Here is a 72089-nt window from a genome sequence, read left to right as displayed (position 1 = left end):
GACAGTATGGTACTGGCATAAAGACAGAAATATAGATCAATGGAACAAAATAGAAAGCCCAGAGATAAATCTATGCACCTAGGAACACCTTATCTTTGACAAAGGAGGCAAGAATATTCAATGGAGAAAAGATAATCTACTTAACAAGTGGTACTGGGAAAACTGGTCAATCACTTGTAAAAGAATGAAACTAGACCACTCCCTAACACCATACACAAAAATAAACTCAAAATGGATTAAATATCTAAATGTAAGACCAGAAACTATAAAACTCCTAGAGGAGAACATAGGCAAAACACACTACGACATAAATCACATCAGGATCCTCCATGACCCACCTCCCAGAATATTGGAAATAAAAGCAAAAATAAACAAATAGGACCTAATGAAATTTAGTAGCTTCTGCACAGCAAAGGAAACTATAAGCAAGGTGAAAAGACACCTTCAGAATGGGAGAAAATAATAGCAAATGAAGCAACTGACAATTAATCTGAAACATATGCAAACAACTCCTGAGCTCAATTCCAGAAAAATAAATGGCCTAATCAAAACATGAGCCAAAGAACTAAAGAGACAATTCTCCAAATAAGACATACAGATGGATAACAAACATATGAAAAAATGCTGAACATCACTCATAATCAGAGAAATGCAAATCAAAACCACAGTCAGGTACCATTTCACTCCAGTCAAAATGGCTGCTATCCAAGGGTCTACAAGCAAAAAATGCTGCAGAGGGTGTGGAGAAAAGGCAACCCTCTTACACTGTTGGTGGAATGCAAACTAGTGCAACCACTATGGAGAACAGTGTGGAGATTACTTTAAAAACGGGAAATAGAACTTCCATACGACCCAGCAATTGCACTCCTGGGCATTCACACCGAGGAAACCAGAATTGAAATATACACATGTACTCCAATGTTGTTCCATGTCCAGTTCTAACTGTTGCTTCCTGACCTGCATACAGGTTTCTCAAGAGGCAGGTCAGGTGGTCTGGGATTCCCATCTCCTTCAGAATGTTCCACAGTTTATTGTGATCCACACAGTCAAAGGCTTTGGCATAGTCAATGAAGCAGAAATAGATGTTTTTCTGGAACTCTCTTGCTTTCTTCATGATCCAGCGGATGTTGGCAATTTGATCTTTGGTGCCTCTGCCTTTTCTAAAACCTGCTTGAACATCTGGGAGTTCACGGTTTACATACTGCTGAAGCATGGCTTGGAGAATTTTGAGCATGACTTTACTAGCGTGTGAGATGAGTGCAATAGTGGGGTAGTTTGAGCATTCTTTGGCATTGCCTTTCGTTGGGATTGGAATGAACACTGACCTCTTCCTGTCCTGTGGCCACTGCTGAGTCTTCCAGACTGGTTCCAAATAGGAAAAGGTGTACGTCAAGGTTGTATATTGTCACCTTGTTTATTTAACTTATATGCAGAGTACATAATGAGGAACGCTGGGCTGGAAGAAGCACAAGCTGGAATCAAGATTGTTGGGAGAAATATCAATAACCTCAGATATGCAGATGACACTACCCTTATGGCAGAAAGTGAAGAGGAACTCAAAAGCCTCTTGATGAAAGTGAAAGAGGAGAGTGAAAAGTTTGGCTTGAAGCTCAACATTCAGAAAACAAAGATCATGGCATCTGGTCCCATCACTTCATGGGAAATAGATGGAAAAACAGTGGAAATAGTGTCAGACTTTATTTTTTTTGGGCTCCAAAATCACTGCAGATGCTGATTGCAGCCATGAAATTAAAAGACGCTTGCTCCTTGGAAGGAAAGTTATGACCAAACTTGATAGTGTTTTAAAAAGCAGAGACATTACTTTGCCAACCAAGGTCCGTCTAGTCAAGGCAATGGTTTTTCCCGTGGTCATGTATGGATGTGAGAGTTGGACTGTGAAGAAAGCTGATCGCCGAAGAATCGATGCTTTTGAACTGTGGTGTTGGAGAAGACTCTTGAGAGTCCCTTATACTGCAAGGAGATCCAACCAGTCCATTCTAGAGGAGATCAATCCTGGATGTTCATTGGAGGGACTGATGCTAAAGCTGAAACCGCAATACTTTGGCCACCTCATGCGACGAGTTGACTCACTGGAAAAGACTCTAATGCTGGGAAAGTTTGGGGGCGGGAGGAGAAGGGAACGACAGAGAATGATATGGCTGGATGGCATCACCGACTCTGTGGACATGAGTTTGAGTGAGCTCCGGGAGTTGGTGATGGACAGGGAGGCCTGGCGTGCTGTGATTCATGGGGTCGCAGAGAGTCGGACACGACTGAGCAACTGAACTGAACTGAACTGAACTGATCTGAACTCCAATGTTGATCGCAACACTGTGTTTAAAAGTCAGGACATGGAGGCAACCTGGATGTCCATCTGCAGATAAATGGATAAGAAAGCTGTGGTACATATGCACTATGAAGTATTACTCAGACATTAAAAAGAATGCATTTGAATGAGTTCTAATGAGGTGGATGAAACTGGATCCTATTATAAAGAGTGAAGTAAGCCAGAATGAAAAACATCATTACAGTATACTAATGCATATATATGGCATTCAGAAAGATTATAGTGGTAACCCTGTATAGGAGACAGCAAAAGAGACACAGATGTATAGAAGAGTCTTTTGGACTCTGTGGGAGAGGGCAAGGGTGGGATGATTTGGGAGAATGACATTGAAACATGTATATTATCATATGTGAAACAAATCGCCAGTCCAGGTTCGATGCATGAAACAGGATGCTCGGGGCTGGTGCACTGAGATGAACCAGAGAAATGAGATGGAGAGGGATGTGGGAGGAGAGTTCACGATGGGGAACACATGCATACCAGGGGCAGATTCAAGTCAAAGTATGGCAAAACCAATACAATAATATAACGTAAAAAAAATAAATAAAGAAAATAAAAATAAATAAAAAAGAAATGTAGTGTATTCCAGATAGTTATATTTTCACATGTGTAATAATGAAAAATCCATATTTCTCGTTAGAAAATTATTGCCCAGATTTGATATATGAAATATAGAAAAATACACATCACATGTCGGAATATCCTCGAGCGGATGTTCATATGTGAAATACAGAGTATTCCATACTTCATTATGGAAATTATGAGACTCCATTTTCAATATGAAATGCAGATGATTCCCAATTTCACCTAAGAAAATCTGTGATTACATTGCCATTTGTCATATGCAGAGAAAACCTTATTTCATGATATTCTGCACTAGGATTTTCATATGTGTACAGAGAGAATATCATATTTCATATAGGAATTATTGAACTTAGATTAACACACATGAACATAGAAAATTCCATTATCCAGAGACCGCTAGTCACTCCCAGATTTCCAAGTGTGAAATATAAGGATTCTACCTTTCACGGTAGAAATTCCAAATCATCACCAAGTTTGTTTTTTTTTTTTTTTTATGTGGAATGTAGAAAATTCTACATTTCATGACGGAACATTTTTACACAATGTTCATCATACAGGAGAACCAGATAGTTGCTTTTCTTATGTGAATATCAACATAAAATTTTCTATGTAAAAATACAGAAAAATGTCATGCTATACACAGAGTTGCATTTGAGATGACTGATTTTAGAGTTTTGCCTGGGAAATATAAACATTTCCAAATTTCACCAATTTTTTTTTTTTTTTGCCTAAATTTTCATATGTGAAATACAGAGAATGTTATAGGTCACGGAGGAAAAGAAAATCCCACCCACGTTTTAAATGTGAAAGAGTATTCCATTTTTCATGTAGGATAAGTTGTGCCCAGATTCTCACATGTTAGTTATAAACAAGGATGCTATATTTCTTATTCAACAAAAACACTATGCCCAGAATTTTATATTTTGAATGTAGAAAATGTCATGTTTCAGTAGAGAATGTGTCCCCAGATTTTCTCATGCAAAGCATAGAGAAGTCTATCTATTTTATACTTTGGCCACCTCATGCAACGCGTTGATTCACTGGAAAAGAGTCTGATGCTAGGAGGGATTGGGGGTAGGAGTAGACGGGGGCGACAGAGAATGAGATGGCTGGATGGCATTACCGACTCGATGGACATGAGTTTGAGTAAACTCCGGGAGTTGGTGATGGACAGGGAGGCCTGGCGTGCTGTGGTTCATGGGGTTGCAAAGAGTCGGACACAGCTGAGTGACTGAACCTAACTGAACTGAAAGGTATTTGTGTCCAGGTTTTCTTACGCTAAACACAGAGATTTCCATATTTCATGTAGGAAAATCAGAGTGCAGCTTTTCATGTGTCACGTTGAAAAGTCTGCATATTTCATGTAAGATAAGATATCTTCACAATTTTATATTTGAAAGATACAGTATTCCATATTTCAGGGAGAAAATCTGATACCCAGTTATTCATATTTGAAATGTAGAGAAATCAATATTCTATGTTAAAATTGCAGCTCCGTTGTTCATATATCATGCACAGAAAATTCCAAACTTATATAATTAAATGTTGTGTTGAACTTTTCAAATGTGAAATAGTGTTTATTCCATAATTTGTTAGAATAATATGCTCTCTGCACTCAGATTACCAAATTAAAAATATAGGAATGTCACAATTCATGCTTGAAAATATGAAGTTATATTTTCATAGACAAAATATCAAAGGTCCATAAAATATGTATGAATATCTTTGTGCAGTCCTGTTTATAAACATTCAGATTTTCTAATTACATGTTTGAGAATGTATCCACATGTTCTCCTATTTAAGAAAAACACACACACACAAAACTCTATTTCAGGTCTCAACACTGAACCTATAATGCTACATGTGAAATTCACAGTTCGTATTTCAGATAAAAAATCACCAGCCTTTCTTTGTCCAAATATGCAAAGTTTCATGTGTTGTCAGAAAACATTCATTCAGGTTTTTCATATTTGATAAATCGAGAATTCCAAATATGAAGATGAAAACCTGCACTTGTATGCTCATTTGTAAAATATACATATTTACACATGAGTTGGTGATGGACCGGGAGGCCTGGCGTGCTGTGATTCATGCGGTCGCAAAGAGTCAGACATGACTGAGCGACTGAACTGACCTGAACTGAACTGAAACATTTGATGTGGAAATTCTACACCCAGTGCCATTTTGCCTCCAACTGAGATTGGATTTAGTTTCACTCTGCTGTATCTTGCTTCCCTCATTCCGTTCTCCTGAAAATCCTCATCAATAGTTCACTGGAAAAATAACTATGGACCTGGATTTAAGGGATCTTGAAGAAAATTTACCACTAGGAATGCCAAATAACATTCACCAAGAAAAAGAAAGTGAGAAAGATTCATATTCTAGCCTCAATTTGTCTTGAAGAGAAATGCCATTATTTGCCTCTATTTACTATCTATGATATAGATCTTTGAGATTTCTTTTATATATATATATATATATTCCTTAGTCATATTAATAATTGTAAAATGTGCTTTTCAGAGAAGCTGATGATTTTTTCTTTACCTGATTTTGGGACAGACAACAAAAGTTGGTGATTTTAGCTTGCAATCAATATACTTTTTTTTCTTTGGAGGGAATTAACTCTTCAAGTTCAGAATTTATTAAATTTTATCAGTTAAAATTTTGATTTCTTATTAGTTCCACTGTTCATGTTTTCCAGGAGAAGGAAATGCAACCCACTCCAGTATCTTTGCCTGGAAAAGTGCATGGATAGATGAGCCTGATGGGCTGCAGTCCATGAGGTTGCAGAGTTGGGCATGACTCAGTGACCAATTTGCACACCCATTCAGATTGTATTATTCAAATACAATCCTTTATGCCTGAATACAGGCGAGTAAATAACAAGCTAAAATAGATGTGGGTTGTCATAATTTATTCCTTATGGAGAGGACAGTCTATCAAAGCTCGTCAATCAGGTTAATCTAAATTTAAAATCTCAAAATGATCTGTAAAGTGAAAAAAAGTTTCAGAGGAATTTAAAATAAGATCTCACAGACATTAATCATAAAAGGAAAATCAGATAAGACAGAAGAACCGTCTCTGCACAGACAGACTGAGAAGAACAGAACAAAGACTGAAACTTCAGTGTTATTGAAGAAATGGGACAAACGAACAATGTGAAGACTGAGACAAAGTTAGAATACAGAATCCTGAAAGGGTATTTATTCTCAAGAACTTGCTTTCTAGCGCATGACTTAGCTAGTGAGTGACAATTTTATCTGCTATAGCAAGGTAGAGAGTTTCTTAGGAACATAAATCGATGCTGGAGAATGGTTCGGAGACCACTGGATCATGTGTAGTTGAGAAATCACATAAATTTTGGACCATTTGGGGGACAATAATGACAGCAAATCTGGCTGAATCTTTGCATGGTATGTGGTGAAATTAGTGCAACTGAGATATAGATAGGGTATGGTGGGATAGAAAATGAAGTAGTCACTAATAACTACTACTGTAAATAACAGGAAAGAATGTTTTGGTATTGTTGTTCAGTCAGTTATTCATGCCCATCCCTTTGTCACCCCATGGACTGTGTCCCATCAGTCTTACATTCCCTATCTCCCAGAATTTGTTCAGAGTCATGTCACAGGGTTTATGATGCTATCTAACCCTCTCATCATCTGCTACCCACTTCTCTTTTTACCTTCAAATTTTCCCGGTATCAGAGCATTCTCTAATGAGACAACACTTTGCATCAGGTGGCCAGAGGAGAAAAGACCAATGAAAGATAATAAACGTTTCCAAGGAGAGGTCTTGAACACATCTAAAATACAGATACAGAAAACACTTTTGACAAAATTAAGGACTCATTTATGATAAAAGCTGTTCAGGAAGTGGGAACAGAAAGGATCATTTTCAACTTAATAAAGACCATGTATGAATAAACCCAGCACTACGATGTTTCTCAGAGGTGGAACCTGAAAGCATGTTGCCTAAGATTGTGAAAAAGACAAAATTTGCCACTCTCATCACTGTAATTCAACTAATCTTGGGACTCCTAGCTACAGCAATCAGTGAAGGAAAGAAAATTACCAGCAAACTGAAAATCAAGAGGTAAAACCGGCACTGTTTGCTGACAGAAGTTACTGTTTCAGAGACTCCTAAGATTGCACCAGAAAATTAATAGACAATGACTTTACGGAAGTTGTCGGGAAAAGAAATATACAGGAAGAAATCTCCTGCATGACTATAAATGACCAGAGAAAACCAAAACCAAAAATTAAGGAAACAATCTGATTCACCATTGTAACAAGAAAAATAAAATCCTTGGGAATCAGCCGACCTAACCAGAGAAAAGACTAGTAGCCCGAAAAGAATAAGGTATGGATGAGACAAATCAGAAATGACACAAATGGAATGAGAGATATACTATTCTTTGGACTATAAAAATCAATTTGTGAAAATGGCTACACTATAAAGAAGAGTTTACAGATGCAATGTCTTCACGATTAAATTACCAATGACATTTTCCACAGAAATAGAACAACAACAACAAGAAAAACTTTACAACTTGATGGAAACACAAAGACTGATTAACGAGTCAAACTGAAGATAGAAAAATTGAGCTTCAGGACTCAGGTTTCCTCTCTTCAGTCTATAAAAATCTATAGTTTTAAACATGGCATGCAATTGGCACAATATTCGGATTAAAGCCAATGGAACAGATAGTAAACCCTAAGATAATCTCTTGCCGAAATGATCACCTAATCTATGACAAAGGAGACAACAATATGAAGTGGAAAGAGGAAACTCTATTTGACAAGTCAAGCTGGAAAATCTGGACAGTTAAAAGTAAAAGAATACAATTAGAACAGCACCTGGTTATTCTGTGGCCGAGTTGTGTCTGACTTTCGGGATGCCATGAATTGCAGCATGCCAGTCCTTCCTGTCCTTCACCACCTCTTGGAGTTTGTCCGAGTTCATATCCATTGTATAGATGATGCCATCCAATCATCTCATCCTTGTTTTCCCCTTCTCCTGTTGCCTTCGATCTTTCCCAGATTCAGGTCTTTTCCAATGTGTTGGCTGTTGCCATCTCTTATTATACCCCATTCAATTTAAATTGTTCATGGATCTAACATTCCAGGTTGCCCTGCAGTACTTTTCTTTTCAGCATTTCATTTACTTTCATCTCTAGACACATAAACAATGAGGCTTATTTCCACTTTGGGGCAACCACTTATTTCTTCCGGAAATATTAGTTATTACCCTGTGCTCCTCCCAAGCAGTATATTTGGCACCTACCATCCTGGGAGACTCATCTTTTGGAGTCATAACTTGCTGCCTTTTTATATAGTTCATGGAAGTCCCATAGCAAGTATAATGGGGTGGTTAGCCATTCACTCCTCCAGTGGATCACATTTAGTCACTGCTTTCAGTTCAGTTCAGTTCAGTCACTCCTTAGCAGTATAGAAAATACAAATTCAAGACGGATTAAAGACCTACATATAAGGCCAGAAACTGTAAATCAATATTTGAGGAAAGAATAGGTAGAATACATTGTGACATGAAATGCAGCAACAACTTTTCTTTTTCACCTACCTGATTGGGAAATTAAAAAAAAACAAAACACCAAAATTAAATAAAGATATCTAATTAAACTTAAATATTTCGCACAACCAACCAATAAGCAAGACAAAAATGAAGTCTCATTATGGGAAAAACATTTGCAACTGAAGATAATGACAACAGAAGAATCTCCAAAATATGGAAGCATCTAATGTGCTCAATAATAGCAAAACAAACAACCCAATTGGAACAAATGAAAAGATGATAAAATAGACATTTCTCCTAAGAAGACATACAGATGTCCAATAATATTGGAAAATATGCTCAGCATTACTAACTGTGAAAGAAATGGAAATAAAATCTTCAATTGGGGTATCAACTCAGAAAAATGTGAGTTGATACCCCAATTGAAGATTTTATTTCCATTTATATATATAAAATTCCGAACAAAACAAATGCTGTAGACATTTGTGGAGATGGTGTGGAGTAAACAGAACAATCCTGTTCTGTAGCTAGAAATGCACATTGATCGATTAAAATGGAGAATAGAATGGGGTTCCTTTAGAAATAAGAATAAAGCTACCATGTGATCAAGAAATTCCAATAATTGTCAATAATTTTCATGAGGAAAATCATAATTCCAAAAGATGCACAACTTCAATATTGATGGCAACAATATTTGCAATAGCAGGCCATGGCAGCAACAGAAATATCCATCTAAAGAGGAATGGATAAAATGAGTTGGTACATACATACCAGAGTCTTAAGATGGAATGAAATCAGGTAAGTTGCATACATGTAGAAGGACAGGAACAGTTTCAGATACAGTGAAGCTAAGTCAAAAGAGGAAACGAAATATCATATATTAGCACAAACATTTGGGCTCTAAGTAAAACTGGAATAGATGATTCTCTATGAGAAGCATAGATAGGGACACAGCAATGGAGAAGAAATATACACTTACCAAGGATAAAATACCTGGTGGTGTTAGCAACTGGGAGATAACAACAGAAACATATATACTTTTGATCTATATGTACAGCACAGGGAAGTCTATTTAATGCACTGGGGTGACCAGATTTAGAAAGAAGTCAAAAACATGGAGATGGATATGTGGTTGCTGTTTAATCACTATCTTGTTTAGTTGTTTACGACTTGAAGGACTGCAGCATTCCTTAATTTTGCTTTAGGGGAGAAACTAACAAAATAATGTAAAGCAAGTATATTCCAAAAAAAATTCAGTATTGAGAGTTGGACTGTGAAGAAAGCTGATCGCTGAAGAATCGATGCTTTTGAACTGTGGTGTTGGAGAAGACTCTTGAGAGTCCCTTATACTGCAAGGAGATCCAACCAGTCCATTCTAAAGGAGATCAATCCTGGGTGTTCATTGGAAGGACTGATGCTCAAGCTGAAACTGCAATACTTTGGCCACCTCATGCGACGAGTTGACTCACTAGAAAAGACTCTGATGCTGGGAAAGGTTGGGGGCTGGAGGAGAAGGGGACGACGGCGAATGAGATGGCTGTATGGCATAACCGACTCTGTGGACATGAGTTTGAGTGTACTCCGGAAGTTGGTGATGGACAGGGAGGCCTGGCGTGCTGTAATTCATGGGGTCGCGGAGAGTCGGACACGACTGAGCAACTGAACTGAACTGAACCTTTCTTAAACATCAATATTTTTTAATGAATCTCACATTATCTTGGAAGTCAAAGGTAGAACTAAAAATGTGTACACCTTAGTGTCAAATGCAATGCAAACCTCAGAAAGCTATATCTAAATTCATAACACATTTATTAAGAAAACATCAATAAAAATTAAAGTGAGTGTATGTTATATTTTGCTATATATGTGCACGTCTAAAGATAGAAAAAATTTCCCCAAAAGAAAAGTTACCATAAAAGAGGTGGGACAGAACCATCAACAATCAACTCTGTCTGGTTGACCCATGCTATGTATTTATGCATTTTATATATTCTATTGTTTTTAATTTGTTTTATTTAATTCTATTGCATTGCTTCTTAGAGATGTCCATTGTATTTATCACACAATGTCTTTTACCTATCTGTTATGGATGAATGGCAATCTGTGTGCTCTTTTAAATCTCCTTTATGATTTACTTTTAAGAGCAATAGTTCTTCATTCACAGGAATTTCAGCTTTACGAAATATTTAACTGGTCATATTGATATGTTGAAATACATTCCCATGATGGCTGTAGGCAAAAAAAAATCTGAATTTTACTAAGGCATCCAGTTCAAAGATATCCTTTGTAAATCAACTATCAGTTCAGTTCAGATCAGTCACTCAGTCATGTACAACTCTTTGTGACCCCGTGAAACATGCCAGGCCTTCCTGTGAATCACCAGCTCCCGGAGTTTACACAAACTCTTGTCGATAGAGTCAGTGATGCTGTCAAGCCATCTCATCCTCTGTCAGCCCCTTCTCCTGGCCTCAATCCCTGCCAGCAGCAGGGTCTTTTCCAATGAGTCAACTCTTCCCATGAAGTGGCAAGATATTGGAGTTTCAGCTTCAACATTAGTCCTTCCAATGAATACCCAGGACTGATCTACTTTAGGATGGACTGGTTGGATCTCCTTGCAGTCGAAGGGACTCTCAAGAGTATTCTCTAAAACCACAGTTCAAAAGCATCAATTCTTCAACACTCAGCTTTTTTCACAGTCCAAATCTCTCATCCATTCGTGACCGTTGGAAAAATCATAGCCTTGGATAGACGGACCTCTGTTAGCAGTGTCATGTCTCTGCTTTTTAATATGCTATCTAGGTTGGTCATAAATCTCCCTCCAAGCAGTAATATTCTTTTAATTTCATGGCTGCAGTCACCATCTGTCGTGATTTTAGAGCCCCACCAAAAAATCTGACACTGTTTCCCCTGTTTCCCCATCTATTTCCCATGAAGTGATGGGACCAGAAGCCATAATCTTAATTCTCTGAATGTTAATCTTAAGATAACTATTTCACTCTCCTCTTTCACTTTCATCAAAAGGCTTTTTAGTTCCTCTTCACTCTCTGCCATAAGCGTGGTGTCATCAGCAAACCTCAAGTTATTGATATTTCTGGCAATTTGAATCCAGCTTTTGCTTCTTCCTGCTCAGCGTTTCTCATGATGTACTCTGCATGTAAGTTTTATAAGCAGGGTGACAATTTATAACCTTGAAGTACTCCATTTTCTATTTGGAACTACTCTGTTGTTCCATGTCCACTTCTAACTGTTGCTTCCTGAACTGCATATAGGTTTCTGAAAAACAGGTCAGGTGGTCTAGTATTTACATTTCTTTCAGAATTTTCCACAGAATAAACTGTGATCCACACAGTGAAAGGCTCTGGCATAGTCAATAAAGCAGAAATAGATGTCTTTCTGGAACGCTCTTGCTCTTCCAATGATCCAGCAGATGTTGGCAATTTGATCTCTCGTTTCTCTGTTTTCTCAAGATGGTTTGAGAAAAGGCAGAGGAACCAGGATAAAATTACCAACATCTGAGCTATATACAGATCATATGTCTTGCCAGAAAATCTGCACCCTGGTTTATCATGTGAAATGAACAAAAATCCTTATTTCATGTCAAAACGTCCTCATCATTTTTATATGTGAAATATAGAGAATTCCATATTGCATGGAAGTATGTCTGCTAGCAGATCTAAATATTGATATACAGAGAATTCCATGTATCAGCTAGAAATAGCTACATCTAAATGGTGAAATAAAAAATTTAAAGACTACCATATTTCATGTCAGAAAATAAGTTACTTGGTTTTATATGTGAAATTTAGAGGATTCCAAAATTCACATGAGACTATCTGCACCCATATTTTCATGAATTAATTGCTGAGGTTCCATAATTCATGAAATTTTTACACGTGAAATGTACAGATTTCCATAGGTCATGTGGGGAATCCAAAATCTACAAATTCACATGTTAGTACAGAGATGTACACATTTCCCCGTTGAAATATTTGCACCCAGACTTTCATGTGACACATAGAGTTTATTCCGTATTTCAATTTGGGAAAACTTCACGTGGACTTTCATCAGTGAAATACATAGAATTATATATTTAAATTATCAGACAGTCAGACAAGAAACAAGTCGATTCTTTATTTGTCTGCTCATCCAAGATCTTAAATTCTGAATCTTCAGTTCAGTTCAGGTGCTCAGTCGTTTCTGACTTTTAGTGACCCCAAGGACCACAGTACGCCAGGCCTCCCTGTCCATTACCAACTCTCAGAGTTTAAGCAAACTTATATCCATTTAAGCCATGAAGCCATATAACCATCTCATTCTCTGTCATCCCCTTCTCCTGCCTTCAATCTTTCCCAACATCAGGTTCTTTTCAAATGAGTCAGCTCTTCTGAATCATGGACAATTCCATATTTTATGTGTGAAATATCTGAAACAGGTTTTCCAGTGTGAATAATAGCAATGGCAAGCCACTCCAGTACTCTTGCCTCGAAAATCCCATGGATGGAGGAGCCTGGTGGGCTGCAGTCCATGGGGTTGCTAGGGGGCGGACACAACTGAGTGACTTCACTTTCAATTTTCACTTTCACACATTGGAGAAGGAAATGGCAACCCACTCCAGTGTTCTTTCCTAGAAAATCACAAGGATAGGGGAGCCTGGTGGGCTTCGATCTATGAGGTCACACAGAGTAGGACACGACTGAAGTGACTTAGCAGTAGCAGTAGCAGTTGAAATTCATATGAGCAAATCTGTCCTCAGATTTTAAAGTGTGAAATATACCAGATTCCATATATCTTGTCAGAAGATTCTTTCGGTGAAATATAGAGAATTTTATTGCTCAAACATGAAAATCACATTGTCTCATATGAAATAGAAGATTCCATTTTTTTTGTAGCAAAATCGATGCCATTTTTCAAATATGAAATGCACAGCAATCTGTATTTCATGAAGGAAAGCAGCACACAGATTTTCAAATGAGAAATCTGAAAATTACAGCAAGATTTTCATATATCATGCAGAAAATTCTATGTCTATAATTTCATATGATATACAGAACATTCCCTACATTTAATTGAAAAATCTGTCCCCAGATTTTCATATGTGATTATAGAGAGTTTCATAGTTCATGTCTTAAAAACTGCAGGTAGTGGTTCTGATGTGAAACTGAGAATTTTATCTTTAATGTAGGACTATTTGGTGTGATTTCAATTTATGAAACAGAAAATTCAGTAATGCATCTATAATCACATGTTATTTCACATAAGAAGATGTATCCCTAGATTTTCGTATTTGAAATGTAAAATACATCATGTCATTTTTCAAGGCCATATTCCATGTCAAGATATTTTAATTCAGAGAGAAGGAACAAGATGGCATAGGAATAGGACAGCAAGGTCACTCTCTCCCCCACAAATTCATCAAAAGAACATTTGAACGCAGAGTAAAGTCCACAAAACAACTTCTGAATGTTGGCAGAGGATGTCAGGCACCCAGAAAAGCAGCCCATTGTCTTCGAAAGGAGGTAGAAAAAAACATAAAAGATAAAAAGCGAGACAAAAGAAGTAAGGAAGGAGCTTCATCCCGGAAAGGGAAGCTTTAAAAAGAGAGAAGTTTCCAAACACCAGGAAACACTCTCACTGGCTAATCTGTGGCGAGCCTTAGAAGCTCAGAGGGACACATAACCCTCTTTTTTCTTTTAAGATTTTTTTAAAACCCACAGATTACACGCCAAACGGTAATCCCCAGCGGAGAAGCAGCACAGACGCCTGCATACGCCATTAGCAAGCCGGGGCTGGGCAGGGAGGAGCCGGCTGAACTGCTTAGAGAGAGCACTGGGCTTGAATGCAGCGAGGACAATTTGAGAGAACTGGGGAGAGCAAAGCAGACTATGGGATAGCTTCCCCACGAAAAGGTGGAAAGCTCTAGCCTAAGACTCGGCCAGCCCTGCTCACAGAATAAAGGACTGAGCAGAGTGAGCCGGTTGCGGCTGGCCCATCCCCCATCCCCCGCCAAGACAGGCAGGGAGCGCAGCCAGAGACGGAGCGGGCAACCGCGGCCCCAGAAAGGCATCTGATACAAACTGCAGACAGGCTTGTTGCTAATCAGGACTTCTTGGGTTCGGGCCGGTCGATATCCCCTGAGAAGTTGTGCCAGTTGTACACCCAGAAAAGAGTGGCGGGGACAGGGGAGGCGATAAGTCGCAGAGACCGCGCTCGCCAAACACCTGGCCCCTGAGCTGCTCGGACCAGGGAAGGCACAAAACACAGGCCCAAACAAGTCTGCGCCTTTGTGGAGTACCTGAGAACCTGAACTTGAGCCGCTCAGACCTGGGAAATGCATAGAACCCGGCGCCAGCCTCGGACAGTTCCTGTCAGAGCAACCTAGAGCCTGTGCAGTGTAGAATGAGACAACATACGTACTGTGAGCGGGGGCAAACCCAGTGTGGCCGAGACGCTGCAAGCACTCCCCACAGATGCCAGAGATATTCGTCTGCAGTGATCCTCCCATCCCAGAACAGGACTGAACAACTGAGCCTTCAAAAGTGTCCACCCGCTCCCTAGTATCAGGGCGGAAATTAGACACTGAAGAGACCAGCAAACAGAAACTAAAACAGAGGGAACCACCTTGGAAATAACAGATAGAGACGTCTAGAGAGTACTCCAAGAATAAGACCGAAAACCAGAGGCAAGAGGCTTAAGCCCGAATCCTGAGAACACCAGAGAACTCCTGACTCCAGGGAACATCAATCGATAGGAGCTCATCAAACGTCTCCATACCTACACTAAAACCAAGCACCACCCAAGATCAACAAGTTTCAGAGCAATACATACCATGTAAATTCTCCAGTAACGCAGGAAACTAGCCCTGAGCTTCAATATACAGGCTGCCCAAAGTCACTCCAAACCCACTGACAACTCATAACTCATTACTGGACACTTCATTGCGCTCCAGAGAGAACAAATCCAGCTCCACCCACCAGAACACTGACACAAGCTTCCATAACCAGGGAACCTTTATAAGTCACCTGTCCAACCCCACACACAGCGAGGAAAATACATAATAAAGAGAACTCCACAAACGGCCAGAAGAGGGAAAGGCCACACAAAGCATTATAAGCAAGATGAAGAGGCAGAGAAATACCCAGCAAGTAAAGGAATAAGATAAATGCCCACCAACACAAACAAAAGAGGAACACATAGGGAATCTACCTGATAAAGAATTTCTGATTTTGGTGGTGAAAATGTTTCAAAATCTTGAAAGCAAAATGGAGTTACAGATACATAACCTGGAGAAAAGGATTGAGAAGATGGAAGAAACGTTTAATAAGGACTTAGAGGAAATAAAAAAGAGTCAATATACAATGAATAATGCAATAGATGAGATCAGAAAACACTCTAGAGGGAACAAACAGTAGAAAAACAGAGGCAGAAGACAGGATAAGCGAGCTAGAAGATAGAATTGTAGAAATAAATGAAACAGAGAGGAAAAAAGAAAAACAAATTAAAAGAAATGAGAACAATATTAGAGACCTCTGGAACAATGTTAAATGCTCCAACATTCGAATCTTAGGAATCCCAGAAGAAGAAGACAAAAAGAAAGACCATGAAAGAATTCTTGAGGAGATAATAGTTGAAAAATTCCCTAAAATAGAGAAAGAAATAATCACCCAAGTCCAAGAAACCCAGAGAGTCCCCAACAGGATAAACCCAAGGCGAAATACTCCAAGACACATATTAATCAAATTAACAAATATCAAACACAAAGAACAAATATTAAAAGCAGCAAAGGGAAAAACAGCAAATAACACACAAGGGGATTCCCATAAGGATAACAGCCGATCTTTCAACAGAAACTCTTCAGGCCAGGAGGGAATGGCAAGAAATACTTAAAGTGATGAAAGAAAATAACCTACAGCCCAGACTACTGTACCCAGCAAGGATCTCATTCAAATATGAAGGAGAAATCAAAAGCTTTACAGACAAGCAAAAGTTGAGAGAATTCAGCATCACCAAACCACCTCTCCAACAAATGGTAAAGGATCTTTTCTAGACAGGAAACACAGAAAGGGTGTATAAACTAGAATCCAAAGCAATAAAGAAAATGGCTACGGGATTGTACTATCAATAATTACCTTAAACGTAAATGGGTTGAATGCCCCAACCAAAAGACAAAGGCTGGCTGAATGGATACAAAAACAAAACCCCCATATATGTTGTCTACAAGAGACCCACCTCAAAACGAGGGACACATAGAGACTGAAAGTGAAGGGAAGGAAAAAGATAATCCATGCAAATACAGACCAAAAGAAAGCAGGAGTAGCAATACTCATATCAGGTAAAATAGACTTTAAACAAAGGCTGTTGAAAGAGACAAAGAAGGAAACTACATAATGATCAAAGGATCAATCCAATATGAAGATATAACAATTATAAATATTTATGCACCAAACATAGGAGCACCGCAATAGGAAGACAATTAATTACTAACAAGTATGAAAGGGGAAATTAACAACAATGCAATAATAGTGGGAGATTTTAATACCCCACTTACATCTATGGATAGATCAACTAAACAGAAAATTAACAAGGAAACACAAACTTTAAATGACACAATAGACCAGTTAGACCTAATAGATATCTATAGGACATTTCACCCGAAAACAATGAATTTCAACTTTTTCTCAAGCGCACACGGAAACTTTTCCAGGATAGATCACATCCTGGGCCATAAATCTAGCCTTGATAAATTCAAAAAAGTTGAAATCATTCCATGCATCTTTTCTGACCACAATGCAGTAAGATTAGATCTCAATTACGGGGGAAAAACTATTAAAAATGCCAACATATGAAGGCTGAACAACACGCTGCTGAATATTGAACAAATCATAGAAGAAATCAAAAGAGAAATCAAAATATGCATAGAAATGAATGAAAATGAAAACACAACAACCCAAAACCTCTGGGACACTGTAAAAGCAGTGCTAAGGGGGAAGTTCACAGCAATACAGGCACACATCAAGAAACAAGAAAAAAGTCAACTAAATAACCTAACTCTACATCTAAAGCAACTAGAAAAAGGAAGAAATGAAGAACCCCAGAGTCAGTAGTAGGAAAGAAATTGTAAAAATTAGGGCAGAGATAAATTCAAAAGAAACAAAAGAGACCATAGCAAAAATCAACAAAGCCAAAAGCTGGTTCTTTGAGAAGGTAAATAAAATTGACAAACCACTAGCCAGACTCATCAAGAAAGAAAGGGAGATGAACCAAATCAATAAAATTAGAAATGAAAATGGAGAGATCACAACTGACAACACAAAGATACAAAGGATTATTAAAGAATACTATCAGCAATTATATGGCAATAAAATGAATAACCTGGAAGAAATGGACAAATTCCTAGAAAAGTACAACTTTCCAAAACTGAACCAGGAAGAAATAGAAAATCTGAACAGACCCATCACAAGCATGGAACTAGAGGCTGTAATCAGGAGTCTTTCAGCAAACAAAAGCTCAGGTCCAGACGGCTTCACAGCCGAATTCTACCAAAAATTTAGAGAAGAGCTAACACTTATTCTACTCAAACTCTTCCAGAAAATTGCTGAGGAAGGGAAACTCCCAAATGCATTCTATGAGGCCACCATCACCCTAATCCCAAAACCTGGTAAAGACCCCACAAAAAAAGAAAACTACAGGCGAATATCACTGATGAACATAGATGCAAAAATCCTTAACAAAATTCTAGCAATCAGAATCCAACAACATATTAAGAAGATCATACATCATGACCAAGTGGGCTTTATCCCAGGAATTCAAGGATTCTTCAATATCCACAAATCAATCAACGTAATATACCATATTAACAAACTGAAAAATAAAAATCATATGATTATCTCAATAGATGCAGAGAAAACCTTCGACAAAATTTAACATCTATTTATGATAAAAACCCTCCAGAAAGTGGGAATAGAAGGGACATACCTCAACATAATAAAAGCGATATATAACAAACCCACAGCAAACATTATCCTCAATGGTGAAAAACTGAAAGCATTTCCCCTAAAGTCAGGAACAAGACAAGGGTGTCCAGTCTCACCACTACTATTCAACATAGTTCTGGAAGTTTTGGCCACAGCAATCAGAGCAGAAAAAGACATAAAAGGAATACAAATTGGAAAAGAAGAAGTAAAACGTTCACTGTTCGATGATGACATGATCCTCTACACAGAAAACCCTAGAGACTCTACCAGAAAACTACTAGAGCTAATCAATGATTACAGTAACTTTGCAGGATATAAAATCAACACACAGAAATCCCTTGCATTTCTATACACTAATAATGAGAGAATAGAAAGAGAAATTAAGGAAACTATTCCATTCACTGTTGCAACGAAAAGAATTAAATACTTAGGAATATATCTACCTAAGGAAACAAAAGTCTTGTACATAGAAAACTATAAAACACTACTGAAAGCAATCAAAGAGGACACTAATAGATGCAGAAATATACCATGTTCATGGATTGGAAGGATAAATATTGTAAAAATGTGTATACTACCCAAAGTAATTTATACATTCAATGCAATCCCTATCAAACTACCAACAATATTTTTCACAGAACTAGAACAAATAATCTCAAAATTTGTATGGAAATACAACAAACCTCGAATAGCCAAAGCAATCTTGAGGAAGAAAAATGGAACTGAGAGAATTAACCTGCCAGACTTCAGGCTTTACTACAAAGCCATAGTCATCAAGACAGTATGGTACTGGCATAAAGACAGAAATATAGATCAATGGAACAAAATAGAAAGCCCAGAGATAAATCCACGCACCTGTGGACACCTCATCTTTGACAAAGGAGGCAAGAATATAAAATGGAGAAAAGACAGTCTCTTTAACAAGTGGTGCTGGGAAAACTGGTCAGCCACTTGTAAAAGAATGAAACTAGAACACTTCCTAACAACATACACAAAAATAAACTCAAAATAGGTTAGAGAGCTAAATGTAAGACCAGAAACTATAAAACTCCTAGAGGAGAACGTAGGCAAAACACTCTCCGACATAAATCACAGCAGGATCCTCCAAGACCCACCTCCCAGAATATTGGAAATAAAAGCAAAAATAAATAAATGGGACCTATTTAAAATCAAAAGCTTCTGCACAGCAAAGGAAACTATAAGTAAGGTGAAAAGACAGCCTTCAGAATGGGAGAAAATAATTGCAAATGAAGCAACTGATAAAGGATTAATCTCCGAAATATACAAGCAGCTTCTGAAGCTCAATCCCAGAAGAATAAATGACCCAATCAAAAAATGGGCCAAAGAACTAAACAGACATTCTCCAAAGAAGACATAAAGATGGCTAACAGCCACATGAAAAAATGCTCAACATCCCTCATAATCAGAGAGATGCAAATCAAAACCACAATGAGATACCATTTCACACCAGTCAGAATGGCTGCTATCCAAAAGTCTACATGCAATAAAAGCTGGAGAGGATGTGGAGAGAAAGGAACCCTCTTACATTGTTGGTGGAAATGCAAACTAGTACAGCCACTATGGAGAACAGTGTGGAGGTTCCTCAAAAACCTGGAAATAGAACTGCCATATGATGCAGCAATCGCAGTCCTGGGCATACACACCGAGGAAACCAGAATTGAAAGAGACACATGTACTCCAATGTTCATTGCAGCACTGTTTATAATAGCGAGGACATGGAGGCAACCTAGATGTCCATCTGCAGACGAATGGATAAGAAAGCATTGGTCCATATACACAATGGAGTATTATTCAGCCATTAAAAAGAATACATCTGAATCAGTTCTAATGAGGTGGATGAAACTGGAGCCTATTATACAGAGTGAAGTAAGCCAGAAAGAAAAACACCAATACAGTATACTAACACATATATATGGAATTTAGAAAGATGCAAATGATAACCCTGTATACAAGACAGCAAAAGAGACACAGATGTATAGAACAGTCTTTGGGACTCTGTGGGAGACGGTGAGGGTGGGATGATTTGGGAGAATGGCATTGAAACACGTATGTTGTCATATGTCAAACGAATCACTAGTTCAGGGTCAATGCATGTTATAGGATGCTCGGGGCTGGCATGCGGGGATGACCCAGAGGGAGGATAAAGGGAGGAGGGAGGTGGGAGGGGGGTTCAGGAGGGGGAACTTATGTAAACCTTGGGCGAATTCATGTCAACGTATGGCAAAACCAACCAACAAATATTGTAAAATAATTTGCCTCCAATAAAAAATAAATTACCAAAAATAAAAGATACTTTAATTCAGATTTTGGTGCATGAAATATTGAAATTGTCATAGTTTACAAGGAAAGTTCTGTACCAAGACATCCACTTATGAAGTAGAGAAAATTCCATATTTCATGAAGGAATATCTAATTTTTCTATGGACAAAAAAGGATTTCCATGTTTCAAGTTCGACAATCTCATTCCCATTGATATATGTGAAATACAGTTGTTGGTGATATTCTGTCACTCAGTCACGTCCAACACTTTGCAACACAGTGAATGGCAGCACTCCCGACCTCCCTAAACTTTACTGTCTCCAAAACTTTGGTGAAAGACATGTTCATCGACTTAAGTGATGCTGTCCAACGATCTCACCCCCTGTGGCCCCAATCTCCTCCTGTCCACCATCTACCCATATCAGAGCTGATAATATATTTTTTTCTTTTCAGTGACAAAGCAGAACCTCAATCTTTTCCCATGTATTTTTTTCTTCACACCAGGGTAGCCAAAGTATTGGAATTTCAGTTTCAACATCAGTCTTTCCAATGGATGTTTAGGGTTACTCTCCTTTAGGATTGGTGGGGTTGAACTCCTTGCTAGACAAGGGTCTCTCAAGAGCCATCTTTAGCACTCAGCTGCAAAGCCTCAATGCTTTGTAACTCAGCCTTCTTTATAGTGAAGCTAGCACATCCGTACATGTCTTCTGCTAAAACCATAGCCCTGACTAAAGGGACCTTTTTTGCTAAAGAGATATCTCTGCTTTTCAGTACATTGTGTCTATGTCTAGGCTTATCATAGATTTTCTTCCCAGGAGAAGGGGTCTTTTATTCTCAGGGATGTGATCACTGTCCCCAGAGATTTTGGAGCTAAAGAAACCTGTCTGTCACTATTTTCAATTTTACCCTTTCTATTTGCCAAAACATTGTTGTCTTTGTCCCACCTCATTTCATACACCAAGGTCAAACGTGCCCATTGCACCAGGTATCCTTTGATTCTCTGTTTTTACATTCCAGAACCCTAAGATGAAATGGACATCTTTTCTCAGCTTTAATTTTAGAAAGAGCTTACAAGTCTTCCTAAAACCATTCAAGTTCCCAGTTAGCATAGATGGTAAAGAATTGAAAGGCAGAGATTTCCATTTTTCATGCAGGAAAATCTGCACCCCTATGTTCTTGCTTAAGAAAAGGAACTCCTCATTCCTTGTAGGAAAAACAACTATCCTGATTTTCATCTGTGAAAGCTATAAAATTCTATATGTAATGTAGGAAAATAATCTTCAGCAAATATTCATATGTAAATTGTAGAGAATTGATATTTCAAATAGGAATATAGACATTGATTTGCCCATGTTAAATAAGTAATTCCATATTTCTAGTAGGAAATTTGGCACCTGTATAGGTGATGTGAAACAGAATGATTTCATACTCCATGGAAAAAAGCACCATGCCTAGAGTTTCAAATACAGAAAATACAGAAATCCATATTCCATGTAGGAAAATCAGAGCGAGATTTTCATTTGTGAAATACAGACAATTGAAAATTTTGGCCCATATTTTGCTAAATGAAATATAGAAAATTCATTTTTTCATGGATTCCATCTGCGATAGGGTTTTAATGTGTGAAATACAGAGAATTCCATACTTAAAGGAAGAAAATCAGTGCCCCGATTTACATATGTGAAACAATCAAAATCCTTATTTTGTGTACTAAAATCGATGGCCAGCATTTACTAAGTGAAATACACAAAATTCCAGATGTCATGTAGGAAATTTAACATCCAGTTATGTATGGGTGAAATACATTAATTTCCCATTTTCATGTAAAAAATATGCGTACAGATTTTCACATGAAGAAAAGAGATTTTCATTATTTTTTTATTTTCTTCTTCTTATTATTATTTTTTTTACTGCAAAGACTTCTATTTTTACTCAAAATGATACAGAGAATCATTGAGGGGTAATAAATGGTGGAATAAAATGTATTGACAGGATACAGTGACAGAACTGAAGCTTTCTAACTCTGCTGGTAGAGTAGACGCTTGAGAGTTCCTTGGACTGCAAGGAGATCAAACCAGCCAATCCTAAAGGAAATCAGTCCAGAAATTTCACTGGAAGGACTGATGCTGAATCTGAAGCTCCAATACTTTGACCACCTGAAGCAAAGAGCCAACTCATTGGAAAAGGTCCCGATACTGGGAAAGATGGAAGGCAGGAGGAGAAGGGGATGACAGAGGGTGAGAAGGTGGAATGGTATCACCGATTGGATGGACATGATTTTGAGTAAGCTCTGGGAGTTGGTGATGGACAGGGAAGCCTGGTGTACTGCAGTCCATGGGGTCACAATGAGTCAGACATGATTTAATGACGGGAAAACAATAAATAAGAAAGGTTAGCAGTAATGAAGGCTTGAAACCCTTCAGTATAAGTGAAGATGATGAGAAGTGTTCAAATGCTAGATTTGCCAAAGACTGAAATGTGGCCTGTGAAGGAAGAAAGTCAATGATGACTGTGCCTTTTTTTTTTTTTTTTAACAATTGGAACTGAGTTGCCATTTTTTGACTAAAAGACTAAAGCAGGTTTTGGAATCAGGCAGGAGATGTGCTAAATTGGAGCCAATTATTGGTCAATTATGTATAAATATCTAGGGGATTAGAAGTTTCTTTTTTAGAAGAAAGAACTATCTTATGAAAGTTTCTTTTAAATTATTATAAGAGAGTTTTCCAGTTTCTGTCATTTGAATAAGTCCTTGGTGGGATCTAGAATGCTGACCTTCTTCTAGACATGCTCAGTATACTTAAAACCCAGACTGAAAAAGCCTACATTGTCAAGATGAGGACCTGTTTCCACATCTCTTGTTGTGTTCCCTCTTGTTCAATATAACTAATTGCCTTCTGCATTAAACTGAATTGCATGCAGTACTTGTACCAGTCTGAAATGGACCACATTAAGAAAGAAAAGACTGGATATGATGCATGTCCAAACTCTATTCTCAATAAAAAAAAATGCCCTATTCGCCTAGCAGCACTGGGTTTTAGCCTTGTAATTCCTACAGTGATGTTTTCCCAGTGGTCCTGTTTGACACACTTAGCTCTCGGGGTTTCTTGCTGGACTTACTGATTTGTGACATGAACTAGAAAATTTTATAGAACAGGAGATCCTCCGGGTGTATGCAATGGCCTGTAGGTACTTGATCAGTACCTACTTACAAAGTCTGAGCTGATTTGCGGGTAAAGGGATTAACTAGAGACTGAGTAAGGTATTCACAGAGGTTAAAGTTAAGCCAGAAGGGCTCCCAGCACAACGTTTGTCAAGTACAGGGATGAAGTAAGAACTATACTTCAATTCTGACATTTAAATGATTATTTCAAATGAGGGAAACCCTCCCTAAATCTTCAAAGCCAACTTTATTTGTTCTTCCTTAAGTATCTATTAAATGACTAGGTATTGAGATCCAATTGAAGATATACAATATTAGCTACACACGTTGTTAAGCATAATGTTCTGGTGACATTCACAGTATTCAGTAATTAGCATAATGAACAGGTGTAAAAGTATATTAGTTATCCAGATGTTAATTTGCAGTAACATATGCTGCCTGATTTGGGAGGGTTTTGTCTGAACTACAACCAGTAAGATTTGTTACTTAATTAGGAAATCATTGTGTGTGTGTGTGTGTGTGTGTGTGTGTGATTCCTACCGTTAGATGCATTAGTCTTGTTTAATGTGCTCTAAACTTTGGGAACACTCTTGGTAATGTCATTCCTATGACTTTAGGCACTATACAGGAGACAGCATGAAATCTACCATTCTGTGTGGTGCCTTAATTAGTGCACAGCTGTAGGCAATGCAGAGAGGGGAAGATTCACAGCTGTAATATGCAGCTTATAAAAGGAGATGGAAATACACTCTCCCACTGCATATTGCATCAGCCATTCCTTCCAAGGTTTTGTAAACAAATGTGTTATCCCTCACCGAATGGATTCATAAACAATTGAAAACGAAACTGTACACCTTTTTGGCTAAGACCAAGTGAGATTGCCATTTTCATTCTGGAAATTGAGGGTTGAGGGTTGAGAAATTCACGTATGCAATATAGAGTATTCCATATTTCATACAGGGAATTTACATGCATACATTTGTATTTGAAACACTGAGTTCTGTGCTTCACTTAGAAACATTTTGCCCTATGCCAATATGCAACCTAGAGAGAATTCCATATTTAGAGATGGAATTCTCTCTAAAGAGAATTACAGATGAAGAATCTCTAATTAAGGGATATCAAGGTCAGCATCGCACTATGGGACATGACTCATCAGTGCAGGGGCATTGAAGTCAGCTCATTTACTGTACAGAGGCCCTTTCAAAGTGGTTCTGTTTTCTTCCTGCTTCCACATGAGAACAAGTGCCAGCTAAAACTATCACCTCAGCTCTGTGGGGATGGGAGCAGCAGAAGGATCATCCTAAGCCATTCACTGCAAAGCACTGATGTTTAAAAATTTTGTGAAGATTTGAGTGATGTTGGAAACTGGCAAATTCTGCAGGTTCAGTTCAGTTCAGGCCCTCAGTCGTGTCCTACTATTCATGAGCCCATGGCTTTCAGTGTGCCATACCTCCCTGTATAGCATCAACTACAGGAGTGGGCTCAAACTGATCTCCATTGAGTCTGTGATGCCATCAAATCATCTCATCCTCTGTCATCCCATTCTCCTCCTGCCTTCAATCTTTCCCAGCATCAGTGTCTTCTCTAGTGAGTCAGTTCTTTGCATAAGGTGGCCAAATTACTGGAGTTTCAACATCAGTCTTTACAAAGAATACTTCGGACTGCTCTCTTTTAGGATGGACTGGTTGGATCTCCTTGAAGTCCAAGAGATTCTCAAGGGTTTTCTTCAACACCACAGTTGGAAAGCATCAATGTTTCAGTGCTCAGCTTTCTTTATATTACAAATCTCATAATCATACCTGACTAGTGGAGAAACCACAGCCTTCATTAGATGGACCTTTGTTGACAAAGTAATGTCTCTGCTTTTTACTATGCTGTCTACATTGGTCATGTTTCCTTCAAAGGAAGAAATGTCTTTTAATTTCATGGCTGCAGTCACCATCTACAGTGATTTTGGAGCCCAAACAATTAAAGGCAGCTGCTTTTTCGCTTCTTTCCCCATTTATTTGTCATGAAGTGATGGGACAAGAGGCCATAATCTTCGTTTTCTGAATGATAAACTTTAAGCTAGAATTTTCACTCTCCTCTTTCATTTTCATCAAGAGGCTCTTTAGTTCTTTTTCACTTTCAGCGATAAGCGTGGTATGATCTTCACATCTGAGACTATTGATATTTCTCTCGGTAATCTTGTCTCCAGCTTGTGCTTCATCCAGCCCACTGTTTCTCATGATGTATTCCGCATATAAATTAAATGAACAGGGTGACAATATACAGCCTTTTCCTACTTGGAACCAGTCTGTTGTTCCATGTCCAGTTTTCACTGATGCTTCCTGATCTGCAGGCAGATATTCAGGAGGTAGGTCAGGTGGTCTGGTATTCTCACCTCGTTCAGAATTTTCCACAATTTATTGTGATCCACACACTCAAAGGCTTTGGCATAGTCAACAAAGCAGAAATAGATGTTTTTCTGGAACTCTCTTGCTTTTTTGATGAGCCAGAGGATGTTGGTAATCTGATCTCTAGTCCCTCTGCCTTTTCTAAAGCCAGCTTGAACATCTGGAAGTCCATGATTCATGTATTGCTGAAGTCTGGTTGGAGAATTTTCAACATTACTTTACTCATCTGTCAGTTGAGTGTAAACGAGTGGTAGTCTGAGCTTCTTTGGCATTGCCTTTCTTGGGCAATTCTACTCAACAGGCAGCATCAGCTTATGCTACAGAGCCATCAGAGTCCCAAACCTTACATAAAAGAAAGATGTGCCTGGTCCTGTGGCTGAAAGAGTACTGCTGCATTTGAGAAAGACAGAAAGCTCTTTGTAGGGGCTCTGCATACCCCATCTCTTTGCTTTGTAATCTGGGCCATTCTGTTTCTTGGCTGCTTTGCATCTCCCTCAATGGCCCTGAGTGCTCTCTTGCCGCCACTCTGACATCCTTGGGCTTGATTCCCTGGCTTCAAACTGCCAGCCAGGCCAGTTCTGGCAGTTCGCATGCAGTTTTGGGCCAGTGAGTGCAGATACAGACACAGATACACCCAACACTAAAAGGAAATTTTCACAGATGCAGAACTACACCTTTACTCATCCAGGATAATGGACTTGGGTAAGGACCTCTCATTTTCTCTGGTGGTTTTCTTCCATTTACTTGTGAATCAAGTTAGTGTCCTCTTCTACCTATACTGTTTATTCTGGAAGGTTACAAAATGTTGGGACATGTCATGAGGAGGATTGACCTGCTCAGAGTTCGGTGGGCTGGAAGTGCTTGTGGTGAACAGATGAATGAGTGGTGCTATTCTGTATTCCTCCATCGTATTGACTGGTTCACAGAGCCAGTCACACTGGCATGATTCCATTCCATGCACTTTCCTTCCAGCAACCACACCAGAATAACATGGGGCTTCGGACTGCACTGACTTTAAGAACCCCATCTCAGCAAGGTCTCTCAAAATCATTGTTTGTCAATGTCATGCACTTATGGCAGGCCCAGTACCCACTCAGGCCCAAGACTTCTGAGAGAGGTGCCCCTGTGCCTGCTAATTGTGAAAGAGCCTGTTTGGAGATATTTTCACTCCCCCTCCCCCTATGGTTATCTCCCGGTAGAAGGGAAAGGCCAAGTCAGATCTTTCAAAAGGCCAAAGAGAATGTGACAGAACTGTGTCTGAAGCAATATCATGAAGAAGGTGCATATGGATCCAAAGGACCTCTGCTGAAACAAGTCACTGAACGTGAAGCCCAAAAGGTCAGGTGGCTTCCATTTTTGGCAACACCATAATTTACTTCTACCCACACATACACAGAATCCCCACCCAGATCACACCCTGGAGAGCCTGCCTGCCCTGGGCCCACAACTCATGGCTTCATTGTGCAGAAAGTGGCATTCCTCTCCCAAGAGGGCATGATTCCAAGCCAGGCCTCCCTAACTTGCTAAATGCCAAGGCTTTTTTTCTGTTGCCCTCATGAGTCTGTGGTAGATCTTCCTATAGCTCAGGATCCCTGCCAGGCTTTTAGCTTATGGAGTTCATGAACCATGAATTCAGCTAAAGTTTTGGCTGGGGGACAACCAGATGCCCGCTTAAATTCCAGTCTCCTTGTGAGTCTCATGGTGCACATTTCACTCAGGATTACCGTAACAAAATCAGAGATTGTCCTCCAGTGAGACTTTCAGAACCATCCCTCAAGTGCAGAGAGACATTTTCCCTCTCTGCCACCCACAGCCAAGGATGAGATCCCAGAGAAAGAAAGGAATTTATGTCAGACTTTTTGTCCAAGAAGTGGAACATCTTTGTGACGACTGCTATTCCCTTCTCCCTAAGCCTGAAAACCTGAAAGCTCTGAACTGCTTTCATGGTCATCAAATTCTTCCACTGTCCTAGGATCCCTTGATGCAAACAGCCCACCACCATTCAGTTCAACTTATTTCTGTCCCTCATTCATCCTACACTTTGTGACCCCATCAACTGAAGCATGCCAGGCTTACCTGTTCATCTATAGCTCCCAGAGCTTGCTCAAATACATCTCCATCAAGTGGTGATGCGATTTCTCTCTTGCTATTCTTTGAAAAATGGTGATGCCATCCAACCTTCTCATTGTTTGTCGTCCAATTCTCATTCTGTCATCAGTCTATCCAAGTAACAGAGTGTTTTACAGTGTCTGTTCTTCACATCAACTGGCCAAAATACTGAAGTTTCAGCTTCAGCATCTGTCTGAATACTCATTACCAATTTCTCTTAGGATTCACTTGTTTCTTCTACATGCAGTGCAAATCTCAATCGTCTTTTCCAATAGGATCGATCAAAGTATCAGTTCTTTGGTAGTCAGCTTTAAGGTACAAATCTCACATCTATACCTGACTGCTGGGAAACCCATAGCTTTGACTAGATGGACCTTTTTCAGCAAAGTAATATCTCTGCTTTTTAATATGCTGTCTATTTATGTCATAGCTTTTATGGCCGCAGTCACCATCTACAGTGATTTTGAAGTCCAAGATAGGAAAGCCTGTCATGGTTTCCACTGTTTCCCCATCTCTTTGCCGTGAAGAATTGGGACTAGATGCCATGAACTTCAGTCATTGAATGTGCAGGGTGAAACCAAAATTTTCACTCTCCAATTTCACTTTCATTAAGAGATTGTTTAGTTTCTCTTCACTTTCTGTCGTAATGGTGGTGTCGTCATATATCTGTGTTTGTTGCTATTTCCCCTGGCAAACTGGATCCTAACTTGTTCTTCATGCAGCTTGGCATTTCACATGACGCAGTCTACAAAACTAAACAGGGTGACAATATACAGCCTTGAGTGGCTACTTTCCCCAGCTTTGGAACCAGTCCATTGTTCCCCTTCCATGATAACTGTTGTTTCATTATCTTCATAGAAGTTTCTCAGGAGACAGGCCAGGTGGTATGATATTCCCATCTCTTGAAGAATTTTCCACACTTTTTGCGTTCAACAAGCCATGTTTTGACATAGTCAATAAAACAGGGGATGTTTTTCTGGAAATTGCTTGCTTTTTTGAGCATACAGTGGGTACGGAAAATTTGATCTCTGGTTCTTCTGCCTTTTGTAAATGCAGCTTGAACCTCTAGAGGTTCTTCTTTTACATACTGTTGAAAACTTCCTTGGAGAATTCCGTGCATTTCTTTTTGCTTTTTGTGAAACGAGTGCAATTGTGTGTTAATTCAAAGACTCTGACATTGTCTTTCTTTGGGAATGCGATGAAAAGTGATCATTTTCAGTCCTGTGGCCAATGCTGAGTTCTCCAAATTTGCCTTCATATTGAGTGCAGTACTTTCACAGCATCATATTTTAGGATTTGAAATATCTCTACTGGATAGCCATCACCTCCACCAGATTTGTTCTCACTAATGTTTCCTAAAGCCTTCTTGACTATGCATTATAGGATACCTGGGTCTAGGTGAGTGATGATACCATTGTGCTTTTCAGCATTGAACATTTTCTTTGTGTAGTTCTTCTGTGTATTTTTGCCACCTTTTCTTATATTTCTGCTTTTCTTGCTTCCCTAATATGTGTGTCCTTTATTGTGCCCTTTATTGCATAAAATGTTCCCCTGCTATATTTAATTTTCTTGAGGAGATCTCTAGCCTTTCTTATTCTATTGTTTTCCTCTATTTCTTGGCATAGATCAATGAGAAAGATTTTCTTATAAACCATAACTATTCTTCAAAACTCTGCATTTAGGTGGGTGTAACTTTCCTGTTTTTGTTTTCCTTCCACTTCTCTCTCTCTCTCTCTTTTTGTTTCCTTTTCCTCAGCTGCTTTTAAGGCTTCTTCAGGTAACCATTTTTCCGTTTGCATTTATTTCTTCTGGGGATATTCTTCATTTCTTCATTTTGTACAATGTCACAAACTTCTGCACAAACTTCTCTCTCAGATCTAATTCCTTGAATCAATTTGCATTTGCAATTACAATCAAAAGATATATTATTTAGATTATACTTGAATGATCAAGGGGTTTTCCCTACTTTCTTCAATATAAGAATGATTTTTTCCAACGTGTGTTGCTGATCTGATACACAGTCAACTCCCAGTATTGTATTGACTGACTGTATAGACTTCAGCAATACGTGAATTGTGAACTTCCATATGTTCAAGCTTCTTTTAGAAAAGACAGAGGAACCAGAGATCACATTGCCAACATCCGCTCAATCATCAAACAAGCAAGAGTATTCCAGAAAACAAATCTATTTCTGTATTATTGACTATGCCAAAGCCTTTGAATGTGTGGATCACAATAAATTGTGGAAAATTCTGGAAGAGATGGGAATTGCAGACCACCTGACCTACCCCTTGAGAAACCTATATACAGGTCAGGAATCAACAGGTAGAACTGGACATGGAAAAACAGACTGGTTCCAAATAAGGAAAGGAGTGTGTCAGAGCTGTATATTTTCACCCTGCTTATTTAACTTATATTCAGAGTACATAATGAGAAACGCTGGGCTGGAAGAAGAAGCTGGAATCAAGAATGCTGGGATAAATATCAATAACCTGAGGTATACAGATGACAACTCCCAAATGGCAGAGGGTGAAGAGGAACTGAAAAGCCTCTTGGTGAAAGTGAAAGAGGAGAGTGAAAAAGTTGGCTTAAAGTTCAACTTTCAGAGAACTAAGATCATGGCATCTGGACCCATCACTTCATGGATCTGGATGGGGAAACAGTGGAAACAGTGTCACGATTTACTTTGGCGGGCTCCAAAATCACTGAAGATGGTGATTATGGGCATGAAAGTAAAAGACATTTACTCCTAAGAAGGAAAGTGATGACTAGCCTAGATATTATATTAAATAGCAAAGACATCACTTTGCTAACAAAGGTCCATCTAGTCAAGGCTATTGTATTTCCAGTGGTAATGTGTGGATGAGAGTTAGATGGTGAAGAATGTTGAGTGCCAAAAAATTGATGCTTTTGAACTGTGGTTTTGGAGAAGACTCTGGAAAGTCCCTTGGACTGGGAGGAAATCCAACCAGTCCTAAAGGAATGATTCTAAAGGAGATCAGTGTTTTGTGATCTTTGAAAGTATTGATGCTAAAGCTGAAACTCTAACATTTTGGCCATCTCATGCGAAGAGTTGACTCGACAGACAATACCCTGATGCTGGGAGGGATTGAGGGTAGGAGGAGAAGGGGATGATAGAGGATGAGATGGTTGGATGGCATCACCCACGCAATGGATATGAGTTTGAGTAACTCTAGGAGTTGGTGATTGACAGGGAGGCCTCTTGTGCTTCGGTTCATGGGATGGCAAAGAGTTGGGCACGACTCAGCTACTGAACTGAAAGAGATTCACTATCCTCAACTTCATAGTATATTATCAGTTTGATTTCGGTATTGTTCATCTGATGATGTAAATATGAGGAGTCATGTCTCGTGTTTTTGGAAAAGGGTGTATCCAATGACAGTAACTTGTCTTGGCAAAACTGTTAGGTTTTGCCCTGGTTTATTTTGTACCTGAAGGCCAAACATGTCTCTTACTTTAGGTAGTTCTTAATTTCCTACTTTTCCATTCCAGTCCTATATGTTGAAAATAGCATCTTATTTTGTGGGTGTAAGTCCTAGAATGTCCTACTGGTAATCACAGACCTATTCAACCTCAGCTTCACCCTGACCTTCAGCTCAACTTCCACTTTAGCATTCCTGGTCATGACATAGACTTGGATTACAGTACTACTGAATGGTTAGCCTTGAAAATAAGCAGATATATTTCATTTTTATATTGCAATCATGTACTGCAATTCCCACTCTTTTTATTGATGAGGGTAGCTTCTTCCATTTCTTCTCTAGGGATTCTTGCCCACTTTAGAAGATAAAATGGTCATTTGAATTAAATTTGTCCATTCCATTCATGAACAAATGGATTGCTGAAATTTTGATCTTCACACTTGTCATCTCCTGTTTGACCAATTAAATTTTACCATTATCATGGACCTAACTTTGTAACTTCCTACGAAATATCATTCTGTAGAGCATCAAACTTTGCTTTTATCACCACCCACATCCAAAACTCGGTGTTGTTTTTCCTATGGCTCCATCTCTTTATTTTCTCTGGAGTTACTTCCTCACTGAGTTCCAAAAGTAGATAGGACACCTACCAACCTGGAGATTTTATCTTTCAGTGTCCTATCTTTTTGGCTTTTCATATCGTTCATTGGGTTTTCTAAGCAAGGATACTTAAGTGGTTTTCCATTCCCTTCTCCAGTTGACCACATTTTGCCAGAATTCTCCAACAGGTCCAATCCACCCTGGGTGGCTCTACCTGGCATATTTCACAGTTTCATTGAGGTAGACAAGGCTGTGATTCTTTTGAACAGTTTGGTTAGCTTTCTGTGATTGTGCTTTTCATTCTCTCTGCCCTCTGATGGATAAAGATAAGAGCCTTATGAAAACATCCTGATGGGAGAAACAGACTGAGTGAGCCTCGGTCCTGCTCTGATATGTGGGGCCATATTCAGTGAATCTTTAATACAATTTTCTCTTGATGGGTGTGGCTGCGTTCAGGTCTCGTTGTTTGAACTGAGCCCAAACTATCATATGGAAAACGAAAGGATTTGAGCAAGCACTCTTGTATTCAGTCCCCGTGACTACTCTGCATCCCACACTCTGCTGGAGACTCCTGGACACTCACAAGCAAGTCTCACTCAGTCTCTTTTGGGGACACTGCTCCTTATTCTTGACTCTTCGTGCACGCAAGGTTTTGTGTGCGCCCTCCAACAGTCTGTTTCACTCCTGTGGAAGTTGTATATTCAAATCCCACTGGCCTCCGAAGTCAAATTCCCTGGGGTTCTCAGTCCCTTTGACAGATCCCCAGGTTGAGAAAACTGTAGGAGTTTTAGAACTTCCTTAAATGTACAAAACTTTCTCTGGAATAATCATCCTTCAACTTGTGCATTGTGTGTTAGGCGGCTTTATGTTAGCTTGTAAGGTGACCTCCTCTGAGAGAGTTTATGTCACAAACTGCATGACCAGGTCTGTAGCAGCCAGAGCCTCTCTTCCCGGACAGGGCATTGTTGACCCATGTCTCTTCAGGAGACACTCAATCACTCAAATGCAGTTCTGACTCTGTCTCTGTGTGGTCTCTGGGTATAGGTGCACAAAATATTTTATTGAGCACTTGGGGCATCGCTGGTATTTATTGATTCTAAATGCAAATTCACTGCTCCAACATTCTTGTTAGTTTTCCTTTGCCCTTGGACATCTGTTGTTATTGTTGTTTTTTTGTGGGACCCAACATTCTCCTGTCAAAGGTCCTTCAGAAACAAACAGTAATTTTGGACTTCTCACAGGGAAACTTGGTTTCACACTGTTCTACTTTCCCATCTTCGCTCCCTCATGGGCACACACTACCAAAGGGGGAAATGCCTCCATCCCACATCTGCACTTTCTTCACCTTTCTGAGCTTTCAGACAGGCAGGAAGTACCTGGACAGGGCCAAAGTCACCCTGTGTTTTCTTGGATGTGTGTGGTTTCACAATTAAAGATTTTACCTTTTCATGTCATTCGTCTCACATGATGCTATTGTTGATCACTCATAAAGAGAGAGTGTGCTACGTGATTGGCTGATCCGAGGCAGCACTCTCCCAGGGCCTTCCTCTAATTTGGAAATTTTTTGCAGTGCAGTAGGTTTTCTTTCTGTTTCTCCTTCTTTCAGTTTCTACTCTTTTCTGAAGGACCTTCACCTCTTCATACTTTTATTTCCAATTATAGCCGTGTCCACCATTTCCACAGGCCAGCCCACTTCCCCCAGACTGAAGGGTCCACAGGCTATGTTTTCAAAGCCCCACACCACTGGAGTTATACTGGATGACTCTTCAAGTGTTCCACATCCTCTTCCTGCTACAAACACACATGACCACAGGAGAAACTATGAGATTCTTCATGTCTCTTGATGTAAACCCAGATTTGTGAACGCACAGTACTGAGTTGTAACTGGTCATCTATTCCTCAGTCCTGTCTTGAGCAGGAAGGACCACCTCAGAGATGCATGGACCAATCTCTCCCAGTCTGTGGATACCTGGTGCCTCTTTCCACTCGTCCATATCACGTGGTCTGTGATTTTCATCTCTGTGCCAGCTGTGATTGGATGCACATCCACACAGGAAAACACACAAACACAGGAAACAAGCCTACGTGGCTAGACACACACAAATGTACAAGGTACATTGAAACATAGGCAAACAGGGCACATAGGAGTTTCTGCAACTGAAGAACCAGTGTTTCATATGAAATATAGAGATTTCCTTATTTCTTATAGGAAAATATCCATTCTGAACTCAAATATGAAGTGTACAGAAGTCCAAATTCCATGATGGAGTCTTCCCCCCCATGTTTTGATACCGTAAATACAAGCCATTTCCCTCTTCATGGAATCCATTCTTTCTTTTGGCATATGTTTTCAGAAATACAACTAACTCTCTATTTCATGAAGAAACAGTGGTGCCCATATTTTCACTTGTGCAGTAGAAATAGTTCCAATTTCATACTGGTTTTCCATGTCTTCAAAAAGCAGTGCTAAGATTTTCATGTGTGAAATTTCCAGAACTTCACACTTAATAGTAGAGAACCACCACACAGATTCATTTATGAGGTGTAGACTAGTCTACATTTCACATTAAAAACAAAACAAACAAAAAGAAAAAAAATAGCTTCCAGATTTTCTTAAAATGAAGAAAAAAAAATGCAGTATATCATGGAGTAAAACAAGCATCACCATATTTGCACGTAAAAATGTAGGTAATTCTCCATTTAAGTTCAATTCAGTCCAGTCTCTTAGTCATGTTCAACTTTTGCTACCCCATGAACTGCAGCTTGTCTTGTTTCCCTGTCAATCACCAACTCCCAGAGATTACTCAAACTCATGTCCATCGAGTCGGTGACGCCATCTAACCTCCTCATCTTCTGTCATTATCTTCCTTTATTGCCTTCAATGTTTCCCAGGATCAGGGTCTTTTCCAATGAGTCAGTTCTTTGCATTGGGGTCCGGATTATTGGAGTTTGTGCTTCAGCATCGGTGCTTCCAATGTATATTCAGGACTGATTTCCTTTAGCCTCCTTGCAGTCCAAGAGACTCTCAAGGGTCTTCACCAATGCCTCATTTTAAAGGCATCAATTCTTCCATGCTCAGCTGTCTTTACAGTTTAAATTTCACATCCGTACATTACTGCAGGAGAAACCATCACTTTGACCAGGTGGACCTTCGCTGGCAAAGCAATGTCTCTGCTTTTCAATAGGCTGTCCAGGTAGTTCATAGCTATTAATCCAAGTACCAAGCGCTTTTAATTTTATGGCTGCAGTCACAATCTTCAATTATTTTGGAGCCCCCCAAAATAAAGTCTATCAGTATTTCCATTGTTTCTCCACCCATATTTTAAACAGGGATGTGACCATATGTCATGATCTTAGTTTTCTGAATGTTGAATATTAATTCAAAATTTTCACTCTCCTCTTTAATTTTCATCAAGAGGTTGTTTATATCTACTTAATTTTTGCCATAAGAGTGATTTCATTTGAGGCTGTTGATATTTCTTGCAGCAATCTTTATTCATGCCTGTGCTTCTTAAAGTCTGGCATTTAGCATGTTGTACACTACATATGTGATCACTGACCTAGAGCCAGACATCTTGGAATGTGAAGTCAAGTGGGCCTTAGAAAGCATCACTACGAACAAAGCTAGTGGAGGTGATGGAATTCCAGTTGAGCTATTTCAAGTCTTGAAAGATGATGCTGTGAAAGTGCTGCACTCAATAAGCCAACAAACTTGGAAAACTCAGCAGTGCCCACAGGACTGGAAGAGGTCAGTCTTCATTCCAATCCCAAAGAAAGGCAATGCCAAAGAATGTTCAAACTACCGCACAATTGCACTCATCTCACACGCTAGTAAAGTCATGCTCAAAATTCTCCAAGCCAGGCTTCAGCAGTATGTCAACCGTGAACTCCCAGATGTTCAAGCAGGTTTTAGAAAAGGCAGAGGCACCAGAGATCAAATTGCCAACATCCGCTGGATCATGGAGAAAGCAAGAGAGTTTCAGAAAAACATCTATTTCTGCTTTATTGACTATGCCAAAGCCTTTGACTGTGTCGATCACAATAAACTGTGGAACATTCTGAAAGAGATGGGAATCCCAGACCACCTGACCTGCCTCTTGAGAAACCTGTATGCAGTTCAGGAAGCAACTGTTAGAACTGGACATGGAACAACAGACTGGTTCCAAGTAGGAAAAGGAGTACGTCAAGGTTGTATATTGTCACCTTGCTTATTTAACTTATATGCAGAGTACATCATGAGGAACGCTGGGCTGGAAGAAGCACAAGCTGGAATCAAGATTGCCGGGAGAAATATCAATAACCTCAGATATGCAGATGACACTACCCTTATGGCAGAAAGTGAAGAGGAACTCAAAAGCCTCTTGATGAAAGTGAAAGAGGAGAGTGAAAAAGTTGGCTTGAAGCTCAACATTCAGAAAACAAAGATCATGGCATCTGGTCCCATCACTTCATGGGAAATAGATGGAAAAACAGTGGAAACAGTGTCAGACTTTGTTTTTTTGGGCTCCAAAATCACTGCAGATGCTGATTGCAGCCATGAAATTAAAAGACGCTTGCTCCTTGGAAGGAAAGTTATGACCAACCTTGATAGTATATTAAAAAGCAGAGACATTACTTTGCCAACCAAGTTCCGTCTAGTCAAGGCAATGGTTTTTCCCGTGGTCATGTATGGATGTGAGAGTTGGACTGTGAAGAAGGCTGACCGCCGAAGAATTGATGCTTTTGAACTGTGGTGTTTGAGAAGACTCTTGAGAGTCCCTTATACTGCAAGGAGATCCAACCAGTCCATTCTAGAGGAGATCAATCCTAGATGTTCATTGGAGGGACTGATGCTAAAGCTGAAACTGCAATACTTTGGCCACCTCATGCGACGAGTTGACTCACTGGAAAAGACTCTGATGCTGGGAAAGGTTGGGGGCGGGAGGAGAAGGGGACGACGGAGAATGAGATGGCTGGATGGCATCACCGACTCTGTGGACATGAGTTTGAGTGAACTCCGGGAGTTGGTGATGGACAGGGAGGCCTGGCGTGCTGTGATTCATGGGGTCGCGGAGAGTCGGACACGACTGAGCGACCGAATTGATTGATTGATTGATTGACACTACACATGAACTATGGATGGAGGTTTGTGATATTCTACAGAAGACAGGAACCAAGACCATCGCCAAGAAAATGAAAAGCAAAAAAGCAAAACAGCTGTCTGAGTAAACCTTACAATGTTCTGTGAAAAAAAAAGAGAAGCCAAAAGAAAAGAAGAAATGGAAAGATGTATCCATTTGATTGCTGAGGTGCAAAGAATAGCAAGGAGAGTTAAGAAAGCCTTCCTGAGTGATCAATGTAAAGAAATAGATAGGAAAAATAGAATGAGAAAGATGAGAGCCACTTTAAGTAAATTTGAGATTCCAAGGGACTATTACATGCAAAGAAGGGCTCAATAAAGAACCAAAATGGTATGGACCTAATCAAGCAGAAACTATTAAGAAGAGCTGCAACAAATACTCAGAACTGTTCAGAAAAGGTCTTTCAGTTCAGTTCAGTCGCTCAGTCGTGTCCGACTCTCCGTGACCCCGTGAATCACAGCACACCAGGCCTCCCTGTCCAACACAAACTCCCAGAGTTCACTCAAAATTCACAATGATGTGATCACTTACGCTAACCTATGGCCAGACATCCTGGAATGGGAATTCAAGTGGGCTTTAGGAAATATCACTATGAACAAAGCCAGTGGAAGTGACAGCATTTCAGTTCAGGTATTTCAAATCCTAAGAGATGATGCTGTGAAAATGTTTCACTCCACATGTCAGCAAACCAGGAAAACTCAGCAGTGACCACAGGATTGGAAATGATCAGCTTTCATTCCAATTCCAAAGAAAGTCAATGCCAAAAATGCTCCAAACTACCGCCCAATTCCACTCATCTCACACGCTAGAAAATAATGTTCAATATTCTCCAAGCCAGGATTCAAAAATGGGTGAACCGTGTACTTCCAGAAGTTCAAGGTGGTTTTAGAAAAAGCAGAGGAAGCAGAGATCGAACAGCTAACATCTGCTGGATCATCGAAAAAGCAAGAGAGTTCCAGAAAAACATTCTTTTCTTCTTTGTTTCCTATGCAAATACCTAAGAATATGTGGATCTCAATAAATTATGGAAAATTCTGAAAGAGATCAGAATACCCAGACCACCTAACTTGTCCCTTGAGAAACTTGTTTGCAGGTCAGGAATCAATAGAGAGTACTGGACATGGAATAACATCTTGGTTCCAAATAGGAAAATGAATATGTCAAGGCTGTACTTTCACCCTCCTTATTGAACTTTTATGCAGAGTACATCATGAGAAACGCTAGGCTGAAGGAAGCACAAACTGGAATCAAGATTGCTGGGAGAAATATCAACAACCCAGATATGCAGGTGACACCACAATTATGACAGAAAGTGAAGAACAACTAAAGAGTTTCTTGATTAACATAATGAAGAGAATGAAAACGTTGGCTTAAATTTCAATTTTTATCAACTCAGATTATGGCCTCCAGTCCCAGCACTTCTGGCAAATAGGTGGGGAAAGAGTGGCTCCTTCCCCAGGGGGAGGCTCCAAAATCACTGCAGATGGTGATTGTAGCCATGAAATGAAAAATGCTTACTCTTTGGAAGAAAAGCTATGATCAACCTAGACAGCATAAATAAAAAGCAGAGACCTGATTTGCCAATAAACTCTGTTTAGTCAAGCTATCGTTTTTCCAGTAGTCACGTATGGATGTCTTATTCAGACTATAAAGAAAACTGAGTGCCAAGCATTGATGCTTTTGAACCGTGGTGTTGGAGAGACTCTTGAGTGTCCATTGGACTGCAAGGATATCCAACCATCCAATGCTAAAGGAGATCAGTCCTGGATGTTCATTGGAATGACTGATGTTGAAGTTGAAACTCCAATACTTCGGCCACCCGATGCAAACAACTGACTCAATGGAAAAGATCCTCACGCTGTGAAAGATTGAGGGTAGGAAGAGAAAGGGATGACAGAGAATGAGGTGGTTGGAGAGTATCACCGATTCAATGGACATGAGTTTGGGTATACTCAAGGGGTTGATAACGGACAAGCAGGTCTGGCGTTCTGCAGTTCATGGGGTCACAAATAGTCTGACATGACTGAACCACTGAAGTGATAATTACATACAATTTTAATAAGCACGGTGACAATATGGACAGCATGATGTGGGTGAAGCTGTCCTGCTTCCAGACCACGATATCTTGGTACCTGTAGGGGCTCTCAGTCTGCTTCACGCTGAAGCACAGTCTCTTGTCAAAGGGCTGGTCTCGCCTGTCCTTGATGAACTTCCTTTTGCCGGCTGTTACGCCCCTGACAAACGTCTGCAGGGTGGTGGTCCCGATGGCCATCAGCGTGTCCATGAACAGGGAGTTGCCTTTCCTGTTCACCGTCAGCCCCATAGTCATGCCCGAATTCAAGGGCCGGACACCTGTGGCACAAGCCGGTGTATCAGGGGCTGGTGCCTCATTTGCGCCTGCTCAGCCCCTGGACCCAGGAGGGCCCCGACCAGATTCTGGAACGATGCCTCCTGGGCCGGGGAGTTCTCCCGTCCCTGCTCCAGTGCCTGGCTTCTCAGGGCTTTAATCCTGGAAGCCGTCCACCCCACTCCTCCTCTTGATGGGGCATTTGGGCACTGCTGGGCCGAGTCCATGTTGATGCCTGCCAGGCCAGGTCCATGTTGTTTTGGGGTCCAGGCCCTGAGAGGGGATCTTCAGAACATCAGGCTGGCAGCAAACAGCAGGCTACTCTTGGCCTCATGCCCCTTGCCAACAACTAGTGCTCTGGAGGCGGCCTTGAGAAGCTGCTCTTGTGCATCTGGAGATCTGCTTATGGGCATGGTTTGGGGAGGTCTAGTTACTTCTGCTGAAATTGCCCTACTTCTTCATCTTGCTGTCGCTCTGTTTGAGGTCATGAATGTGATACTTGCAGTAAACCAGGTGTTGCTCAAGAGGCCCTGAGCAACCCTATATATCCCCCTCCCCATGGGGCCACACCCTTATTCTTTTTTGAAAGAGTTAAAAAATCTTAGTTTCATTTAGCCCGTTTTCACAGCTGAGTATTTATCCTATAAAAAGTTTACAGATTGTTCAGTTTACATATATATTTGAAACTACAGAACAAAAAAACTGGGCCCCACACGTGCAAAAATACTGCAATGACCAAGCCAAGTAAAGACAGATTTGCACTCTGTAAGCTCTCTGTGGGAGAAGGCAATGGCAAGCCACTCCAACTCTTGCCTAGAAAATCCCATGGATGGAGGAGCCTGGTAGGCTGCAGTTCGTGGGGTCACTAAGAGTCGGACACGACTGAGCGACTTCACTTTCACTTTTCACTTTCACACATTGGAGAAGGAAATGGCAACCCACTCCAGTGTTCTTGCCTGGAGAATCCCAGGGACGGGGAAGCCTGGTGGGCTTCCGTCTATGGGGTCACACAGAGTCGGAAACGACTGAAGTGACTTAGCAGCAGCAGCAGCAGCAAGCTCTCTGGGAGGCCAGGAGGTGGTCGGTTCAAAGTAGAAAATTCAAAACTGTACAAAAATACGATTTTGATTTCATTTCACTCCATACATTCAATATGATTACAAGCTCAGAAGCCTGCCGGGGGGACAGGCTTCTGGAATCGTCCCCCCCCTGGCGGGAATGCAGATGTCTAGGCACACAGGGCAGTTTTGGACAGCATCCACTACTTGGTATATTGTGGAGAGGTGAAAGCTGAGACCAACAATATGAAACGTCAATATAATATGGCAGTTCTCTTAAAAAGGAGGTTCTGCATTTAACAGTGTGCCAACAGAGTTTTAACTTATTAAATAAAATATATTCTAAGTGAACCTAAAAGTTACATTTTATACACATAAAAATGCATCTTATTTGTGGTGTAAGCACGCGGCCCGGCTCCCAGAAGGCCCGGCGGGGTGGTGGTTTCGGTTCCCGGCTGCGCCCGGGGCGGGGCATGCTCGGTCCGACATGCGGGGGGTTGGTGAGCGCGAGGGCCGGTAGGCTACGGTCGCCGCCATGGCGAGGCGCCCCGTGCACCAAGCCCAAGGCGGGCCAAGGCCAGAGCATGGGGATCCCGGTCGCCTTCGCCCGCCCGGCCCGGGGAAGGCCATTCTCAAGCAGTGGCCCCACGTCTAAGGTCCGGTGAGCAGCGGCAACCACAGGACCTGAAGACAGAGTGCTCCCCAAAACCCGCCTCCGCACCGTGCCTGCCCCTAGTAGGCTAGTGACCTTATTCCGGCTGCACCTTCAAAACTGGTCCCTGGCCACATTTGATTCTCCACCTGGTGAGCCCACTTCGTATTGGTGGCCATCGTTTAAGATGCAGCAGGCAGGGAGCCAGGTGGAGACCTGGCCTCTAGCTGCTTCTGTCTCTTCCCCCGGCTCTGCCTTCCAGGGACACGGCCGCCCTCCAGGAGAGGAGGCCCAAGCAGGAGGCGGTAGGGACAGGAATTGAACGGCAAAGCACGTCCCAGAAGTTTTCAGTGTAAGAGACTTGGGGGAGCTGGTTACCATTTCCCCACATTCTGCTGCTCCAAGAAAGTGCAGCCGCTGCACCTTACCTTGGACAAGGGGTATCCCCTCAAGGCCGCTCCTCCTGACCCTGAACGTGGAGTAGCTCCTCTCGGCCCTCCTCCGCCCGCCCAGCCACCACCTATTGGACGTGGGTTAGTTCCTCTCAGCCGCTGACCCTGGCCTCAGGCGTGGGGTAGCTCCTCAGGGCCGTGTCTCTTTGCGTGGTCGGTTGCTCCGGGGCCGGCATCTTTGAGTCTGCACCACCAGGTAGGTATTGCAAGGGGACATCAGAGGGCAGACACACTGAAATCATAATCACAGAAACTAGTCAATCTGATCACATGGACCATAGCCGAATGTGGTCCACTGGAGAGGGGAATGGCAAACCACTTCAGTATACTTGCCTTGAGAATCCCAAGAACAGTATGAAAAGGCAAAATAATAGGATATAGTGAAGGAGGAAATCCCCAGGTCAGTAGGTGCCCAGTATGCTACTGGAGATCAGTGGAGAAGTAACTCTAGAAGGAATGAAGGGATGGAGCAAAAGCAAAACCAATACCCAGATGTGGATGTGACCGGTGATAGAAGCAAGGTCCAATGCTGTAAGAGGAATATTGCATCGGAACCTGGAATGTTAGGTCCATGAATCAAGGCATATTGGAAGTGGTCAAACAGGAGATGGAAAGAGTGAACATAGACATTCTAGGAATCAGTGAACTAAAATGGACTGGAATGGGTGAACTTAACTCAGATGACCATCATATCTACTACTGTACTACTGTGGGCAGGAATCCCTTAGAAGAAATGGAGGAGCCTTCATGGTCAACAAAAGAGTCCGAAACACAGTACTTGAATGCAATCTTAAAAACGGCAGAATGATTTCTTTTCCTTTCCAAGGCAAACCATTCAATATTACAGTAATCCATGCTTATGCCCCAACCCGTAACGCTGAAGAAGCCGAAGTTGAATGGTTCTATGAAGACCTACGAGACCTTTTAGAACTAACAACCCAAAAAGATGTGCTTTTCATTATAGGGGATTGGAATGCAAAAGTAGGAAGTCAAGAAACACCTGGAGTAACAGGCAAATTTGGCTTTGGAGCACAGAATGAAGCAGGGCAAAAGCTAATAGATTTTGTCAAGAGAACGCACTGGTCTTAGCAAACACCCTCTTCCAAAAAACGAGAGAAGACTCTACACATGGACATCACCAGATGGTCAACACCGAAATCAGATTGATTATATTCTTTGCAGCCAAAGATGGCTAACTCTATACAGTTAGCAAAAACAAGACCAGGAGGTGACTGTGGCTCAGATCATGAACTCCTTATTTCCAAATTCAGACAGAAATAGAAGAAAGTAGGGAAAAGCTCTAGACCAATCAGATATGACCAAAATCAAATCCCTTATGATTATACAGTAGACGTGAGAAATAGATTTAAGGGACTAGGTCTGATAGATAGAGTGCCTGAGGAACTATGGACGGAGGTTCGTGACATTGTACAGGAGACAGGGACCATCCCCATGGAAAAGAAATGTAAAAAAAGTAAAATGCCTGTCGGTGGAGGCCTCACAAATAGCTGTGAAAGGAAGAGAAGCGAAAAGCAAAGGAGCAAAGGAAAGGTATAAGCATCTGAATGCAGAGTTCCAAAGAATAGCAAGGAGAGATATAAAAGCCTTCCTTATTGATCAATGCAAAGGAGAGGAAGAGGAAAACAACAGAATAGGAAAAGCAGGAGACCTTTTCAAGAAAATTAGAGGTATCAAGGGAATGTTTCATGCAAAAATGGACTTGATAAAGGACAGAAATGGTATGGACCTAACAGAAGGAGAAGATATTAAGAGGAAGTGGCAAGAATACACAGAAGAACTGTACAAAAAAGATCTTCACAATGAAGATAAATACGATGGCGTGATCACTCACCTGGAGCCTGACAGCTTAGAATGTGAAGTCAAGTGGGCCTTAGAGAGCATCACTACGAACAAAGCTAGTGGAGGTGATGGAATTCCAGTTGAGCTATTTCAAATCTTGAAAGATGATGCTGTGAAAGTGCTGCACTCAATAAGCCAACAAACTTGGAAAACTCAGCAGTGCCCACAGGACTGGAAAAGGTCACTCTTCATTCCAATCCCAAAGAAAGGCAATGCCAAAAAATGCTCAAACGACTGCACAATTGCACTCATCTCACAAGCTAGTACAATCATGCTCAAAATTCTCCAAGCCAGACTTCAGCAATATGTGAACCGTGAACTCCCAGATGTTCAAGCAGGTTTTAGAAAAGCAAGAGGCACCAGAGATCAGATTGCTAACATCCGTTGGATCATGGAGAAAGCAACAGAGTTCCAGAAAAACATCTATTTCTGCTTCATTGACTATGTCAAAGCCTTTGACTGTGTGGATCACAATAAACTGTGGAAAATTCTGAAAGAGATGAGAATACCAGACCACCTGACCTGTCTCTTGAGAAACTTGTATGCAGGTCAGGAAGCAACAGTCAGACCTGTACATGGAACAACATACTGGTTCCAATAGGAAAAGGAGTACGTCAAGGCTGTATATTATCACCCTGCTTATTTAACTTATATGCAGAATACATCATGAGGAACGCTGGGCTGGAAGAAGCACAAGCTGGAGTCAAGATTGCTGGGAGAAATATCAATAACCTGAGATATGCAGATGACACCACCCTTATGGCAGAAAGTGAAGAGGAACAGAAAATCCTCTTGATGAAAGTGAAAGAGGAGAGTGAAAAGGTTGGCTTGAAGCTCAACATTCAGAAAAGATCATGGCATCTGGTCCCATCACTTCATGTGAAATAGATGGGAAAACAGTGGAAGCAATGTCAGACTTTATTGTTTTGGGCTCCAAAATCACTGCAGATGCTGATTGCAGCCATGAAATTAAAAGACTCTTACTCCTTGGAAGGAAAGTTATGACCAACCTTGACAGTATATTGAAAAACAGAGACATTACTTTGCCAACTAAGATCCGTCTAGACAAGGCTATGGTTTTTCCCATCCCATGTATGGATGTGAGTGTTGGACTGTGAAGAAAGCTGATCGCCGAAGAATTGATGCTTTTGAACTGTGGTGTTGGAGAAGATTCTTGAGAGTCCCTTTTTCTTCAAGGAGATCCAACAAGTCCATTCTATAGGAGATCAATCCTTGGTGGTCATTGAAAGGAATGATGCTAAAGCTGAAACTGCAATACTTTGGCCACCTCATGAGAAGAGTTGACTCACTGGAAAAGACTCTGATGCTGGGAAAGTTTGGTGATGGAGGAGAAGGGGACGACAGAGAATGAGATGGTTGGATGGCATCACCGACTCTCTGTACATGAGTTTGAGTGAACTCCGGGAGTTGGTGATGGACAGGAAGGCCTGGCGTGCTGTGATTCATGGGGTCGCGGAGAGTCGGACACGACTGAGCGACTGAACTGAACTGAAGTGAATCTACTTCATAGAGCTTATTTGTATTTCTTCCAGCAGGGTTAATTCAAGCTTGTCAATCATCCAGATTGGCATTTTGCATGTTTTACACTGTATAGAGGTTAATTAAGCAGGGTGGCAATATGCAGCCTTGGAACAATCTTTTCCTGATTTGGAAGCAACCTGTCGTTCCATATCCTGTTGCTTCTTTTCCTGGATATAGATTTCTCAAGAGGTAGGTCAGGTGGTCTGGTTTTCCCACCATTTTATTATTATCATTATTAGTTAACAATTTGTTGTGATCCCCACAGTCACAGGCTTTGCAATAACAATGAAGCAGAAGTAAAGGTTTCGGTTTTTCTTGTTTTTGGAGATCTCTTGCTTTTCTGATGATTCCCATGGATGTTGGCAATTTGATATTTCTTTCCCTACCCTTGTCTAAATCCAGCTTGAACATGTGGAAGTTCATTGTTCATGTACTGTTGAATCTGGAAGGGAGAATTTTGAGCATTACTTTTCTATCATTTGACATGGGAGCAAATGTGTGGTAATGTGAACATTCTTTGGGATTGGACTGAAAACTGAACTTTTCCAGTCTTGGGGCAATTGCTGAGTTTTTCAAATTTGCTGGCATATTGAGAGTAGCACTTTCACAGAATCATCTTTTAGCCTGTGAAATAACTTAACTGGAATTCCATCAGCTCCACTAGTTTTCTCCATATGATGCTTCATAAGGATTCAGTTCAGTTCAGTTCACTTCAGTCGCTCAGTCGTGTCTGACTCTCTGCGACCCCATGAATAACAGCACTCCATGCCCCCCTGTCCATCACCAACTCCCGGAGTTCACTCAAACTCATTTTCAAAGAGTCGGCAATGCCATCCAACCATCTCATTCTCTGTCGTCCTCTTCTCCTCCAGCCCCCAACCTTTCCTAGCATCAGAGTCTTTTCGAGTGAGTCAACTCGTCCCATAAGGTGGCCAAAGTATTGCAGTTTCAGCTGTATCATCAGTCCTTCCAATGAACACCCAGGATTGATCTCCCTTAGAATGGACTGGTTGGATCTCCTTGCAGTCCAAGGGACTCTCAAGAGTCTTCTCCAGCACCACAGTTCAAAACCATCAATTCTTCGGCGATCAGCTTTCTTCACAGTCCAACTCCCACATCCATTCATAACCACGGGAAAAACCATAGCTTTGACTAGACAGACCTTTGTTGACAAAGTAATGTCTCTGCTTTTTAATATACTGTCAAGGTTGGTCATAACTTTCCTTACAAGGAGTAAGTGTCTTTTAATTTCATGGCTACAATCTTACTTGACTACATATTCCAAGATGTCTGAGTCTAGGTGAATGATCTCACCATCGAGGTTATCTGGGTATTGAAGATCCTGTTTGTATAGTTTTTCTGTGTATTCTTGACACCTCTTTGATATATTCTGCTTCTATTAGGTCCATACCATGTCTGTTCTTTATTTTGACCATCTTGGCATGAAATGTTCCTTTTGTATCTTTAATTATCTTGAAGAGATCTCGTCTTTTCCATTCCAATTTCCCCCTCTATTTCTTTGCATCTTTCACTGAGGAAAACGTTCTTATCTCTCCTTCCTCTTCTTTGGAACTCTGCACACACGAATATATCTGTCCTTTTCTCCTTTTTTTTAGTTTCTCTTCGTTTCTCAGCAATTTGTAAGGTATATCCAGACACCCATTTTGCCTTCTTGCATTTCTTTTTCTTGAGGATGGTCTTGATCACTGCCTTTTGTACAATTTCACAAACCTCTGTCTGTAGGTATTCAGGAACTCTATCAGATTTAATCCCTTGGATCTATTTGTCATTTTCCTGTCTAATCATAAGGGATATGATTTAGGTCCTACCTGAATAGTATAGTGGTTTCCCTACTATTTTAAATTTAAATCTGAATTTGGCAATAAGGAGTTCATGATCTGAGCCACAATAGATCCCAGTCTTATTTTTGCTGACTGCAAAGAAAAGAATCAATCTGGTTTCAGTTATGACCATCCGGTTATGTCCATGTATAGAGTCTTGCCTTGTGTTGCTGGAAATGAGTGCTTTCTGTGAGCATTGTGTTCCCCTGGCAAAGCTCTGTTTCTTTTAACTGGCTATATTTTGTCCTCCAAAGTCAAATTTGCCTTTTACACCAGGTATCTCTAGATTTCCTACTTTTGCATTCCATTCCCCTATGATGTAAAGGATATCTTTTATGGGTGTCAGTTCTAGAAGTTCTTGTAGGTCTTCACAAAGCTGTGGACCTAACCTTCCAGGTTCCTATGCAATATTACTCTTTACAGCATCAGAATTCATTTCATCACCAGTCATCTGCAACTGGGTTCTGTTTTTACTCTGGCTCCCTGCCTTCATTCTTTCTTTCGTTTCCTCTCCACTGATCTGTCATAGCATATTTGTAAAAGACCCACCTTGGGAGTTCCTCTTTCTATATGCTATATTTTGGATTACATCCTGCTCATAGGTTTCTCAAGGCCGAAATACTGAAGCGGTTTTCCATTCCCTTCTCCAAGGACCATATTTTGTCAGAACCCTTCATTATGACCCATCCATCTTCGGTGGCCCTATATGCCTGGCTCATAATTTCATTGAGTTAGACAAGGCTATGGACCAGGTAATCAGTTTGGTCAGTTTTCTGTGGTTATGATTTTCATTCTGTCTTCCCTCTGATAGATAAAGATACGAGGCTTGTGAAAGCTTCCTGATGGGAGAGACTAACTGAGGGGAAAACTGGTTCTTATTCAGATGGACAGGTCCATGTTCAGTTGAGTTCAGTTTTGTGGCTCAGTCATGCTCAAATCTTTGCATCCCCATAAACTACAGCATGTCAGTCCTCCTTATCCTTCACTAACTTACTGAGTTTACTCAAACTCATGTCCAATGATTCGGTATGCTTTCCAGTTATATTCTGTTGCCCCTCCTCCTCCCAAATTGTACCTTTCCCAGCATCAGGGTCTTTTCCAATGAGTCAGTTCTTCACATCAGCTAGCCAAAGTATTGGAGTTTCACCTTTAGTCCCATTCCTTGCAAGGAATATTCAGGACTGATATCCTTTAGGATGGTCTGGTTGGATTTCTCCTAGCCATCCAAGAGACTCTCAAGAGACTTCTCCAACATCACAGTACAAAAGCATTAATTTTCCTGCTCAGCTTTCTTTATAGTCCAACTCTCACATCCATACATAATTTCTGGATAAACAACAGCTTTAACTAGATGCAAATTTCATGTAAAATTACTACACTAAATGTTCATATCTGAAATCAGTACAGTTCATCGCTTCTAAGACAGTATGTATCCTGGTTTTCACATGTGAAAGAACAAAAATCCCACCTTTCCATGTCCAAAATTCCTCAGCAGTTTTTCATACGTCAAATATAGAGAATTCATTACCTCATATCAGAGACTCTGCTTACAAATTTAAATATGTGAGCTATACAGTATTCCCTACTTCAGTTAGAAACATCTACATCTAGATGATGAAATATAAAATATAGAATACCATGCTTTGGGAAGTTTTCTTAGTTTATTTATTTTTAACTTAGGGATAATTGTTTTACAGAATTTTGTTTTCTATTAAACCTTAACTTTCACTTGAGAATACCGTACTTCATGCAAGAAAATATGTGCCTTGATTTTTATACATGAAATAACGTGCATTCCATAATTTATGTAAGATTTTCTAGTACCCACATTTTATGCATGAGTTCCACATATTCTGTCTATCATGCTGGAAAGTCTAAAACCAGATTTTTAAAAGGGAAATAAAAACAATTACATATTTCATGTAACAAAAACTGTGCTCAGGTTTAGGTCTTGGAAATACTGAGAATTTCATATTTAATGTAGGAAACGGACACACAGATTTTCTAATGACATATTTACAGAATTTCAGAGCATCATGTAGTAAAATCTGCATTCAGAAATTCATAAGTGAACTCCATGTTTCACGGAGGTAAAAATGGCATCCAGATTTCCATATGTGAACTATGCAGATCTTATATTTTATGTGGGAACATCACAACCTAGAAATCCAAATTTTACTCTAGTGATTTACCTGTTTCCTGTAGAAATATTGGCACCCAGATTTTCAAAAGTAAATATAGATTTTTTTTCATATATCATGTAGGGATATCTTCACCCAGCCTTTCAAAATTTAATATAGAGAATACTAAATTTAAGCAGGGAATTATGTGGCCACATTTTCTTACAGGAAACATAGACGCATGTACATTGCCTGTTTGGCACAGATCTAAACGAATCATGGAATATTTGCAAAAATTATGTATGAAAATCTGACACAAAATTTCTTATGTGAATAACTGAGAATTCATATTCCATATTTGATTCTTGTCCCAAGTTTTTCAAATGCAAAATATACAGTATTCCATATTTCACGGAAGAAGGTCTTTCTTCAAATTCTCTTTGCTGAAATAAAAAGAAATTCATAGCTCAAGCGATTTTTCTATATGATACATAAAATTCCATATTTATTGTAGGGAAATAGATGCCTGATGTTAAACACACACTATTCCCTATTTCTTGAAGGAATGTTAGCACACAGATTTTCAAATGATAAATATAAAAAATTCCACTACTCAATTTGAAAATCGGTGACGGTACTTTAAGACGTGAAATAGAGACTTTCATATTCCCTGAATAGAACTCTGCATTCAGAATTTCATAACTGTAATATTAAAAATTGGATATTTCATTCAACAAAATCTTCATATGTGATACACCAATAATTCTCATGTTGGAAACTTGGTCCCCAGATTTTCAAATATGAATTATAGAGACTTTCATAATTCATGTCTTAAAATCTGCACCTAGATTTTCATATGTGAAACTGAGAATTTCCTCTTTCCTGAAGGACTGTCTGCTGTCAAACTTCAACACAAGAAACAGAAAATTCGACAGTGTGCCCATAATCATATGTGAAATATATCACATAAGGACAAGCATACTCTGACTTTCACATTAGAAATGGAAATACTCCATATTATATGTAAACATATTTTCATTAAAATTTGGGTGCCTGAGTAATTGAATCCCTCATAGTTTAAGAAGTAAAATATCCAACCAGACTTTCATAAAAGAAATAGAGAGACGTCCATCATTCATAAAGAAGAATGTAATTTTTCTAAAGGCATATACAGAATTCCATATTTCAGGTTCGAAAATCTCCTCCTTATTGACAAATGTGAAACCGAGTTGTTGCTATTTTTCAGTTGATCTGTCATATCCAACTCTGCAACACCGTGGACAGCAGTACTCCAGGGTTCCCTGACCTTCCGTGTCTCCAAAACTTTGCACAGACTCATGTTTGTTGAATCGAGATATTACCGTCTCTTGAAGAATTTTCCACAATTTACTGTGATCCAGAGAGTCAAAGGCTTTGGCATAGTCAATAAAGCAGAAATAGATGTTTTCTGGAACTCTCTTGTATTTTCAGAGATCCAGCGGATGTTTACAATTTGATCTCTGATTCCTTTGCCCTTTTCCAAAACCAGCTTGAATATCTGGAAGTTCACGGTTCACATATTGTTGAAGCCTGCCTTGGAGAATTTTGAGCATTATTTTATCAGCACGTGAGATGAAGCTCTTTGTTTAGTAATTCGAGTATTCTTTGGCATTGCTTTTCTTTGCGATTGGAATGAAAACTGACCTTTTCCATTCCTTGGCCATTGCGGAGTTTTCCAAATTTGGAGCAGCGAGTTGTGGCTGTGTGGCACCGGAGCAGCCAGCAGTCAAGAGGAGATATCCCACACCCAATGTAAGGAGCAGAGGTTGTGTTTTGCTGTAGGAGCAGGGAAGAGATACTCCCCGTCCAAAGGAAAAGAAACCCCAGTAAGATGGTATGTGCAGAGAGAGGGCATTTGAGGACAGAAAGACTGAAACCACCATCATAGGAAGCTGACAAATCCATCACATGGACCACCACCTTGTCTCACTCAGTGAAACTAAGACATGCTGTGTAGGGCCACACATGAAAGACAAACATACATATCCACTGGGAAACAACCTCGCTTTGCCTATATGGACCTTTGTTGACAAAGTGATGTCTCTTCTTCTCAGTACATTGTGTTTAGGTTTGTCATAGCTTTTCTTCTTGGGAGCAAGAGTCTTATATTTTCATGGCTGCAATCTGTCCCCAGTCATTTTGGAGCCTATTCACTGTCTGTCGCTGCTTTCATTTTTAACCTTTCTATTTGCAAAATTCTGCCTTTAGCCTTTGTTCTGCATCACTTTGTACCCCAAGTCCAAACTTGCCTGTTACTCCACGTATCGCTTGACTTCCTGTTTTTACGTCACAGTTAGCTATGATGAAATGGACGTCCCTTTTTGGTGTTAATTTTATAAAATCTTGGAGGTTTTCCTAAATCTATTAAAGTTCCCTGGTAGCTTTGATGATAAAGAATTGAAATAAAGAAACTTGCATTCTTCATTTACAAAAATCTACACCAAGATTTTCATACAAAATTAGGGACTTCCACATTAGCAGTAGGAAATATAATCATTCTGCATTTCAAATGTGAATTATAGAGAAATCCAACTTTCAAATAGAACTGACACCTAGATTTTCATATGTGAAATTTAGAGAATCATATAGGAAAATCTACACCAAGATACCTATATATGAAATATAGACAATTTATATTTTGTTTGAAAATATTTCCCTTGATTTTCATATTTGAAATACAGGAATTCCATATTTCAAGTGGTAAATCAACACCTGGACAATCAATAAATACAAAAATTTCGTATTACATGGAAGACATTTTTGTATCTAGATTTCATTTATTCATAATTTTTAGTATTTATTTATTTATTTAAGGCTGCACTGAGTCTTCATTGCTGTGCAGAAAGTTTCTCTACTTGCAGCAATTGGGAACTACTCTTCTTTGCAATTAGCTTGCTTCTCATGGCACTGTCTGCTCTTCTGGAGCACAAGCTCTAGGGCTCTTAGGTTCAGCACTTGGGGGCACACAGGTTTATCTACTTTGCTAGTATGTGTGATCTCCTCAGACCAAGAATAAAACCCATGTCCCCTGCATTGACAGGCAAGTTCTTAAGCCACTGGGTCACTGGTGAAGACCAACAGGCTTTTTTTTTTTTTTGGTACATTTTAAAAAACTTATTTCTTTAATTGGGGGCTAATTGTAATATTGAGTGGGTTTTCCATACATTGACATGAATCAGCCATGTGTTTACAATTGTTCTTCATGTGAACATTCCTTCCACCCCACTCCCATCCCAAACCTCCAGGTCATCCCAGTGCACCAGCCCTGAGCACCTTGTCTCATGTATCGAACCCGGACTGGTGATCTGTTTCACATATGACCATATACATGTTTCAATGATATTCTCTCAAATAAACCCACTCTCACCTTCTCCCACAGAGTCCTAAAGACTGTTCTATACATTTGTGTCTCTATTGCCATCTCATCTATAGTGTCATTGATATCATATTTTGAAATTTCGTTATATGCATTAGTGTAGCGTAGTGGTGTTTTTTGTTCTGATTTACTTTTGTTTCTGTAATAGGCTTCAGTTTCATCTACCTCATTAGAACTGATTCAAATTAAATCCTTTTAATGACTGAATAATATTCTTTTGTCTATATGTACCAAAGATTTCTTATCCATTCTTCTGCCAGTGGACATCTAGGTTGCTTCCATATCCTGGCAATTATAAACAGTGCTGTGATGACCATTGGGGTACACGTGTCTCTTTCAGTTCTGGTTTCCTTGGTGTGTATGTCAGGCAGTGGGATCGCTAGGTCATATGGCAGTACTGTTCCCAATTTTTTACCTAATCTCCACAATGTTCTCCATAGTGCCTATACTAGTTTGCTGATCCACCAACAGTGTAAGAGGGTTCTCCTTTCTCCACACCACTCCAGAATTTCTTTTGTGTAGACTTTAAGGTAGCATCCATTCTGACCAGCATGAGGTGTTACCTCTTTGCTGGTGTCATTCTTTTACACTTAGATGACCCGATTTCCTAGCGCCACTTGTTTAAGAGACTTTTTTTTTTTTTCCATTGTAGATACTTGCCTCCCTTTTCAAAGAGAAGTTGTCCATAGGTGTGTGGCTTCATTCCTGGGCTTTCTATTTGTTCCAATGATCTATATTTTATCTTTGTGCCAGTACCATAATGTCTTTATGATTACAGCTTTGTAGTATAGCCTGAAGTCAAGCAGGTTCATTCCTCCAGGTCCATTCTTCCTTCTCAAGATTGCCTTGGTTATTCGAGGTTTTTGGTATTTCCATACAAATTGTGATATTATTTGTTTATAGTTCTATGAAAAATACCTTTGGTAGCTTGATAGGGATTGCATTGAAACTATAGATTGCTTTAGGTAGTATACTCATTTTCACTATTTTGATACTTCCAATCCATAAACATGGTATATTTCTCCATCTATTTATGTCCTCTTTGATTTCTTTCATCAGTGTTTTTTTTTTGTTTGTTTGTTTTGTTTTGTTTTAGTTATATATATATATATATGTCTTTTGTTTCTTTAGGTAGATTTATTTCTAAGTATTTTATTCTTTATATTTCAATGGTGAATGAGAATGTTTCCTAAATTTGTCTTTCTGTTTTCTAATGTTAGTAAATAGGTATGCAGGGAATTTCTGGGTGTTAGTTTTACATCCTGCAACTTTACTATATTTATTGCTTCAGTTTAGTTCAGTTCAGTTCAGTCGCTCACTCGTGTCTGACTCTTTGTGTCCCCGTGAATCACAGCACTCCAGGCCTCCCTGTCCAACACCAATTCCCGGAGTTCACTCACACTTATGTCCATCAAGTCGGTGATGCCATCCATCCATCTCATTCTCTGTCCTTCCCTTCTCCTCCCGCTCCCAATTCTTCCCAGCATCAGAGTCTTTTCCCTTGAGTCAACTGGTCGCATGCGTTGGCCAAAGTATTGGAATTTCAGCTTTAGCATCAGTCCTTCCAATGAACACCCAAGATTGATCTCCTTTAGAATGGATGGTTGGATCTCCTTGCTGTCCAAGGGACTATCATTGCTAGTCATATTCTGGTGGAGTCTTTAGTGTTTTCTATATAGAGGATCATGATATCGGCCAAGACTCACAGTTTTAATTCTTCTTTTCCAATAGAGATTCCTCTCTATTCCTCTCTGATTGCCTGGTTAAAACTTCTAAATCTGTGTTTAATAGTAGCAGTGAGAGTGGACATTCTTGTCTTCTTCCTGACTTTTGGGGGACTGCTTTCAATTTTTCACCATTGAGGATCATCTTTGCTGTTTGTTTGTCATATATAACTTTTATTGTGTTGAGGTATGTTCCTTCTATTCCTTCTTTCTGGAGTTTTTTTTTTTTTTTGTCATAAATGAATGTTGAATTTTGTCAAAGACCTTCTCTATATCTATTGAGATAATCTTATGCGTTTTATCATTCAATTTGTTAATGTGGTGTATTACGTTGTTTGACTTGTAGATATTAAAGAATCCTTGGATCCCTGAGATAAAGCCCACTTGGTCATGATGTATGATCTTTTTAAAATGCTGTTGGATTCTGTTTGTTAGGATTATGTTAAGGATTTTTGCATCTATGTCCATCAGTGTTATTGGAGTGTAGTTTTCTTTTCTTGTGGCATATTTGTCTGGTTTTGGGGTCAGGGTGACAGTGGCCTCATAGAATGAGTTTGGAAATTTCACTAACTCTGCAAATTTCCTGAAGAATTTGAGTAGAATAAGTGTTTAGTTCAGTTCAGTTCATTCGCTCAGTCGTGTTCGACTCTTTGTGACCCAATGAATCACAGCACGCCAGGCCTCCCTGTCCATCACCAACTCTCTGAGTTCACTCAAACTCACCTCCATTAAGTGGGTGATGCCATTCAGCAATCTCATATTTTGTCATCCCCGTTTCCTTGGCCCCCAATCCCTCCCAGCATCAGAGTATTTTCCAGTGAGTCAACTCTTCACATGAGGTGGCCAAAGTACTGGAGTTTCAGCTTTAGGATCAGTCCTTCCAAAGCACACCCAGGACTGATCTCCTTTAGAATGGACTAGTTGGATCTCCTTACAGTCCAAGGGACTCTCAAGAGTCTTCTCCAACACCACAGTTCAAAAGCATCAGTTCTTCAGCGATCAGCTTTCTTGACAGTCTAATTCTCACATCCATACATGACCACTGGAAAAAACATAGCCTTGACTAGACAGACCTTGGATGGCAAAGTACTCTCCCTACTTTTTAATATGCTATCTAGGTACGTCATAACTTTGCTCCCAAGGAGTAAACATTTTTTTAAATTTTATGGCCGCAATCAGCATCCGCAGTGATTTTGGAGCCCAAAAAATGAAGTCCGACACTGTTTCCACTGTTTCCCCATCTGTTTCCCATGAAGTGATGGAACCAGATGCCATGATCTTCGTTTTCTGAATGTTGAGGTTCAAGTCAACTTTTTCACTCTTCTCTTTCACTTTCATCAAGAGGCTTTTGTGTTCCTCTTCACTTTCTGCCATAAGTGTGGTGTCATCTGCATATCTGAGGTTGTTGATATTTCTCCCGGCAATCTTGATTCCAGTTTGTGCTTCTTCCAGGTTAGCGTTCCTCAGAATGTACTCTGCATATAACGTCAATAAGCAGGGTGACAATATACAGCCTTGACGTACTCCTTTTCCTATTTGGAACCAGTCTGTTTTTCCATGTCCAGTTCTAACTGTTGCTTCCTGACCTGCATACCGATTTCTCAAGAGGCAGGCCAGGTGGTCTGGTATTCCCATCTCTTTCAGAATTTTCCACAGTTTATTGTGATCCACAGAGTCAAAGGCTTTGGCATAGTCAATGAAAAATAAGTGCTAGCTCTTGTCATTTTTTTTTTTAAGAATTCAGCTGTGAAGCCACCTGGTTCTGGGCTTTTGTTTGCTGGAAGAATTATGACTACAGTTTCTATTTCCGTGCTTGTGACATGTCTGTTAAGTGTTTCTATTTTCCCCTGCTTCAGTTTTGGAAAGTTTTACTGCACTAAGAGTTTGTCATGTCTTCACAGTTGTACATTTTATTGGCATATAGATACTGATAGTAGTCTCTTATGATCCTTTGTATTTCTGTATTGTTTGCTGTAGTTTCTCCAGTTTCATTTCTAATTTTGTTGATTGATTTTTCTTCCTTTGTTTCTTGATGACTGTGGATAATATATTTTTTTCAATTTTATTTTTCATCTCATTAAACCAGCTTTTATATTTGTTGATTTCTACTATGTTCTCGTTTGTTTCTTTTGAATTTGCTTCTCTCCTATTTTTCATAATTTCTTTCCTTCTACTAGCCATGGCATTTTTCATTTCCTCCTCCAGGTGAGGAAACATCCCGGTTTATTTTGTCACCCTAACCTTGTGGAGCCAGGTGCAGTGGGAGAATAAACCAAAACCATCCTTTGTAGAATCCTGATACCCAAGGCAAGATTTAACAGACTAGTTCTGGAAGGCAGAGAGCCTGATGAACTATGAATGTAGGTTCGTGACATTGTACAGGACAGAGATCAACACCATCCCCAAGATAAAGAAATTTCAAAAATTTAAATGCATGTGAGGAGCGTTTACAAATAGTTGTGAAAAGACAGGAAGTAAAAAGCAAAGGTGAAAAGGAAATGTATACCCATTTGAATGCAGAGTTGCAAAGAATTGCTGGGAGATATAAAAAAGCCTTCCTCAGCGATCAATGCAAAGAAGGAGAGGTAAATATTAGAGGGAAAGACTAGAGATCTCTTCAAGCAAATTAGAGAATCCAAGGAAATATTTCATGCAAAGATGGGCTAAATAAAAGACAGAAATGGTAGAGACCCATCAGAAGTAAAAGATAATAAGAAGAGGTGGCAAGAATACACAGAAGAACTGTACAAAAAAGATATTGGAAATTGAAGTCAAGTGGGTGTCAGTAAGCATCACTATGATCAAAGCTAGTGGATGCGATGGAATTCCAGTTGAGCTATTTCAAATCCTGAAAGATGATGCTGTGAAAGTTCTACATTCAGTATGCCAGCAGATATGGAAAACCCAGCCATGGCCACAGGACTGTAAAAAGTCAGTTTTCATTCCAATCGCAAAGAGTCAATGCCAAATAATGCTGCTATCTATGGTGGGGGGTGTATCAAAGAATCACCCCAAGGACATTATTTGGTGACTGAACCACAAAACTCATCTCATTTTAAAAACCTTTCCAAATTTCCACAGGATGTGTTTTCATCCATGCACAGACCCTTAAATGAGACCTTTCAGGCAGTGATGCCAGTATCCACACTATCCTCTCTTCTTGCATTTTGTGGAGCCATCTGTGGCCAACAACTTTAGAATGAAAAGTATTAGTGTCATTTATGAGTAGCAACACCCTCATTAGAAACAATGCAATGTCGCTGGAGGTTTGCTCCATTCTTCCTGCCCTCAGGCTTATCCAGTTAAGAATAGTACCCCAGTCTCACCCAATTGGCTGAAATTGCATCTGTTCACCTAGTCCTCAGGGATGCCACAACAAAATGGGTTCTCAAAAATATATGCACATTCACAGATTCCTATGCTGTGGCTAATGCCCACCCCCTGCCCCCCGCCACCCCCCGTGGTAAATTGATTTCACCTGCTCACTGCTCCTTTCTCCTGGGGACTCACACACACTGCTGCCACAATCACTAATACTCACACTAGATTCCTACTCAAGACAGATAATTGCTTCCCTTAAGTAATTTATTCTTGGTTCCTTGGAGTCAATAGATACCACTGACTCTGGTCAGTGAAACCACTCCAACTCTCAGAAAACTCAACAGCGGACGCTTCAACAAAAAATTCTTTCAATGCAAATGACTTTGCTTATTGAATGCCATAACAAGCTTCTTAAAGAGATACTCCTAAAAGTAATTCCAGAAATGGATAAAAAATAAGCTCTTTGTCCTCATCTTGCTAAACTCTCACACCCTGAATCTTCTTCCTCACATAGAAATTCTTCTATTCTCCCCAGATTCCACGTTGGGTATTTTTTAAGCAATAATCAAGTTTTTATACTCTAAGACAATGTTCTAATTTGTCCTATGATTCTACTTCCCCAGTCTGCTATAATTTTAGAATCACTTCATTACGCACTACTTGGGTACAACCTCAAAAATGACAGAATGACCTTAGTTCATTTCCAAGGCAAACCATTCAAAATAACAGTAATGATAGTCTCTGCCCTGAATACTGATCCTGAAGAAGTTCAGATTCATCAGTTCTGTGAAGACCAAGAACACCTCCTTGAGTTAATAGCAAGTGAAAGATGTCCTTATCATCATAATGGATTGGAATGCAAAAGGGCAAAGTCAAGAGATACCTGGAATAGCAGGCAAGTTTGGCCTTGGAATAAAAGATGAAGCAGAACAAAGACTAATCAAACTCTGTCAAGAGAATGTAGTGGTCAAAGCAAAGATCCTTTGACAACCACACAAGAGATGGCTTTACACATGGACATCACCAAATGGTTCCTAATGGTATCAGCCTGACTATATAATTAGAGGGAGAAGTGTATAAGGTCAGGGGAAAAAAAATCTGGAGCCCACTATGGATCAGATCACCAGTAACAATCTGCCAAATTCAGAAGGTCAGGTGCACAACTACTAGGCCAGCCAGGGACTAGAAAATCAAATGATGTTCAGGTGGCAAAGAGATTCCAGGGTTTATATCTAGTAAACAGAGCACCTCAAAAACTAGGGAAGGAGGTCCAAAATATTGTACAGCAAACAGTGCCAAAACAATGCCAAAGAAAAAGAAAAGCATGGAGGAGGATGTACAAATAGCGGAGGAAAGAAGAGCAGCAGAAAGCAAGTGGAAAAGGCAAAGGTACCCAAACAAAGTTCAGATTTCCAGAAAAGAGAAAGGAGATGTAAAGCACTCCTGCAGTACACAATGTAAAGATATATAAGAAATCAAAGAAGCGGAAAGACTAAAAAATCTCTTAAAAAATCTGAATATATAAGTGCAACATTTCATCCACCAGTGGGCTCAGTAAAGGACAGAAAGTTGAAAGGCCTAAAAGAAGGAAAAGAGATCAAGACAAGATGGAAAGCATGCAAAGAATTTTAGGACAAAAAGATCTTACTGCCCCAGATAACCAGGACACTGTGATGAATCCCACAGAGCCAGCCATTCTTGAATGTGAAGTCAAGTGGGCCTTACAAAGCACTGCTGTCAACAAAGCTAATGTAGGTGATGGAATTCTGTCAGTTCTGCATAAAATTCCAAATATTGATGCTATGAAAGTGTGACATTCAATATGTCAGCAAATGTGGATAACTTAGTAGTGGTCACAGAACTAGAAAAAGGAAATTCTTACCCCAGTCCGCAAGAAAGACAGTACTAACGAATGATAAAAAAAAACACTGCACAACTTCCCTTGTCTTCCAAGCAGGTAAAGTTATGCTCAAAATACACTAAGCTTCTCTTCATCATTCCATGAACTGAGGAACTACAGATGTTCAAGCTGGGGCAGACACATCAGAAGAATAAGAGTTGAAATGGTCACCATTTGTTGGATTTTAGAAGTCATAGAAGTACTAAATTTCGTTGATCACTCTCAGCAAATTTGGAAACTCAGCAGTGGTGACAGGAATGGAAATGGTCAACATTCCTTTCAATTCCAAAGAAAGGCAGTGCCAAAGAATGCAGAAACTACCACACAAATGCACCCATCTCACATGCTTGTAAAGCAATGTTTAAAATTCTCTTAGCCAAGCTTCAGCAATATGTAAACCATGAACTTCTAGATGTTCAAGCTGGTTTTAGAAGAGGTAGAGGAATCAGAGATCAAATTGCTAATATCTGCTTCTTCATCAAAAAAGAAAGAGACTTCCATAGAAACATCTATTTCTTCTTTATTGACTATACCAAAGCTTCTGACTGCGTGGATCACAATAAACTATGGAAAATTCCAAAGGGAATGGGAATACGAGGCCACCTGATCTGCCCCTTGAGAAATCTGTATGAGGGTCAGGAAGCAACATATTAGAACGGACATGAACAACAGTCTGCTTCCAAATAGGAAACGGGGTACATCAAGGCTGTATGTTGTCACCCTACTTATTTAACTTATATGAAGAGTACATCATGTGAAATGCTTGGCTAAAGGAAGCACAAAATGGAAGCAAGATTGCTGGGACATATTTCACTAACCTCAGATATGTACATGACACCACCCTTTTGACAGAAAATGAAGAAGAAATAAAAGAGCCTCTTGATGCAAGTGAAAGAGGAGAGTGAAAAAGTTGGCTTAAAGCTTAACATTCTGAAAACTAAGATCATGGCACCCGGTCCTATCACTCCATGGCAAATAGAAAGGGAAAAATGGAAGTCATTGACGTATTTTATCTTTTTGGGCTCTAAAATCACTCCAGATGGTAACTTTGGCCATCAAATTAGAAAACAAATATTTCTTGTCAGAAAAGCTGTGAGAAATCGAGACATGTGTGAAAAAGAAAAGATACCAGTTCACTCACAAACTTTGGTATAGTCAAGTCTATGGTCTTTGGGGTATTCACATAGAGTTGATTGAGCAGGACCACAAAAGTGGCAGAATCCTGAAGAATTGATGCCTTTGAATTGTGGTATTGGAGAAGATTCTTAAGAGTTCCTTGGACAACAAGGAGATCAAATTAGTCAATCGTCAAGGAAATCAGCCCAAAATAACCATTGGATGAACTGCTAGTGAAGCTGAAGCTCTAATACTTTGTCTATCTAATGCAAAGAGCCAACTCATTGGAAAAGACCCTGATAATGAGAAGTACTGAAGGTAGAAGGAGAAGGGTGTGACAAGAATGAGTGTGTTGGATGGCATCACTGCCAATGCAATAGATATGAACTTGGGCAAGCTCCGGGAGATTGTGGTGCATATTGAGGCTTGCTTGATACAGTCCATGACATCACAAGGAGTTAGATTTGACTTCCCACTAAACAACAAAAGGGAGCGTCCTAATTGCACTTTCATCTTTATCTCTCAAGATTTTCCAGCAGCACCTATAAAGTATAATATATTCTCTCCATTGTATATTGTTGCCTGCTTTGTCATAGATTAGGTAAGCATTTGGACAAGAGATTATTTCAGGGTCTTCTACCTGTTCCATTGGGCTGTATTCCTTTTTTTTTTTTTTTTTTTTGCAAGTTTCATGTTGTGTGGATGACTACAACTTTGAATAACAGACTGAAAGCAGGAAACCTGATTCCTCCAGTTCTGTTTATTTTTCTCATGATAGCATGGCTATTCAAGGTCTTTTACATTTCCCAACAAGTTGTAAAAAAATTATCTAGTTCTGCGAAAAATGTCATTGGCAATTTCAAAGCAATTGCTTTGAATATGTAAACTGCTTTTTGTCGCACAGCCATTTACACAGTATTGATTCTCCAAGTCAAAGAGAATGTTATATTTATCCATTTATTTTGTCACCCTTGATTTATTTCCTCCATGTCTTATTCAATTCAGCACACAAATCTTTTCCCAGGTTTACTTTGGGGAATTTTATTCTTCTTGCAGTGGTGACTGGGATTCCTTTCTTAATTTGTTTTTGATGTCAGTTTATAGGAATGCCAGAGATTGCTGTGTGTTAATTTTATAGCCAGACACTTCCCTGAATTCATGGAGTACTGCTAGTAATTATCTGGTTTTATGGTAGGATTCTCTGTGCATAGTATCATATCATCTGCAAACAGTGACAGTTTTACCTCTTATTTTCCGTTTCATTTGAAACTTTTTTTCATTCTTCTTCCTATTCTCTGATTGCAGTAGTTAGGTGTCCCAAGACTGTGTTGAGTAACCATGGTGAATAGGAAGCATCTTTTTCTTATTCATGGATTAGGGGTCATGGTTTCAGAATTTTACTATAGAGAATACTGTTTGTGGTGAGTTTATCCATAAATGGCCTTTATTATGTTAAAGAAGATTCCCTTTATTCCCTCCTCCTCTACAGGTTTAATCATAACTAGGTGTTAAATTTTGTCAAAAGCTTTTTCTGAATCTATATCCTAAACAGATTCAACACCTCTCCTTGGAATACTTAGGTATCTTTCGGTTTGTTTGTTTGTTTGTTTTTCTTCCTTTGGCCACATGATACAAAGAGCTGACCCACTAGATAGTGTCCTGACACTGGGAATGATTGAAGGTAAAGGAGAAGTGGGTAGCCAGTGATGGGATGGTTAGATAGCATCACTGATTCTATGGAAGTAAATCTGAACAAATTGTGGTAGATAGTGAAGGGAAGCCTGGCAGGCTAAAGTCCATGGGTTGGCAAAGAGCCAGAGCTGACTTAATGACTGAATAACAACAAATGTTCTCCTTCTGTTCTTGACAGGAGTAGCTTTTTTTTTTTTTTTTTACTACTTCATTTTCTATCCCACCTCACCCTATCTAGATTCTACTTATGTTACATCGGCTCCTTATCATGTTGAGATTCAGCCACATTTTGCTGTTTTTATTGCTACCTACATGGCCCAACATTTGTGTGATTTTAAACTCCACATGTTTCAGTGGTTTCCTAACCACCAGCATCCTGATATTTTCCTGACACACTGATGTTTCATTCTGTTCTGTTCATCTCGGTCTCACACTGTATGCATATGCCAATTTTCTATTTTCCTTGATTTTTCTTTGCTGTTAATGTATATGAGACATTCTTTTAAATTACTAATGAATATTTTTTTTCTTTGTCTTGTACATTCTTATGTGATGACTATTCCATATTGACCTGTTTGATGTTCTTTGATATAATATATTCTTCAGTTGAAATAAACAATCAAATCATATGACTATTTCTGTTTATGATTTACTCACCGCTGTTCAGGATTAGAGGCCTCTGTTTCAAAAATACAGCCTAAATAATGAAACAAATAAGAAACAAAACTTAAACATATAAATCTTAATAAATTCTAGATTTGAAAAGAAAATTATCTCCAAGAAAGGAGTATATTGTTTGCAAGTTAAAACTGCCAACTTTGTCTATTCATCCCTAGATCAGCCAAAAAATATCATCAGCTTCTTTGAAAAGCATATTTTTAAATGATGATCAAGGCAAATGGCAGACGAAACAATGGAAAACAAATTAATCTGAAACATATACAAGCAACTCCTGCAGCTCAATTCCAAAAAAAAAAAAAAAATGACCCAATCAGAAATTGGGCCAAAGAACTGAGATGACTTTTCTCCAAAGAAGACATACAGATGGCTAGCAAACATATGATGATGCTCATTATCAGAGACGCAAATCAAAACCACAATAAGGTACCATTCCATACCAGTCAAATTGAGTTCTATCCAAAAGTCTACAAGCAATAAATTCTGGAAAGGTTGCAGAGAAAAGGGAAGCCTCTTACACTGTTGGTGGAATGCAAGCTAGCACAGCAACTATGGAGAACAGTGTGGAGATTCCTTAAAAGATAAAACTGCAATAGGACTGCCATGTGACCCAGATTACACTGCCTGGCATACACACGGAGGAAACCGGAATTGAAAGAGACAGGTGTACGCCAATCTCCATTGCATCACTGTTTATCATAGACAGGGTATGAAAGCAACCTAGATGTCCATTCGTTGAAGACGAATGGATAAGAAAGCTGGGATGAATATACACACTGGAATATTCACTTCAGTTCAGTTCAGTCACTCAGTAGTGTCCGACTCTAGCACCCCATGAGTCTCAGCACGCCAGGCATCCCTGTCCATCACCAACTCCCAGAGTTTACACAAACTCATGTCCATCGAGTCGGTGATGCCATCCATCCATCTCATCCTCTGTCATCCCCTTCTCCTCCTACCCCCAATCTCTCCTAGCATCAGGGTGTTTTGCAATGAGCCAACTCTTCACAGGACGTACCCAAAATATTGACCCAGATTCAGCATCAGTCCTTTCAATAAACACCCAGAACTGATCTCCTTTAGGATGGACTGGTTGCATCTCCTTGCAATCCAAGAGACTCTCAAAAATCTTCTCCAACAACACAGTTCAAAAGCATCAATTCTTTGGTGTTCAGCTTTCTTCAAGTTCAACTCTCACATCTATACCTGACCATTGATAAAACCAGAGCTTTGAATGGACGGACCTTTTTTGTCAAATTAATGTCTCTGTTTTTTTATATGCTGTCTAGGATGATCAGCACTTTCCTTTAAAGGAGTAAAAGTCTTAATTTCATGCTACAATCACCATCTACAGTGATTTTGGAAACCAAAAAAATAAAGTCTGACACTGTTTCCACTGTTTCCCCATCTATTTCCCATGAAGTGATGGGACCAGATGCCATAATCTTAGTTATTTGAATGTTGAGCTTTAAGCCAGCTTTTTACTCTCCTCTTTCACTTGCATCAAGAGGCTTTTTAGTTCCTCTTCACTTTCTGCCATAAGTGTGATGTCATCTGCATATCTGAGGTTATTGATATTTCTACCGGGATTCGTGATCCAAGATTGTGCTTTCCGACCAGTGTTTCTCATGAAGTACTCTGAAGAACTTAAAAAAGCAGGCTGAAAATATATAGCCTTGATGTACTTTTTCGTATTTGGAACCAGTCTGTTGTTCCAGTAGTAGAATATTACTCAGCCATTAAAATCAGTTCTAAAGAGTGGGTGAAACCAGAGCCTTACTTAGAGAGTGAAGTAAGCCAGAAAGAAAAACACCAATAGCATATACTAATGCATATTTGTGGACTTTAGAAAAATGGTAATGGTAACCCTGTATGCGAGACAGCAAAAGAGACACAGATATAAAGAACAGTCTTAGGACACTGTGGGAGAGGACGAGGGAGAGATGATATGGGAGAATGACATTGAAACATGTAAATTATCACATGTGAAAGAAATTTCCAGTCCATGTTCGATGCATGATACTGGGTGCTCAGGGCTGGTGCACTGAGGTGACCCAAAGGGATGGGATGGGAAGGGAGGTAGGAGGGAGTTTAAGGATGGGGAACACATGTACAAACATGGGAGATTCATGTCAATACCTGGCAAAACCAATACACTACTTTAAAGTAAAAAAAAGAAAAAAGAAAACTGCAAATAAAAAAGGATTAGAACATATAAAAACAAACAAACAAAACGAAATTCAGAATTCTACATCAGGAGTACTAAATAACAACAGACAGGGGCATTTCTACTTTAGAGAAATTGTGGTTAGGGTAAAAATATCTTTCACTTTCCTTTTCTTGGTGAATGGTATTTGCTCTTCTGCAGTGGGAATGTTTTCATCAGTATCCCTTAAATCAGAGTCCATAATTGCTCTTCAAGTGACTTATTACTGAGGATTTCAAGGAGAAATGAAAAGAGGGAACAAAGATATATCAGAAGGAGTACAGAATCTAATATTAAGTGTAGAACAAATTGCACCACTTTGTATATAAATTTTTCAAAATTTCTTCTCACTTTGAATTAAGCGATTTTTTCCCAAGTCACTCACTGTTTAAGTTTTACCCATGGAAATGGGATCTTCTCCTCTCACACGAGGAGGCTTTCATGTGACCAAAGGAAATTATTTTCAGACTAGGGAACTTTTTAAAGAGATTAGCGGTCAGGGCTTGTAGAACTTGAAGGGTACCTAATGAAAGACACCTGAGTGGGGCACTGTAAAAGACAGATAGTCTGGACACAGTCTCCCCAGCTTGCCACACTTCATCTCTCTTTAAAAATTGGTCTTTTTACTTACCGTACCCCCAAAATAGAGGCTACCTCTGATCTTTGGACCACTACATATGGGAAAAAAGTCTGCTAAGAAGCAAAATAACCAAGTGGTTGGTATTGAAAATACCTAAATATGAAAGAGCTTAACAGTTCCAAGGAAATGGTTTAATTATGAAGATTATGAGAAAAATAAAAATTAGAAGACAGAGATTTGCAGGCCCACGTTCATTCCATAGTTCCACCTCAAACAGTTCACATTTTATCTACTCTACGCAACATAATCTGAGGAAGAAATTGTTACAATTTAGAGTTTGGCGGCTGCTAATCTGAAAATATCTTAAGTATTTAGAAGACATACACATATAAGGGAAGTTGTTTGTTCAAGTCCAGAAAGTTATTAGTACGAGGTTTCCTCAGGAACTCTCCACTTGATGAAATTGTAGTACATTCTCAAGCTACTATTATTCTCACATTTCCCTAAGGTTGGACAAGGTACTACACCAAGCAACCTGATACTCTGTGCAAGCCACTATTATCAGTATCATCATTTTCCATATTTCCATTGTATTGTTCTCATCAGCAGTAGGAGAAGGCAATGACAACCCACTGCAGTACTCTTGACTGGAAAATCCCATCGTCAGAGGTGCCTGGTAGTCTGTAAGCCATGCGGTCGCGAAGAGTCGACATGACTGAGCGAGTTTCATTTCGCTCTTCACTTTCATACATTGGAAAAGGAAATGGTAACCCACTCCAGTGTTCTTGCCTGGAAAATCCCTGGGATGGAGTAACCTGGTAGTTTGCCATCTATGAGGTCACACAGAGTCGGACACGACTAAAGTGACTTAGCAGCAGTAGCTCTCGTGTAACTGTTTCTGATCATGTTCAGTTTTGACAGATAAATTTCTTTTATAAATTATTCTAGAGATATAAAAATCTAGCTGTGAATCTCTTTGATGAATGTCTTAACGATGAGCAATATTAAAGTTATCTGTCATGCTTGTGGAGAAGCCAATGGCAAGGCCCTATCTATGGCTATTCATCAGAAAGTGTCTGTGTTTAACTATGTTAGGAATCTATAAGCTATATGTATAGATGTGCTAAAGCACAATTTATACTATTTAAACCTTAGTCTAAAGAGAAGATAGAGTCAAAAATTATGATATTGAATATGAAGAATTCATATTAATGCATAGACTTTGGACAGACTACAGATACTGATATATTTGTGGAAGCTTCTTGGTGTTTCTGGGAGCTTTTGAAGATTAAAATGAGTCTGATCTAGGCCTTCAAATAATGACGAGGTTTCAGTAGGAGACATTCGGAAAGAAGGGAAGGACACCTCTGGCAAAAGGAACATTAACAAGACTCTGAATAGGAAAATAATAAAGCAAGGAGTTTAAGTGTACCTGAATGACAGATTTGCCTGTTACTCCAGGTGTTTCTTGACTTCCTACTTTTGCATTCCAGCCCCCTCTAATGAAAAGGACATCTTTTTTTGGGTGTTTTAAAAGGTCTTATAGGTCTTCATAGAACCGTTCAACTTTGGCTTCTTCAGTGTTACTTGTTGGGGCATAGGCTTGGATTACTTTAATATTGAATGGTTTGCCTTGGAAACAAACAGAGATCATTCTGTTGTTTATGAGATTGCATCCAAGTATTCCATTTCAGACTCTTTTGTTGACCATGATAGCTACTTCATTTCTTTTAAGGGATTCCTAACCCACAGTAGTAGATATAATGGTCATTTGAGTTAAATTTAACCATTCCAGTCCATTTGAGTTCACTGATTCCCAGAATGTCGATGCTCACACTTGCCATCTCCTGTTTGACCACTTCCAATTTGTCATGATTCATGGACCTAACATTCCAGGTATCTAAGCAATATTGCTGTTTACAGCACTGGATCTTGCTTCTATCACTAGTCACATCCACAAGACGGTTTTGTTTTTGCTTTGGCTTCATCCCTTCAGTCTTTCTGGATTTATTTCTCCACTGATCTCCAGTAGCATATTGGGCACCTACCAACCTGGGGAATTCCTCATTCAGTATCCTATCATTGTGCCTTTTATTACTGTTCATGGGGTTCTCAAGGCAAGTATACTGAAGTGGTTTGCCATTCCCTTCTGCAGTGAACCACACTGAGTTAGACAAGGCTGTGATCTGTGAGATCAGATCGACAGGTTTTCTGTGATTATATTTTCAGTGTGTCTGCCTGCTGATGCCCTCTCACAATACCTACCATCTTACTTGGGTTTCTCTTACCTTGGATGTGGGGTATCTCTTTACGGTTGCTCCAGCAAAGCACAGCCACTGCTCCTTACCTTGGACAAGGTGTATCTCTTAACTACCACACGTCCTGACCTTGAATATGGAATAGCTCATCTCGGCCCTCCTGCGCCTGCATAGTCGCCACCATTTGGACATGGGGTTGCTCCTCTCAGCCACAACCCAGAGCTCGGGCGAGGGGTAGTTCCTCTTGGTCATACTTCTGCGTGGTCCATCACACAGCCAGCATCACTTCTGCATGGTCTGTTGTGCAGTTTTGCCAAGAGAACGCACTGGTCATAGCAAAAACCCTCTTTCAACAACATAAGAGAAGACTCTACACGTGGACATCACCAGATGGTGAACACTGAAATCAGATTGATTATATTCTTTGCAGCAAAAGATGGAGAAGCTCTATACAGTTAGCAAAAGCAAGACCAGGAGCTGACTGTGGCTCAGATCATGAATGCCTTATTGACAAATTCAGACTTAAATTGAAGAAAATAGGGAAAACCACTAGACCATTCAGATATGACCTAAGTTAAATCCCTTATGATTATACAGAAGAAGTGAGAAATAGATTTTAGGGACTAGATATGATTGATAGAGAGCCTGACGAACTATAGACGGAAGTTCGTGACATTGTACAGGAGAGAGGGATCAAGATCATCCCCACTGAAAAGAAATGCAGAAAAGCTAAATCACTGTCTGGTGACGCCTTACAAATAGCTGTGAAAAGAGGAGAAGTGAAGAGCAAAGGAGAAAAGGAAACATATAAGCATCTGAATGCAGAGTTCCAAAGAATAGCAAGGAGAGATAAGAAAGCCTTGCTCAGCGACCAATGCAAAGAAATAGAGAAAAACAACAGAATAGAAAAGACTAGAGATATCTTCAAGAAAATTAGGGATACCAAAGGAACATTTCATGCAAAGATGGACTCGATAAAGGACAGAAATGCTATGGGCTTAATAGAAGCAGGAGAAATGGAGAAGTGGTAAGAACACAGAACTGTCCAAAAAAAAAGATTTTCCCAACCAAGATAATCATGATGGTGTGATCACTCATCTAGAGCCAAACGTCTTGGACTGTGAAGTCAAATGGGCCTTAGAAATCATCACTAGGAACAAAGCTATTGGAGGTGATGGAATTCCAGTTGAGCTGTTGCAAATCCTGAAAAATGATGCTGTGACAGTGCTGCCCTCAATATGCCAGCAAATTTGGAAAACTCAGCAGTGGCCACAGGACTGGCAAAGGTCCGTTTTCATTCCAGTCCCAAAGAAAGGCAATGGCAAAGAATGCTCAAACAACCGCTCAGTTGCACTCATCTCACACTCTAGTAAAATCATGCTCAAAATACTCCAAGCCACTCTTCAGCAATACGTCAACAGTGAAGTCCCAGATGTGCAAGCTGGCTTTAGAAAAGGCAGAGGGACCAGAGATCAAATTGTCAATGTCCCCTGTTTCATGGAAAAAACAAGATAGTTCCAAAAAACCATGTATTTCTGCTTTATTGACCCATTTCTTTTTTCAGTCATTTGTTATTTAGGCATTGAGGTTCACGAGCTGCTTTTGTAGTGTAAGGATTAATTATTTGTCAGTAACTTCGTTTCCTGTTATTTTCTCTGTTTCATAGGGTGCCTTTTCACATTGCTTATAGTCTCCTACTGATCACGATAGTAAAAGCGGATATCAAATGAAATCATAAGTAATCCTGTCAGTCAAGTAAGGAAGAAGTTGAAATTTGCGGTTTAAATATCAGAGGAAGCTGGTTCATCACCTGTAGGCAGTGTATGTGATAAGGGGAGAGACTTGATGAGACCTCAGTGGGAGAAAAATGGATTTCTTGATATCTACAACAAATAAGATATGTACAAGGATTGCAAATTTCTCATCAGAGCTTCTTCCACACTATTATGTCAATCAGACGTCTAATGGTCTACTTTTCCATGGTCTTTCTTTATCTCCAACACTTCTCAGGAGCTTGGCTTCATTTACTGTTATTTTCTCCCTTTCAAAGGGTGCCTTTTCACATTTCTTTTAGGTTTCTTCATTGTACAAAAGATTTTAACTTCAATTAGGTCACATATGTTTGCTTGAGTTTTATTTCCGTTTCTCTGGGAGGTGGGTCAGAGAGCATCTTGCTGTGATTTACGTCAAAGTGTGTCCTGCCTACATTTTCCTCTAAGAGTTTTATAGTTTCTAGTCTTATATTTAGATCTTTAATCCATTTTGAGTTTAGTTTTGCATATGTTGTTAGGAAGGGTTATGGTTTCATTCTTTTAGAATTTGTTGATGATTTTTCCCTCAGCACCACTTGTTAAAGAGATTATCATTTTTCCATTGTATATTATTTCCTCCTTTGTCAAAATTAAGATGTCCATGGATGTGTGGACTTATGTCTAGGCTTTCTATTTTGTTCCACTGATCTAGATCTCTGTCTTTGTGTTACTGTCTTGATAACTGTAATTTTGTAGTATAGTCTGAAGTCAGGCAGGTTGATTACTCCATTTCATTCTTCTTTCTCAGGATTTCTTCTGCTTTTAGAGGTTTCCCTGTGTTTCTATATTTACTTTGAAAGTATAAATACTGTGAAAATATTTGTTCTAGTTTTGTGAAGAATACTATTGCTTACTTGATAATAGTTGCATTGAACCTATAGATTGCTTCGGTTTGTGTACTCATTTTCACTATATTATTTCTTCAAGTCCATCAACCTGGTATAATTCTCTATCTGTCTCATCTTTTTTTATCATTGTTTTATAGTTTTCTATATATGCATATAAGTCTTTTTGTTTCTTTATGTAAATTTACCGCTAAGTATGCTATTCTTTTCATTGCAACGCTGAACAGGATTTATTATCTATTTTCTCATTGTTCATGTATAGCAATGCAAGGGGCTTCTGGGTAATAATTTATAACCTGCAACATTTTGATATTCATTAATTAGCTCTAGTAATATTCTTGTGGTGTCTTTAGGGCTTTCTATGTAGAGGATCATGTCGTCTGCAAATAGTGAGAGTTACTTTTTTTTTTTTTTTTAACCAACCTGGATTACTTTTTATTTCATTTTCTTCTCTGACTGTTGTGTCTAGGACTTCCAAATCAATGTTGAATTGTTGTGGTGAGAGTGAGCACCCTTGGCTTGCTCCTGATTTTATAGGAAATCCTTTCAATTTTTCACCATTGGAGATACTGTTTGTCGTGGGTTTCTCATATATGGCTTTTATTGTGTTGAGATATGTTCCACTTAACACTTGCTTTCTGGAGAGTTATCATAAGGAGGTGTTGACTTTTGTGAAAGAATTTCTCTGCATCTATTGAGATAATCATATTGTTTTTAATCTTTCCGTTTAATATGGTGTATCAGATTGATTTGCAAATATTAAGGAATCCTTGCATCCCTGGGATGATGTCCACGTGCTTCTAAGGTAATGATGTATGACCTTTTTGATATGTTTTTGGATTCTGTTTGCTAGAAGTTGCAGGAAAATTTCTGCACCTATGTTTACCAATATGTTTAGTAACATTAGCCTGTAGTTTTCTTTCTTTTTTGCATCTTTGTCTGGTTTCGGTATTAGGGTGATGGTGGCCTCGGAGAATGAGTTGGGGAGTTTATCAGCCTCTGCAATTTTCTGGAAGAGTTTGAGTTGGTTAAGGCTTTGTTCTTCCATAAACCATTTTTTGGTAAATTCCAAAAAAAAAAAAAAAATGTAGGATTCACCTGTGAAACCGTCTGGTCCTGGTC

The sequence above is a fragment of the Moschus berezovskii genome, chromosome Y (genome assembly GCF_049115385.1).
Source record: "Moschus berezovskii isolate FMDL1 chromosome Y, NW_MosBer_1.0, whole genome shotgun sequence".
NCBI classification, from domain to species: Eukaryota; Metazoa; Chordata; class Mammalia; order Artiodactyla; family Moschidae; genus Moschus; species Moschus berezovskii.
This window is presented reverse-complemented; position numbering follows the sequence as displayed.